Here is a 72089-nt window from a genome sequence, read left to right on the forward strand (position 1 = left end):
TTAAAATAATTTGAAAAACGTAATTTTTATGAGGGATCAACTGTTCATAAAATTGGTAACTGATAATTACCATAATTATTAATACAATTTTTACAAGGTATATACAAGGTTATTTGTTCCAAAAAATGTTTCCACATTATCTAAAATAAGTTATAAAGTGTTGTGTATTTAATTACCATATTTATGAACACACATTTTAAATTAATTACTCAAAAATTTGTTCCAACAATTTTGTTTCACATTATTTAAAGTAATTTAAAGTGTTAATAACAATGACTTTATGCAGAGGTTCAACCAACTGAATTACCAACATGACAAGTTTAAGAAAATGAATTTATTAATTTTTTAAATAAAAAACAAATTGAGTTTACCAATTATTTTGAAATTTTACAATGCAATGTCAGAAAAAAAACATCAGAAAATCCTACTTCCCACGTCTGAGTATTTTTTAAGACTTTTGGAAAATTAATTCAAGTTTACTTCAGAACAATTAAGGCCTTATTTTTAGATGAATGAATTCAGTGATTTTTAAGACCTTTTAAGGAGCTATAGGAACCCTGAATAATGGACACCTGTAACTATTTGGTAGCCAGTTTCAGAAAACAAATGCCGACTTCCTCTGCAGCCCAGCGTTACTTTCCCACTGTTTTTCCTCTATGAATACTTTGCCTCTAGTTTTTTGCAGACATCGCTGTCCCCTTCCAGCCTGACTGACAAAGAGGAGTTTCAAATATTTCGTGAGAAGCCACCGAGGAACAGCTTATGCATATTTTATGTGTGTATTTATTTAGACGAATGCTGAACTTTCTCACCTGTTGCAAGTCCTCTGATGGCTGCAGGGAGACAGTGCAATACTCCTCTTTACTATCCGTTTTTTATCACATTTTTAAAATTCTAATTCAACTTTTTTTTCACTTTTATTATTTGTACATTTACTCTGAAACTGTTTTATTGTTTATATTTGCACTGTTTTTTTTAGTTGTTTTTTTAAATTAGCTTGTCTGTCACCTAAAAACTGCATTAACCTGCAGAAAAGGAGCCAGAAATAAAGTTTGATCTTATGCATTGACTGTTGTCCCCAGTTCTTGATATTAGACATCAGAGTTTAACTGAACTACTTCCAAATAAAGAGGCCAAAACACAGCAGAGCTGATATATTAGTTAGAAAAGGTGGGATTTCAATAGATGTTGATTTTGTCTTTAAAGAGCAGAGACACATTTTCATTCATTGTGTTGAGTTTAATTCATTCTACAATTTTCTGCAAAAGCCTCTGTTGCTCAGTAGATGGCGCTGTATCCTAAAAGTAAAATGCCCTGACCTACATACGCCTGTGAACTTGGACGCTCCTGATTTTTGTTGGCTGTGTGATATTGTCGTCATGAATGCAGCAATTATAAACTGATATATCTGATACATGTCAGCTTCACAGACAAAATATGTTAATTATCAGTTAATATTTTACATTTGGAGCCAATTTGCACTTAATAAGCAAGTGGAGGTAACTTAAAGAAAGTTTTACAATGAGGATATCCTACATATGAATATTTGAAGAAGAGTATCTCCAGAATCTCCAACCTTTTAAACTCTGCAATAGAAATGTTGCTGGGGCCGACATCGGTATTTTTGCTTATTGTGATTTCATATTTTGGGGTATCTTCAAAGGTGTCCTATCCCTAAAATATTTTAAACCAAAGCAAAAAGGTTATATAAATAAATAAAACCATAATAGTTGATAAAACTATTGAAACTGTGTCATAAAAGTATTTATTTGTTTGTTTGTTTTTTTATTTCTCTCCTTTTCTTATTCAGCGATTTTTTTGTATATAACATGGAAACATAAAGCACAAAACAATCGATATGTAAAATTCTCGTCAATTTAAAAAATATTTTTTAAAAAAACAGATTTTTTTCTTAAAATTTTACAAAATAAACACACAACCCGCATCAACCGAAAATATGTCTAAATAAAGACACACGACCAAACAATTTCTAAACATTAAATAAGGTATTTGAACAACTTATATTATTTAGTCCTCGATATTATTTTTATGAGTAGAGTGCAAATGTGTCCTGATAGTTTCATCATTCAATAACCCGGCACCGTCACGCAGTTCTGCACCGTACGAAGAAGCTTGTTTGTATCTTGACATTTTTCAGCTGTAAGTGTAACGTTTAAATATATGTAGTCAAACACAGTGGTTCATCTGATCTGAGGTTTCTGCTGTGCTTTTAAAATAAATACTATTAATACTATTCTAATTATATTACTATCATAATACTATTACCTTTGATAAACCAAACCTAATGGCATGGAAGCTCAGAAATTTACTGTCAGAGACGGGGCAGCAGCACCCAAAAACATCAATATTAATGGAAGTGTATGGTAGATTTGAATATTTTACTAATCAGCGACTGCGGTTTAAAATTTATGTTTTTGCAAATGGATATATATATTTTTTTTGATTTTTCCCTATTTTATTTTATAGTTTATTTATTTATTTATTTATTAATACATTTTAATCTGTTCCACAGTTTTAATATTTCATATATACTATATTTACTTTTTTTACTTTGCGCTGTTATCTTGTCATTTGCCTCTTATCTACAGCTTTAGTATTTTAGTTATTTATCTTTTGTTATTACTATTATCATGAAGCACTTTGTGTTACAATCTGCTTGTATGAAAAGTGCTATACAAATGAAGTCTGATTAACTGATTGATTGATTGATTGATTGATTGATTGATTGATTGATTGATTGATTGATTGATTGATTGATTGATTGATTGATTAATTGATTGATGGAGCCTGGTGGTTTTGATTTAGCGGCTTAAATTCTCCGTCAGAAAAGGCTGTCTGATGGCAAAGTAAAGTAATGAAAATATTCTAAATATAGCATACACTTTTTTTGCTTCTTCTTTGCTGCTAAAAACTGACCAATAAAGGCAGTTTTCGCTCAGCGCTGTTAAAATGTAAAGGACGTTACATAAGAGTTTCCTGCCTGCATGTTATTGTAAATTAACAGTGTGATTCAGTCTATGTGAGGACACCAAAGACAGAAACCTCAGCTTTCTGCTGCAACAGAATCAATGTTCTTTCTATTATTCTTGTCATTTTGATCAGTCTAATGCAGTCGTCTGCAGGACGTCAGTCTGAGGTTTGCTTGTTGGACACATTATTTCAAGAAGAGATTTTAAAGGCGTGAGCTTGGTCTGATGTTAAGATAGATTATTGATCGCTAGTATTAAAGGTCAGGTTGTTGCTTGTGATTAAGGGTGATTGAGACAAAGGGCCCCATGCAGCAACATTCTCTTAAATTTCTCTTATTTTATCTTAATTTTCTGATAAGAGAAAAATATAAGAGGAGTCAACTCCAGATGCACCAAACGTTCCTGACCATCTCTTCTCATGACTCCCACAGCTAATGAATCCTTATTACTGAGGAGGCTGCTCTGCCGGCGCGCTGAGCCGCGAGGACAATCTGCCTCCAGAAATACACTCACACGCCTGCTGCTGCACAAGCACTCAACTGTCAGCCTGTAATCCTCCACGCATACTGACGGACTGACGGACTGACGGACTGACGGACTACCTGCTCAGGCACTGAGTCAACCTGTCCTCACTCACTTCTTCTGTGCTGGATTTTAAAATATGTTTTTTCTGCATGTTTCTATCAGCTTCATTAATTATGTCCTTGCCAGGTTCATGACCTCCGATTCAACAGTTGTGGGCGCAATAGTTTAAATTAATTAACACAAAGTAACTGAGTAGACTATAGAAAGTTATAAAAACGAGAAAATAGAAGGTGAGTCTCATTCACATTAATTGATACAGCAGGAAGCAAAGAAGAGGCTGTGTGTGTTCTTAAAGGCGTCTTGTGGCTTTGACGGGAGCTTAGACGGGAACCCGAGGCCGCTGATGGCGTCCCTGTTGAAACAGGCGGTCTGATGGAAAGGTAAAGCACTGAAAATACTCTCAATACAGCGTACAATTAAACTGATATTGATTTTTTTAGGTGGTCCTTTTTAAAAAATAAAATATGTTTTGTTTCTGACCCCTGTCCACGGCAGGATATTGTTTCGCTTCCAGCCTGCTTCTCCAAACTGGGGGTTTGCCATCCGAAATCTACTGTATGTAAAACACTGGTTAAGTTATGGTTAACATATTAAACAAAGAAAGGCATGAATAATAATATGGTTTCTCCCCACAGGCTCAGTTCATTTGATTTTGACATTTTTTTTTATCTTTATTTACTTAATTTATTCTTGTTTTTATTTTGTCTCTTATTGTTTAATTGAATCGTCATTATTTTTCTTTGTAATCCAGCTCTTTTTATTCAAAGTAACTTTACTCCTGATGTCCCAAAATACTTTGTATTGTATTTTGATTTTCTTGATTTTGCTGTTTAATGACAAAATTAAATAAAAAAATAAAAAAAAATAAAAAAACACACTGGTTATGTATAAACACCAAATACAACCCCACTTCAAAAGATTCGAACCATCCACTTTTCCATCCATATTTCAATATGCAAACCAATGAGCGAAACCTTCTTTTAATGAAAGGCAAATATTTTGCCCGAAAATTAATTTAAAAAATAACTGTAATCCACATAATGGTATAAATATTGACAAAAAAAAATCTGATTTTGTATTTCATGTATCTTATAAATGTATAAAAGCAGTGAAGCAAAATTCTGAATTTATTGTTATATTTAAAAAAAACAGATTCTCACAATCATTTATTCAATAGATTCATGTCAAATTTGGTATTAATACTAATAATCATTATTTTTATTTATTTTATTACTATATTTGTATTTAATTAAATAATTTTACTATTTAATTTCTAATTATGTAATTTTTATTGAGAATATTTTTAATATTTGCAATGTGATTACATTTTCTTAAAATAATTAGTCAGTTACTTTAATAGTAAGAGAGACTGTCTTCTTTTTAGTTACATGTAGGCTAAGCTATTCATGGCACCACCTCTTCACACTCACATACACAAAAACATAAAGTCAGTATAAATCATAAAATAGTAAATGTTATGAATGAATATGAATGATGGGTCTCACCGTGTGTTTCGATGTCAGAGGTCCAGAGTTTTCACTGTGACCTGCTAGTGAGAGTGAAGGCGGAGTTGCAGCAGGAGCGCGGCAACAATGCATGATAATTAGCCTTCTGTCGTGATCTGGTTTCTGTCTCGGGCTCTCTGGACCGTGACCTCTGACCTCGTCCCCACAGCCAGACAACAATCCCTCTCCGCTGGAGGCCAAACAGCCCCGTCAATCAGCTTCCTATTAATACGGCCCGCCCCCTGCTGTGATCAGCAGTCGATGAACGCTTCACATCAGATGGCGGGGGACGGAGAGGTGGAGGGGAGGACGGAGCTGGTGGTCAGAGAGACGGAACAAATACGGGAATGATTAACAAGAATTTAAAAATGAGAGGACGAACAGAAATAACATGTATAAGTACAGAGAAATGTGGTGCTGCAGTCAGTCATCAGTCAAACAGCTGATACACGAACTACGTTTAGCCACTTGTGGATGTAACTAAATACATTAACAGTAACTTAGTACATTTACACTTTAGTTTGCTGTACTTTACTTGAATATTTCTATTTTATGGCACTTTTTTCTTCTTTTCCACCACATTTTGGAGGCCAATGTCGCAGTTTTTACTCCACTTATTTGACAGCTTTAGTTAAAAGTTAGTAAAATGTCACTTAACCTATAACTTATCAAACATTATTATAGGCTGAGCTACCCGGCTGTATATTAACTAATCATAACTGACCCCCCTTTGAAAGCTGCAACATTAAAGTGGTATCCACATTATAACATTAAATAATTATGATCCATGTATAAATGTTTTTCTGAAATGGGATATTCCACATAATTAGACTTTAGGTATATTTTAATACTAATACTTTTTTACTCTTACTTGAGTTTGAATTTATGACTTTTACTTTTAAGTGAGTGTTTTCACTCTGTACTATTGCCACTTTAGTAAAAGATCTGAGTACTTCTCCCTACTGAAATTAGCGCAAAAATCTAACACAGAAAAATATGTACAATACTGCTTTCTGAAATGTCAAATAGCACAGAGGTTGTGAGCTGCAAAGAAAAAAATACTAGTGTACAGTTCAAGTACTTTTAAATTTGTGGTACTTGAGTAAATGTACTAACATTCCATCACTGCTTTAGTTTGTGATGATTTCTTAAAACTTTATCAATGAGCTTTAGAGGTGCTAATAGGTATTTATTTTTTAACCCTTTGAAACCTAGATTGACATCAGTTTTGTTGTGCTGCATTGAATAATGGCTTTTAAAAAAGAGAATTATAAAATTCTCAAATAACTAGGGAAATACACAGAAAAATCTCTATTTATGACTATATATTTTAAACCAGGCTACAGAAAAAAGTATATATTCATTATTTTTTTTTATATATATAAATATAATTTTAGAACTTTTTTCAGGCAATTTACTGCTTTTTAAAATAATAATAATAATAATTTCAGGTCACTTTCTTGCTAATTCTGGGAGCCTTCTTAAAAATCAAGTCAATTCGTTCAGTTTTCAAAGGGTTAATATTAAATAATTGGCCGTTTATCGGTTTACAAGCTATGCTAACAGCATGCTAGCTGTAAACTAGCTTCAAATTTAGCTCAAATTAAATTCAGTGTTGGATGGTGGACCTCTGCCGAGCAGTATCATATAGTGTTTGTGAAAAATAATACAGAAGTGTTGATTTTCTGTCTCCTATGTGCTTTATTGTCAGTTTGACTTAAAGTTGCTGAGGTATTTTTGACAGTTAAGCAGCTAGTTTAAGTTCGCCCGGTGAAATATTTTCGGCCACATTACCTCCATGATGAAGACTTGTCCCTCAGAGAGTCTCCAGATGAGACACGCCAGTCTAGACAGAAATGTGTGTTTACATTTGTATGTAAACAAACTTCAGTCAAACGCTCTAATTTTCGAGCCATTATGGTTTCACGTGCCATCCAAACATTCGCTGACAAGTCTCGCGAGATTTTACAGAGCAGATGCGGGAATAGGCGATGAAGATGTAAGACTGAGGAGGGACAGCAGGGGGCGGCAGAGACTCAGAGAGACACCACAGGAGACACGCTGCAGCTGCAGGACACTGTGAGGGGTTTATAAGTGATAAATATGCAGAAATTGTGCTGGAGAAAAGTCCTTCAGTTAGATAAAGTAAAAAAATCTGTATCAGCAGCGGTGGAAAGTGACTAAATATATTTACTCAAGTAAGCTACTGTATAAGACATAAGAAAAAGGAGTTGAGTGACATAATAATTAATGAACCATAAAATCAGCATGAAATGAATAAAAGTTTCAAGAAAATTTCCTGAAATTTTTTTATTTATTTATTTATTTTTTTTATTTATTTATGACACAATTTAACCTTTTACTTGTTTTATGCAATAACATGAATTACATTGAATAACATGTTTCCATGTTATCGCCCCCAAAAAAAATCACTAAAAAAAAGGCGAGGTGGCATTTGACTTAAATAGATAGATAAATAAATAAATGAACTGAGAAAAGCAAAAATACATCATTGAATTAAAATAATAATAATTAGAATAATTAGATTTCTGGACATTGCTTTTTTTTTTCTTTCCCCAGCTTTTTTAAAAATAAATTTCCAAATCTGCTAATTTCTTTTAATTTATGGAACTTTTTATTCTTTTATTATCAAGTTGTTTATTGCTTTTTTTCCCCTGGTGTTTTTGAAAAAAATCACACCCATTTGCTAGAATTTAAAAGTTTAAAGGGATCTGAAAACAGCACAAGAAAAGTGATATCGCCCCAGGTTTCAAAGGGTTAGAGCACATTGTTGTCCTCAATATAATCAACTAATCATGTGGTCTATAAACATCGGAAAGTAGTTCAAAAGTCAAAACAACATTTCCCAGAAGGCAAGATGATCTCTTAAATGAATTGTTTTATCCAACAGACAGTAAAACCCCCCAGAAGACATCCAGTTTACAATCACAGTCTTCACATTTGAACGGCTGGAACAAGCAAACTCTTGATTTAAAATGACTTAACAGCAACCCTTATAAAGTTAGACACACCAAATAAAATACATCATCACAATTATCTGCAGAAGCGCTCGCCTTATAAAACAGGCTGTAGAGAACAAATTCAGGCCCTCGGGTCAAACACACACCAGGACCGCAGAGCGATCAGCACCCAGAGGGGCGGCACAACCATGAGTGTGATTCAGATCATGAGCTGAAGCAGAAGATAAACCCACATGGTGTTTGGAAGAGATTTGCCAGTCTGGTGAGTAATTAAAACTTCCATTTCGGCAGAAGTGAAAACACGAGGTGGGTGGACCGCTGAGGTGTCATCTGGGACACAATTAGCATCATAATAATTTGAGTTCTCAGGATGTTGTGGAGGTAATCCTGACTAATGCAGACGGTCTAACAACTGAAGCGCGTTTACTTTGCTGCTGTATTCATGAACATTAGATTTCAGTATGGTATAAAATGTTAAAAACAATGAAAATCTGAGTAATTTAACATGTTATATACTAACCCAAAGCCTTCTCCTGTCTGAATACACACAACAGAAGAGCAGAACTGCCAGGCTTAAATGAAAAATATAGATTTTTTTTTTAACAGGGATTGACAAAAGTGTTTTTTGTTATAATGAGGTATTTTAAAATATGAAAAGTGTCCCATAAAAACAAGATATTTTTCACATTTTTACAAGACATTCGCATGTTATGAGAATTATTTCAAAATATTTTCAGGCTGTAAGAAATATATATATATTTTTATACAAGATATTATAAGACTATAACGAGATATTTTTCATGGTGTCATGTTACAAAAATAAATCTTTTTATAACACATTTTTCATACTTTTATGAGATATTTACATAATAAATAAGATTTATTTTATTTTTATTGAGAATAAATTCAGGCTATAAAGTTATTTTTCATGTTATAACAAGATGTTTTCTCTTTTTTTCCTGTTATAAAATATTTTTCACATTTTTAAATGGTATTTTCACTTTTTTAAAAAAAGTTTACAAGATATTTTGAGGCTTTAATGTGATATTTTTCATGATAGGACATTTTTATGTTATAACAAAACTTTTCTTGCTATAAAAAGAAAATTTCTTGATATATCAACTTTTTAAAAAAATTGTGAAAAAAAACCCCCAAAAAAACAAAAACGTTATAACATGTGAACCCTGAACTAATGACTACAGAGACATCTGGACCCCATGACGGGACCATTCGGAAACTGCTGCACTAAAAAAATGCTTCTGACATCTGAGTGAAAACTTGACAATAAAAACTCGTTCAAATACTTTGCTGCACCTGAACTGAAAGCACCAAGGTCTGCTCACAAACATCTGTCCTTCCTCCTGAATCATCCGCATTGTCCTTAAACCAAATCCCGCCCATCAAGGTCTTTGTGTTGCAGCTGTCTCCCAGACGGGGACAAAAAATTAAAAAAAAAAAATCTATCACAGGCCTATTGTGAGCACAAGTGAGAACGCTTTTCCCCAGATGGCTTTTCTTTCATAAAATGTGCCGAGACTTTGACGAGTACAAAGTACTTGACTCGCTGTTGACATGACTTGAGTCATGAAGCGTTCAGAGAGACGGAGAGGCGGGCTGGCACGACCAAGATGCAGGTTATAGAGTACAAAACCAGCAGCATAAAGGAAGATGTGACTCAGAAATACAAGATGGCCAATGGGTGTGTGTGTGTGTGTGTGTGTGTGTGTGTGTGTGTGTGTGTGTGTGTGTGTGTGTGTGTGTGTGTTTGCACAGATCAACTGACAACAAAGCCCAAATTCTCCTCTGGGTGACTAATTAGGCCTCAGACTAACAATTAATGTCATTATTTAGTGATAATAGTAGCTGTTTTTTTAGAAAAAGCCGGAGGTGTCATTTTGAAATCGCTTGTTAGTCTGACTAACAGACCAAAACCCCCAAATACTCGCTTTATTATCACTAAAAACGAACAAAAGCAACACATCTTTACAACTAAGAGGCCACAAGAAGTCAGTATTTGGTATTTTTGCTTAGAAAATAACAAATTTCAACAATAAATTGATTTTCTTTCCTAATTTTTGAAGCTAAGGTTTGCTCAGAGACAAACTGAGGAGGATTTTAGAAGTGTGTGAGTCAACATTTCATCCTGCATCTCCTTGACTAGTGCAGTTAATTTTCAACATTCAGTATAATTTTTATTTTTTATTTATTTAAAATCAACTGGATGAATAATAGCATTATTTGTTACATTTATCTTAACCTATGATAATATATTACACTTTACACGTTCATGTACATTTTGCATTGAAAATCTAAAGTGGAGTAGAAGAATAAAGCAGTAAGAAATACTTCAAATGTCTCAAAACTGCACTTCAGTACTTGAGTAAATATACAGTAAAGTTACATTGCACCGCTGGAAGAAAGAGAATAAAGAGACAGAAACTTGGTCCGTTTTTACCTTTTTTAATGAACCCTGATTATTGTTTAATTACAAATGAAGATGAACAGATAGAAGAGAAACTGAAGTACAGGCGGTTCCTCCATGATAAAAACAAAAAGTCTCCGTCTCTCCTCCGGAGTGACAGCTCACCGTCGAGGCGGACGAGAGAGGAGAGACGGAGACGACCTGGGAGGACAGGGGGGACGCATTTCAAATAATACAATGGTTAAACAGTACAAAGCTCTTTTTTTCTTACAGAATCCTCCAAAATGGAAAAAATATATATACAACATCAAAAAAAGAAAGAAGGAAACAATAGTTTCTTCCCCAGCTGTATATCATGTGGGGATAACGTGACCCTCCTCGTGTCCATGGTAACGCGGTTATAAAATCAGCGTGAGTAAAAAATAAAAAAGAGACTGCACTGAAGCTAACGAGCTGAAGTTTTAACTGGAACAAAAACTCATGGAGAGACCGGGCCACGGGCAAGAGGGTACAAAATAATCAAAAATAGTTAATAATATAATAATTACAAGAGTAACAGTAATATGTCTGAAAAAATACAGAAGAAAATGATAAGAAACAGCATCGATGAAGGGGTCAAAGTATCGACCCGGCGGGGAAACAGTTATTCTCTTGTGTTTCGTGTTTGAAGTCACGACAGGTGAAGGCAGCGCAGGTGTTCAGGTACGGCTCCGTGTTTTTATTCCTCTTCATCAGACACTTTTAAACTGACACGTCTGTCCTTAAACATGTTTTTTTGACACATCTGATGACCATAAATGACAAAAGGTGTGTTTGACCCTTTTTAAAGCTATTTTAACCCTTTGAAACCAGAGCAAATGGACTTGTTTTTTTAAAAAAAACAGGCAATGAGCTATGACAGAAGAAATTCCAAAGAAATTAGCAAGAAATTTGTAAAAAGTAAAAGAAAATTACCTGAAAACAAACAGGCTAATGACTTTCAAAAAGGTGCTTGAATATAAAAAACTTTGTAACATAGGAGTAGTTTTTCCCTATTATTCTTTTTCCCTTTCCTTTTTATTTTAATAATACTTTTCTAAATCTACATTTCTTACCAAGTTCCAGAAAATAACTTGAAATTTAGTCAAAATTAAAGAAAGTTAAAAAAAAATATGGAAATGACATGAAAAAAATATTACACAACTGTAGATATGTAATTATTCGTTTTCCCTAACTTATTCTCCGTAGACATTTTTCTTTAGCTTTTCAAAAGTTATTTTATTAATCTACATTTCGCTCTTGGTTCAAAGGTTTAAATTCCTGTGAAAGGCCTCTGAGGACAGCGCAAGAAAAATGATGTTGCTCCAGGTGTCAATGGGTTAAACATTTTAAACAAAGAACGACAGACGTGAGTTTTTTTTGTGTCGGGCGAAGAAAAGTTTTTAAAATGAAACGACTGGAGCTGGTTGGACAATCTGGACAAGAAAACTGGGACTAAATAACCCGAGCAGAGACGTCACATCGCCGGTCTTTTCTAAGCTGTGTGTGATAGTTTGTGTGTGTGTGTGTGTGTGTGTTTGTACAGCATAACCATAGAAACCACACATCCACATCCACACACACACACACACGTGCACGTACACCCCGAGCAGAATGAGCGAGTCAGGTTATGGGAAGTCCCTCTCTCTCCGCTCTGCTCTGAGGTTTTGTGATGCCATTTCCTCTGAGTGTGTGTGTGTGTGTGTGTGTGTGTGTGTGTGTGTGTCTGTGTGTGTGTGTGTGTGTGTGTGTGTGTGTGTAGTTCCTATGGTTTGCCGTCTACTCCAGAGAGACTGTGGGGGCGTCTGATGTCACATGTGATGTCATGTTTCCCTTTATTTTCGCCACAGTAAAGCCTCACTGTAACCAGGACGAGGTGTGTGTGTGTGTGTGAGTGTGTGTGTGTGTGTGTGTGTGTGTGTGTGTGTGTGTTTGGGCTGGGTCAGACCAGCCCAAACACACACACACAAACTTGTTTCACACAAAGCGCCCTGAGTCTACAGTCCACGCTCAAACCAAAGTCCAGTGGTATCAGCAGCTGCGGTCCTGCGCGGTGACGCAGAGCTGAGAACCTGCTGCAGGTTTCTGTCGTCCAATCAGAATCTGAACACGCGAGTCCGTCTCTAGCTCCCCGTTACGACGCGCGCCACCGCAGTTTTTAAACAGAGCGGGGTCAAACTGTGGCTGTAGGATGTTTTAGAGCTGAAATGTTAATAAAAAGTGAATTTTGTCTGCTGTCTGCTCCTCCAGGGCAAATGTTGATTAATCTTTGGACTTTTTTCTCAATTAATTGATAAGTTATTTCAGCAGTTTTACTTAATTTTGCCCTACATGTTTTAACCAGTAAATAACCTGTTAATGTTTAAGAAAAACACAAAACACCAGGCCTTTTTTTTAAGTGCGGCACTTCACTGACTCGGCGAGCTCTGCACTAACAGGCCGGGCGGGAGCTAACCTGCAGAGATTAGCGCTGGTGGAGTTGTACTGGTGTTGCTGCAGAAACATGGAAACCACCCTCCAGTTTCGCCTAAAGTCGCCACAGTGAGTTAGCGACTTTGTCTACGTCTGTCACATGATGCCCACAGACCCAGAAAGACTTTTTCCTGTGACTTACATCAGGAAAGAGACGTCTGTAAATCAGCGGATTATTTTTTGAGAGCATCAAAACCTCCTCGAAACGACTCATTTCACAAAGATCTAATCCATCCAGCATTTAACCAATTAATGGCTAACTGTTGACATCTCTTGGTGTTTGCTCAAAATCTCAGAAAGTGGTACAAAAAGTTTCCAAAAAAGCCCACTATGACGTCCTCAAATGTCTTGTTTTGTCCAAAGATGTTCAGTTTACTGCCAAAAAAGGAGTAAAAAAACCATCATCAACTTTTTTTAAACAATTATCAAATTAGTTGATTAATTTAATAGTTAACAACTAATGAATTCATTGTTGCAGCTCTGCTCGCCTGCCAACAAAATACGATTTGACCCAGGTCTGGTTAGAAGTTTCCGCTCGCTCGTTAATCCTCGTCCCGTCACATCCTGCGTCCCCTGAATACACAATAACTGTTTTTTTATTTTCTAACAATATAAATATAAAACTCTGACATCGTCTGGCCTTTTGTCACTGCAGCGCAACGGTCAAGAGAAGGCAAGGGTGAGAAGGCAAAGGCTGAATTATACTGGTAATAATATGCCCATTAGAATATATACATATCTTTACCATTAAAAATAGTAGGATTTTCCTGATTTGTATCAAATGACCATATTGAAATATAATATTTGAATTCAATATATATTTGAATAAAATATATATGTGTAGATTTACTTATTCTGTATCTCTCTTTTACAAAAAAACAGAAGGCATGTTGGTACTGTGTGTGTGTGATAAAACATTTTGCTGGGGGAAACTCTAAAAACTCTCATTGGCTTTAAAAAAGGCACAATCTTATTTGGAATCGTTTGTTCGTTAAAATGGGTGCAACGTTCTTTTTTTGTCCTTTTTTTTTTTTAAACTATATGAATAAAACGTCATAAAAATAAGTTTGTTTCTCGATATCTCAGTTGCAGGTTTGCCTGAGTTTACCTTGATGCTCGACATTCATTACTTGGTTTCCCCCTGTTACCCCCCCGTAGACGAATCAAGTTGTAAAACGTGAAAAGATTCGGCTTTTCTCAGATCACCGCAAAATGCCCTAAAATACTGTCCATGTCTTTATGCCTTGACCGAAAGAATACAGTCTTTTTTAAAAAAAACGGGGAATGCTGAAGAGAGCGGTTGTTTGTTAGAACTACGAATGCCCTCAAACCTCCTCAAAGATTGTGCAAAGTCACACGGGGACACAAAAAGCCGAGACGCCCTTTGTGTCCTCGAGGGCACGGTGATGTTTACGCCAGCTCCGGGTCCACGCACAAGGAAACAAGTGTCTGTAATTACAGCCTTTCAAGTCGCTGCTTCCACGTTTTCCTCAAGAAGCGAAGAGAGAGAAAGATCTTTCCTCTCATGGTTTTTTTTCTGTACAGCAAAAAACGCGTCCATGTGCCGGTTAACAAACGTCCTGTGTCAGAGGTCGAGAGGTCACAATCTTCCTCATCCACTCGGTTTGTCCTCAACATGTCTAAGTCCGCTCCTCGTTTCATGTCTTTATACACTGTAGTGATGGAGCTGAGGATGAGGAGAGCACTCAGTCCGGCCCTGACGCAGTCTCAGTGTCCGAGTTCCAGGAGAAAAAGATGATTGAAGAGGGTTTTCTAATCGCCCTCTTCAGTCTGTCGAGCAATTTTTTTTCTCCTCCATCTTGTAAACAACTGCTTGATGACGGGTGCAGACAAGAGAGGCACTTCTGTAATCTCTATCAGGGCTGTTAAAAGTGTTTTTTTTTAGTAACGTTAGGATCTGTCCATCTTCTGTTGAATGAAGAGAGAGGGGGATGTTGAAGAAAGGAAGGCTCGCCGCCGTCAAGAGAGGCAGCAAATCTACCGCTGTACAACTCAGGCTGCCTTTGTACTCTTTAGGGTGACTGTGATTCATTTCACCGCACCAGATAAACAAACACACCCATTAAAAGACAGAATCGGGGCACAGGCGTGACGTGAGGCGATCCCTGGTGGATCAAACTGGCGCTGTGAGGGCGAGGAGGCATTGAGTGTGCAATTCCTAAGCGATATTTAGAGAAGGCGTTCTCTTTTAGGTTAAAAATGGGTCAGAAGTCAATATACAGACTAACTTAATGTTGTCAGTCACCGCAGAAATACTGACTGCTGTGTTCTTGTCTGACGGGGTACCAGGGGCACATTAGAGGCTACACAGGCACATCTACGCTTTATGGTTTTGCATAATGTCTCATGGCTGCGTCCTGACCACAGGAGGGTACAAAAGGTGTTGACAAAACCCGAGAGGTAATCATGGTAGCACACTCATGTTCTTTACTACCATCTGCAGACGTAACATATGCAGGAAAATATTTTATTTTCCGTGAAGTACTTTAAGGAGCTTGCGAGGCTGCGAGATCAGTAAAAAGTGCCCAATAACTCCTTATGCACAAAAAAACACGATTTCCTACAAATGATGCAAGAGTGTTTTTATAATCACCTTTCAGTTGCTGTCACCTTAAAGGGACAGTTCACCCCAAAATTAAAAATTCATATTTCTCCTCTTTCCTGAAGTGTTAATTATCAATCTAGATTATTTTGGTGAGTTGCTGAGTGTTGGAGGTACAAGCTTTTTATCCAATATAGTAGAACTAGATGGCACTCGGCTTGTGGTGCTCAAAGCGCCAAAAATGTATCTTGAAATAATGACCTGGTTACTCAAGATTATCCACACACCTTGCTGTGAGCAGTTTCATGTAGGAACTATTTTCTCTCTACAGAATTACACCCGCCAACAGAATCACAGTGCAGCAGAGAGTGTGCATCTACTCATGGTCGAGGCAGCGCAAGATGTAAACATTAATGGCGTCCTCCTCGGCTGGGCTGCAACATTAGCTAGCAGTAGATGGACGCTTTCTTCTGCACAGTGATTTGGTTGGTGGGTGTAGTTTGGAAGAAAGAAAATAGTTCCTACATGAAATTGCACAAAAAAAGGTCTGAGAGTGACCAGGTCATGGAAGGAGACATTGCTGTTGAGTTTTTTCTAAGGTACTTTTTGGCACTTTGAACACCGAAAGGAGAGTGTCATCGACTTTTATCTTCTGCACATATCTCCAACACTCGGAAACTCACACCAAAATAATCTAGACGGATATTAACACTGTAAGTAAGAGCATATATTATCATTATATTTTTGATTTGGTGCTTACTGTCCCTTTAAGCACACAAACCCTGCAATGTTCACTCCTGCTGTCAAGAAACCACAAAGCATTATGGTCTGCATAAAACTATTAGGTCTGTTGTCATGACTCAGAGAGGTGTGTGTGTAAGTCCCCTGTGTGTGTGTGTGTGTGTTTGTTTGTGCGTGAAGCTCAGCAGCCAGTGTTTTCCAGAGACAGCTGCGCCGTAGCCCTCTGCAGCTCCGAGCTCGCCCTGCGCTGGGTGGGAGGCGGGGGCAGCATCAACCCCAAAACAACTCCACCTGCTACTCCTCTTCCTCCCCCGTTCTCCACCTCCCCCCCTCTCCTGCCAGCCTCCTCTCTCTTCCCCTCCGACTCCTCCTCTCCCTCTGCCCTCACTTTCTTATCCTCCGCCTCGTCCCTCTCTCCGTCCGCCTCCATCTTCTGGTCTTCGCTCCAGCGGCGTTTGAAGCGGAGTTTGAGCGGGATGCAGCGCGTGCCTCCGGGGCTGATGGGAGCCGCCTGACCCGGCTCGCTCTTCAGGTTGATGAGAGGGAAAGCCAGACCGCCGCTGCCGATAGGAGGAGTGGCAGGAGTTTTGAACACCTCCTCGTCATCATCGGGGTCGTCGTCGGGGTTAATGTGCGGCGGGGCGGAGAGGCTGCTCCCGTTGCCGTTAGCTTGGTGATGGTTGTTGTGCTGATGAAGATGGTGACGAGCTGTCGGGGTGAAGATGTCACCTTCATCATCCTCGTCAATGTGATTCAGCTCATCTTCCTCACTGATGTCAGTCACCTCCACCTCTTCCTCTGACTCGATGTCTGATATCGGCTCCACCTGCAGATACACAACATGACATTTAATTTGGATTCACTGTGTTCCAACGTATTTTCATGGACAAAGTTTCAAAATATATATATATTTTTCTTTGCCCAACATGTCCAGCGTTTTTAAAACATATGAGATTAAAACACAACTTCAGCATCCCCAAGAATGTGTTCAAGGTTTGCCAGAAATTATCTATAAAAACAAAACAAAACAAAAAACTCTGATTTCAAGATAAAAATGCCTTCCAAACCCACGGTTTTCTTAAAAATATATTTTTAAAGAGGCTGAAGGAAAAAAGAACACAGAAAAAAATTTGCCAGGAAAAAAGAAAGAAAAAAAAAGACAATAGATAAATAAATAAAGCATGCCTTCCAAACCCGCGAGCCTTCTGGTTTGAAAGGCATGTTTTCTCTAAAAATTGGCAGTAAAATAAATAAATAAATAAATAAATAAAGCCATATAAAGTTGTATGCCCCTCTCCCAGCCAAAACTGTTTAAAAAAATTTTTTGACATGCCTAATAGGCGTAATTGAAGGGACTTATGCTACAGTGGGAAAAAGGAAGACAATTTGTGATGAATAAATAAACAAAAACATAACCAAAATGTTGCTTAGTTTTTTAGTTTCATTACTTTTCCAGGTTTTTCATGAATGTTGGAGCCCTGTGACCAGATGCTTTTAGTTTTATTTTTTTTCTTTAAATTACAAGCCATCTCTGGAAAAACAGCATCCTGTGTGTGTGTCTGTGTTAGCAGACTCACCTTGATTTTGGGAGGCCCTGCAGCCAATGCAGAGTTGATTATCTGACTAGACCCTGTGAAAGAGGAGGACTGACTGGAGGAAGAGGAGGAGGAAGCAGCAGCCAATGAACTCCCAGAATCTCTCTGTTTGCGCCCGAGTGGTGGCGGCTGCAGCTTGAACTTGAACGGTGACGGGTGCTGCTGCCCCTCCTCTCCGCCTCCCGGCTGCTGGCTGAGCGAATGAGAGAGCGGCAGGGGCGGGCCGTGGAGGTGGTGGGCTGCGGGCTTCTCCGGGGTGGGGCGGTGCGGCTGAGGGATGATGATGTTGGGGTAGTGGAGGAAGGCTCGGGGGCTGAGGTGGTAGTTGTAGACGGACTGGGTATGGGCCTGCAGGTAGTGCTTCATGTCCTCCGGGTTGAAGGAGAAGTGGGAGCCCAACATCGGAGAGGACAGGGAGGGGGACGGGGTGTAGGACAGGTGGGGGGTCGGGGTCATGGACAGGGCTGGGGACAGAGTCGGCGCCAAGAGACCTCCGGGGCCGGGCAGCGGGGACACAGGGAATGGAGACAGAGGATCTGGGTGGACCCTGGGGCCGTGCCTGGCGAGCCCAGCTGGGTTTGGGGCTCCGCCGTAGACCCTGAAGAGAGAATCGTGAGGCAGACGGGGAGGAAGCAGGCCCCTGTAAGCCCTCTCAGGACCGACGCCTCGCTCATCGGTCCCCACAGCCTCCTCCAGCTCAGAGTTGGTGGAGGTGCCATCGCTGCAGTCGCTCACAGAGCCGCGGGCCATGCGGCGAGCCACACTGCTGAACATGCCCGGGCTGCGCAGCTCCTCGCTGGAGGAGAGGACTTCTGACGGCGTGGAGGGAGGGAAACGAAAGTGGCTGCCTCCCGATGGGACCGGAGGGGCACTCTGAGGGACTCGACCTGTGAGGAGGAGAAAAACAAAAAAAGAAGAATGAGGACCAAAATCACCAGTTATTACAAAAAAATCCATCTGGTTGCTGCTGGTGTAATCATACATCATCATGCACCAGAGTCTCGTGTTCTGTCGGCTCTGAACGAGGTCTGCTCATCGAGCGCAACAACCTGATCTGGGATGCTCGGGCATATTAATCATTTAATAATTAATTTTTGGGTTGAATTAAATAATGCTTTGTGTATGTTTTGTTAATTGATGTTAATATAGTTTAAGATGTAAAGGATAATGTGCTTGCGATCAAAGGCTCTGCTCCTGATTGGGGTCGGATGGGAAACTCAATACTGTGGCTCCACTTCCTGATCCCTACTGTGCAGCATCTGGCTCTAAAAGACAACCAGTGCAAGATGGCAGCATCCGTTTCCAGTAAATACCGGCTTAATTTTTGTATAGTGTGGGGGGACGCATTAAACTGTTTCTAAAAATCTTCACACTAGATAGATTTTTACAAAAGATTTGCTTTTAATGACCTAAAACATGAAAAAAGGCTACTTTTTCAAATATACCCTTGTAACTTTCTTTTTGGATGAACTATCCTTTTAAAGTGAAGAGAAAGGGAAAAGTAACTAATGAGAGTAGGTCACATGTCTCCCATAACTCCAACTATTTTACCCAGAGGGTCACAGGCACACAAAGAAAACACTGCGTTACACAAAGCCACAAGTTCCCTTCTCTTTCAACCCCTCCTCTCCTCTCTCTCTCTCCTGCCAGGGCGACTGTGGCACTGCAATAAATTCTTGGCATCAGTGCACGTGCCAGAATTAAATATTGGAAAAGTCGCTCTTTCTGCCATCACAAACATGGGTTGGGTTCCTCTGTTTTTTCCAGTACCGCTGAGTGTGTGTGTGTGTGTGTGTCTCTCTCTCTCTCTCTTTAAAAAGCACACATCTCGCAGCCTTGTGTGTCAGAGCCGATGGGGGAAAAAAAAAAAAACTGTTTATCTTGTGTGCATGTTTGTGAGCGCCTGTGCTCGCCTATCAATCCAGATTGACGTGGGCATGTGTGTAACCGTCGTATGAAACCATCATATCACAACATGTCAGTGTGTGGGCCACATCACACGGAGGCTATAATTAAAGTTTCGTGCTGCACTTATGTCACCCAGTATCCAACGCTCCCATATGGGCTGTGTTTACACTGGGTGGCCGGGACCAGAAAGAGAGACGACTTCAGAGGAGGGAGGAGAGGGACGTGGCACACTGATGTCTTCGAAGACACACACACACACACACACACAAGAAACCAGGCAGATACATGCAAACACACTACACCCAATATCTACTGCGTACTGATGCACTTCTGCTAGGATTGTATTTGATTCTGAGTGTGTTTTTGTTGCAAGAATAGGGGTAAACATACTTTGTATTAATATGATTCCATTGTATTAAACTTAGTGTTTAGATTGTGACCCGAGCTGGCTTCAAAACTGCTCCATGTCTGTACCTGTAAGCTTTATTTTTGGAAAGTAAATTGGTAAGTCGCCCACCACACTGACTGGAAAATTCCCCAGACAATAACAATTGAAAGTCTCAGATTTACACAGTCTCTGGGTCTTTGCTCAAAAGCGGTCTTTGCAGACGACTGCACGCTCTGAAGGACTGAAACTAAATCGGAGCAAAATATCAGATTATGATCAGCTCCTCGTGATGCTTCATAAGTTAAGCGTAGTAGCATTTCAAATCCTGTTTCTGGCCAACATGTAAACAGCATCAGTGTTAACATTGCTAGCCTGCACCAAAAATACTCATCAGTTTAACATATTACGATACTCAAAGGAAAACAGGAGGAGTTTAGATCAGCAATTGAGACAAACCAGGAGCTCTGATCATCGACGTCTCTCTCTTTCTCTCTCTTTCACAAACAAGCACAAACACACACGTTGGGTTGGGTATCATTTGTTTTTTTTTTCTGATACCGGTGCTAAAACGACACTTTTAAAACAATAACAGTCCCTAAACTGTACTTAAAAAATGAATAAATTAAGCACAAAACGGTTAATGACACTAAAGAACTGCTTATTTTATGTTATTTCTTTTTTTTAAAGGTTGTTTTTTGGGCTTTTTGACTTCATTAGATAGGACAGCTTGAGCAGCAAGTGTGGAACGGGGAGAGAGAGAGGGGGGAAGACATGCAGGTAAAGGGCCAAGGTTGAAATCGACCCTGCGGACGCTGTGAGGATGAAACCTTGATAAGTTGGGACATTAAATACGCGACAAACTATTAACGAGATGTTGTCATGTTTTGCAGAAAAATGTTTAGTGCTCATGGCGTAAAGTGCTGCACATTTCAGCAGCATTTAAAATACCATTTGTTTATTGACAGATGTATCGACTATTTCAAATATCTCTAAAATGCATTTTTATTTAGTAAATGCTGAACCTCACAGACTAAACTGTGCTGAATTTTGACCGTTTTCTGAGAGTTTTCTTACTTTTACACTTACCGACGACTTTAATTTTTCATGTCATGGAAATCGGTCCTTAGGAACATCCCAAATTTGTGGCTGATTCACTTCACAGGTATTTTTGTCACAGCTTGGCAACTGAATAGCAGAGTCATGTTCAGAAATTTAAACCCTGCACACCAGGACCACAAATTCAGACATCTGAAGGCCATAAACTTTTTCCTGTCTTTGAGCTTAAACTCCTTGAACATGTCCCTGCCGTCAAGTGCAATTTCATTCTTTTTTATCAAAAATATCAAATGAATTTCAGTTGCTAAGGGATGTCATCAGGGGCACAAAAAGGAAGAAAAGGGTTGGACAGAAGGTTAAAACTTCCCTGCCTGATATTTTCTGCTTTCAATAATTTCAAAAACCAAAGACCCTGGTTAAGTGCTTTTTAATTACAACAAGTACATCTTAGGACACTTTCCCAGTGAGACGTCTGTCTGTTGTATAATGCGAGTGTGTGCGTACCTGAGCCCATATCGATGAAGGGGTAGTTGACCAGCACGAGTTTGTTGAAGTTGAACTTGTAGGTGAACCTCTTCCCTTTGGTCTTGTGGAGGATTCTCTTGTTATAGTAATATCTAAAGAAAAAAAGGGTGAACAGTGTGAGTTACCATTTTTATATACTGTTACCACCATCAGCAACATGTGGTCAACCTCTGATGTGACCACATTTTGTTTTAGTCAAACATGTAAGTGTGACACTGTGGATAACACAGTTATTGCTCAATTTTTTCCGGCTGAAACTATGGACTGAAGAGTTTTCCTGCATGCCACAAAATGACTCAAACGTGCAAAAGCCAGCGATTCTTCACAGTGAAACCGAAATGGTCAACAATTCACCACAGTCCATTATTTTCCCATAGATCTGCATAAACTGTGACAGTTGGCTTACAAGTGGATATTTAGTAATCCTGTTGGCTGGGCTACATTTTTGAGGGTCACTATTCATCAAAAGCCAATCAAATCTGCACTTTCTTGTTTTCTTCCAGCGTGAAGTGATAATTGTATGTGAGCAGTTCTGCATCGCAATGTAAAATGGATGAAAAGTTGTTGAAATTGAACTTTTATTTCATTAACTAAATGAATGTTTGTCTCAAACACATGGAAAACAGCGACACCCAGCCTTGGGGTGATCTTATGATGATAGTGAACTTTGAAATCTAAATTATTTAACAAAAAATAGATATTACCAATTACTTTGAGACTTTGCAATGCAGGGTCAGAAAAAAGTGATACATAAAATCTTATTTCCCATGTCTGAGCATTTTTAAGACTTTTGAAAGATTCATTTAGACAATTCAATACCAATTAAGGCCTCATTTCATGATTAATGAATTCAATGCCTTTTAAGACTTTTTAAGGATCTGCAGGGACCCTGTGTTCATTGACACCTGTTAGTTTATCTGACAATTTCTTTTATTTGCAGCTCAGAGGGCAAAAGAAAGTAATCCATGTACACAGTGAACTGAAATAAGAGCCAAATTATGGTGCCTCCCTCTTTTTTATTGAATCAAAATTGACTCTGAATCAAATTATCATACAAAGAATCGTGAGACTGCTAAAGGTTCCCACTCCTACTGAACTCACTGAGATTTTATGTTTAATGTTGCTGAACTGGTGTTTGGTAGTTGGCTTCAGTATATTAAAGACAGTAAACATCTTGATATTACAGAAACCACAATGTTGGCGTACAAAGCACCACCTGCAGGGTAAATCTGCATCATTCAGTGTACAGCACATCATTAAACAAGCTGCTCACAATGTGAACACACGGTTAGATTCAAAAATCTCACTGTGATTACTTAAGGAAGTGAGACAGCCGTTCTGATTTAGTCGTACCCAGGCGGCTCCATTAGTAAGAGCGCATTAGTCATCGTCAATACACAGAGCGATGGAGAGGAGTGAATAGCGAGCCGCTGACAGCTCATCTGAAAAGATAAAATGGCTCCCTGTGACTCACCGATAGCCTCAGGACCAAACCACATTCATATTTCTTTACATGAAAACTTATAAATCAGAGTCTCTCATTCAGCCGACACTGGCCACTTCATTCTGGGAAATGTAATACATTATTCATTGTTTCCAGTTGCACTGAGCAGAGAGGAGCCCAGTGGCAACATATCTGCTTGTTTAAGAGCATATTCTCTTATTGTCAATTTGTTATACTTGAGCTTTTCAGCAGCAGCAGTATACCATTTATCCATCTATCGATCCATTTTTCTTTACACATCCATCCGCCTAACACGATCAATAGTTTAATTTTGGCTACATATAGAACAGACATGATATAACACACAAGGTACATCATTACTAATGCATGTGTAAAACCACAGCAATAAAACGGTAAATAGATTTCTATCTATTCCTGTGAGGTGATAAGTGCATTAAAACCCACCTTTGTTTCTTCAAGTGGGGTAAAACTGATTCCAGTAGATGTTTGCCAAATACTGTCAGAAAAATGTCAAAACCGTTCAAGCTCAAACTAACTTTTTTGTCTTAGTACAATTTTTTACTTTTTCCTACATCTACAGATCTTCTCTTAGATAATTATACATATTCATGCAGAAGTTTTGTCTTGTATATATGCTCTTTGTGTTGAAAACTTCATAAATAAATCATACATAAAAAAACTTTCAAGCCATGCCTTTCTTTGCCTTTCCACAGAGATATAAACTGATGGTAATTCTGATTTTTGTGCACCAATACAGTCGCAGAAAATTGTCAGGATGTAAACAAGATAAGATTCTCAGATTCTCACAGTTCAGTAAAATATTAGTTTCCTAAAATCAGTCGCAGTCGTAGTGACAGATAAAAAACACAATAATAACTGCTATAATATTTGTCACACTGATGAAGCCGTACCCAGCTGTATCACTGCTTCATTGTGAACAGAGTATTAGTCACTGGAGTTTGGCACAACACACAACAAAGTAGAGCAGGAATATGTGTGTGTGTGTGTGTGTGTGTGTGTGTGTGTGTGTGTGTGTGTGTGTGTGTGTGTGTGTGTGTGAGAGAGAGAGAGAACCAGGAGCTCATCCAGCCCCTCAATGACTCAATGAGTGAAGGGCCTCTTCTGATAGAGACGACTACTACACACACCCACACTAGCGCATGTAATACAGACACACACACACAAATACAAACACACAAAGCAGCATGCAGATATACAGCTGGTACGCAGGCTCAAACACAACATGCACACAACAAAAATTTAAAAGGAGAAGGTCCTGCATTTAGAATGCTCTAGTTACTACATACACTATTTGGTTAATCTTATTCTTTTTTTTTTAAAGTAAAATATTTTCTAAATAGCAAGGATTAATTAAGCAAAAAGAACCAATAAGATTTTTGATAAAGTAAGAAGTAAGGAACCGAAAACAGTTGTAGTATCGATAAAATCTAAACAACACCCATTCCTACCCAAAGTTATGAGGCATCAGTCATTGCCATGGTAACTGATGTCCAAATCAGTATTCAAATACTCAGTTTTCTATATGATTACAGCAATAATCCAAAATAGCCCATAACATAAGAAATAGTTATTCAACATAAGTCATTATGCATCAACATTAATTATTACTTCTTCTAAGACAAGGACTTGTAAACTTAGTGATAGACCTAATTTTGTGACGACAACAGTTTGACTATCCGTGGCAGGCTGACAGATTTGCTAAAAACATGCAGAAAAAGTCAAGTATCTGAAATTGCTTCAAAATTTACAAAGATGACTCCAGAAAAGTCGTCTGCCAGATATGCCAAAGGAAACTGGCATATTACAAATCTACAAAAACTCAGAAAATCACCTGAAAAATGTAACAGCTTAGCCGTCTTGAAAAATTTTTTTTGAATGTTGGAGCGACCTGCATGCTAACAAAGTGGCTAATTGTCACATAATTTTATATGTACTGGAAAAGTCCTCTCGACCCTCAATACTGACCAACATTAATTCCTTCTGAAATGTAGTACGAATGTGAAGTATGAGGTCTAACAAAAGGGTAAAAACCCACGAGAAATGATGGGCCTTTGTATCTGTGCTGAGGTTCAGAGCTTGAAAACTTTGCAGAGGTGGAAATTAACATGTGCATATCAAGCAGGCATAAACGCAAAATACTGCATGCAAAGGACGACAGAAAAAAACAACAAACACTCCACACACTTTAGGAGGTAAACAGCGAGTGAGCGAGTGGGTGTTAACGATATCAGGCCTGTATGTGCAGTAAAAGCTGGAAGGACATAATGTTCACAGACGTGTGGATACGGTAGATGGATGGCACTTTGAACGAGTCGGCGCGGATAAGGCCAAGCACATACATGTGAAACACACACACTCCAACAGTGCTGAGTCAATGTGGGGCAGCCTGCCTCACACACAGGCCTCCTGCTCTTTGAAGACCACTTGAACTTCCTTCAAATAAACTAGAAAGCACTGACTGTAAAGACTTAGCCTTTACATGTTGAACACACACATAGATGTGTCACAACCACACACACACACACCACACATGTACTGTGTATGCATGAATAAAAACACACACACGTGCACTTCAAAGATACAGAGGAGCATAAATCAAAGACTTCACATCTAACAGAGCGAGAACTTTATTCCAGAGAAGTCCGGATTAATTAACAGCCGCTCATTCATATGAGGTTTACAAACCACAGAAAAGACGTTCACGACAAAGTTCGGCTCCAGCTGCTCCTTGATGTGAAACACTCACCGAGACCAGAGAGAAAGTAACTGCTCCTGTATCAAATTGACTGTTTATTTACTGTAAAACCTCTGTGGGCTAAATGCTTCTTAAGGATCCAAGCCATTTGGTGTCAATTTGTCATGTTGAGGTTTTGGTCTTTTTCTGTGTTTTAGTGACAAGTTTAATGTGTTTAAAATAACTCTGGAGCGCACCAAGACTTAAACCTACAGGAAAATGTTGCAAAAAAAAGGAAATTAATATTAAAATTATGGCTGTTAGCGTAAACGTGTTAATCATGATGCGATTAAAGGCCATACATAACGCATTAATTCATTTTTTTAAATCGTGTTAATTGCCGGCCGACATTCCCGTCTTTAAGAGGCTGCACCGGGAGGAGTGATGATAAAGGTATCATGAAACTACAAGACCTCAGGAATACAGTGGTACCAACCATGCCATGCTGCTCAGTAAGGAGGTGGACTACCACAACAAAGCTAGTTTTTATTAAAAATGGCTCCATTGAGTGATAAAAATTGTATGTTGTATGATATATGTCAACTTTATTATGACACTAATGTAAAGTAGGTTAACAGAAAATTGAATCAATCATTTCATCCCCAATAAGCTTCAGCTCAACGTCCTATTTACATTACATCTGTTGCACTATTTCTCTCCACGTATCAATGTTTTTATGTTTATGTAAATAAATAAAACTGCAAAATCAATGTGTTACATCAGCACTATACATAACTCTTTGATATGTGTTAAAATAAATCCCCATGCAAGTTCAGAAAAGGTTGGGTGTCTTTATATATGCAGGGTAAGTGAAAGACAAAAAAAGGTTTAAGCAACAAACAAGACACAGATGGGCCGGAGGAGGGCTGACATATAACAAGGCGTTAAGTGTATGTGTGTGTTTGTGGGTGTGTGTGTGAGTGTGTGTGTGGTGATGAGGCAGTGTAACTAGTCATCACCATGGCAAACTATAACCCACACCAACCTACAAAACAGGAGGCGACACTGATGACTCGCAGTGTGTGTGTGTGTTTGTGTGCATGAACAGACTGGCAGCTAAATAAAACTCTGCAGCATCCCACATGTGCTCCGCGGAGGGTGAAGGTGTGTGTTTCTAAATCTGCTGTCACCCTGGAGTTGAAGCACGACGCGCAGATGCTCATTCACGACAAAACACAGTCTTGTTTTCTTACACATTAGATTTGGCTGTTATTAAACTCAAATTATCTCTAAGAAATAAGAGATTTAATATAAGGGAAAATAAATGAGCTGTTATGGATAAGGGATATTTTTGTGTGTTTGTGTGGGCACGCTGTTATCCATAACATGTTCTGTACTGTTATCTTTCCCTAAAAAACTGGATTTATTTTAAAAATCAATCATTTCTGCTTCACTGAGTTTATTGCAGTTCATCTGGAGTTCAAAACAACATGATTCTATGTCCTGTAACTTAAGACCAACCTGTCTGGGCTCTTTGCCATTATCTGATACCTTTAAAGGAACATATGACCTAAATATGAGGCTAAATATTAGTATCAGTCCAGACTTGCCTTACGGAGGATGGGTAATACCTTTCAGACTGAAGCATGGACCAAAGAAAAGCAAGTGTTTGTCATCGGTGTTTATATATCAACAAGTGTCATCAGACCTGGCCCTGCTGTTCTGCTCCTGATGTGAGTAAGTCTGTGTCTGGGCTTGTCTTGGCCAATAGATTTTACTCATCTACCAGTTCCCATGGCGAGTCAAAAAGTTGATTCTGGAAGTGCAACGATCAGGGGTCTCATTGATAAAAGAGTGCAAAGGATCGATACTAAAAGTGTTTACTCGGACAAAAGCCGAAAATGGCAAGTGCCAAAAAATATTAAGATTTATGAAACCATGCGTAAGCCTGTCAGTGCACAATTTCCTTGACTGATTGTTTCATATCGAAATGATTGCAACGATCACTGGTATCCCCAACCCTGGAGTATCATACCAAGATGTAAGCTTGATAGGTGAACACAATATTTGTTTATTGTAACATAAAATATGGCTTTTTTTGGTCCAGAGAAAAAGTGCAGATTATCTACATTAAAAGTTGGTCAAAATTGTTTTTTAGTGAAACACATGGAGGACAATGAACATATTTCATCATAAAGCATCTATTGGGTTTACCAACAGAGGTGGGAAATATCTGGCATTGCTGGATGGTTTTCTGGATGATTTTGTGTTTCTCAATCTGCATCTGAGATTCCACCACTTAGATTTCCTAAATGAAAAGTTTTAGACAAGGAATTTATTAAATAATTTTTCAAAGAAAATATATGTTACCAATTATTTCTGAAATTTTACAATGCAACGTCAGAAAAAAAACCCTCAGAAAATCCTATTTCCCATGTCCCATGAGTGTTTTTAAGACTTTGGAAAACTTAATTTAAGTCACTTTAATATAAATCAAGGCCTTTTTTTAAAAAAAAAAGATGAATGAATTCAATAACTTAAAATTTTGTAAGGATCCGCAGGAACCCTGGTGATTAGTTTCTTGCGTCATATGCAGGGTTTATGTCTTAAAGTGTGACAGTGTGCTTTTAGATGTAAATGTCTGTGTTTACTGACATTTTTCTTATTTGCTTAAACAAACTGACCAAAAGGTGCAAAGAAAGTTTAAAATGCGCTGAAGGGGTAGATGTAGTCAAAAAACATACATAGATGAAATTCTGTTTGCATTGCCTTTGGTGTCTGCATGCACAGATGTGTTCCTTTGTTTGTTTGCACGTACAGTCCACACGGACCCTCGAAGAAAGAGGCAGATGATGAAATTTATTTCTCTTGGTCCCTTGTGTAAAGCACAATTTAGGCTAAAGCGTGGAAAAGTCATCCTTTTTTTCTTTCCCCCTTTTTCACTCGCTTTGGTCTCACCTTAGTGCTCGGCTGAGCTTGTCGTAGTTCATCTGTGGTTTACACTTCCTCGCCCCCCACAAGCGGGCCACCTCGTCTGGGTCCTTGATGACAAACTCTCCATAGTCTCCCTGCCAGGCGATGACATCGTGGTACTCCTCTTTCCTCAGCAGCTCAAGGATGAAGTGCCACAGCTGGATCTGTCTGGAGCCCGGGCTCGACTCCGGCTTGTAGGCCCAATCCGGGAAGGCAAACCCTGGGGGGCAGAGGAGAGGGGCGTTACAGCTGGATGAACAGAAAGGATGGAAAAAATCTGGGTTTCCTCCAGCTCTTTAACCCTGTCTCGCCTTTTGTTTGCCTCAAGATGTTGGCGCTCTGCATGTGATAAACCATTATCCTTTTGATGTTGTTTATTGTCTACTCGACTGCAGCTGTTCTGGTAACAGGGTCAACAACACAACAGGTGAAAAAAAAAGCTTGTGTTTCCAGCTAATAATACTTTTTTTACTTGGAAATTTCTTAAAAGACAGAATGCATTGTGCAAGAAAAAAGTCAACGTAGCGTACATTTCTTTGTGCTTGAAGGTTGATTTTTGTCTCTTTCAAAATGTGTTCTCAAAGAGAGAAAAGAGAGAAGCCACAATATGGTAGAAAAGTGAGAGGAGAACCAAGTATTTGTGAAAAGATACAAGATACAAGACTTGAGACTGTTCGGAATCACAGGTTCGAGGATGAAACATGTGCGTCCAAGTCCTTAACACATTTCTGTGCAAAGTGGATCTAGTGCCTCCAGGAAAGCTGGCGATGGCCAAATCTGTTCCCAGAGACCGCAGTCATATCAAAACTTCAGTGCTATCGCCATCAAAGCTTGAAAATCAGCACTGTTATAACAGATTAACAGGCCTTGAGATAGTGTGCAGACAAAATATAAGCTATGGTTTTTATAACTACTATCAGCACACACACAGACTATTATCCAACAGTTAAAAGTATAGGCTTTGAGCTGTAAAGCAGTGGGTGGCAGTAAAAGACTCAACACCACTTCAACACAAGGCCAGGCTGAAAGGCTGCATAGCAAAGGCATAGTGTGACACACACAGGAACACACAGCACACACACAATCCTCATTAGGACCAGATGTGTCTTGGCAATCAGGCTGAGAAAGCTGAGGGTGGGAAACATATGGGCACAATATAACAATGCTGATTTTTTTGTGTGTGTGTGTGTTTATGCAACTGTAAAGAAACACACTATCCTAAATACCAAGGTTACAGTGAGTTTCCCACACTCTACAAAGTCCATCATATCTATACAGCAGTGACAGTGAACTTGTAACAATGATACGCTCAAGGTCGATGGACTATAACACCAGTGCGATGTGGCCTATTGACCCAAGCTGCAGTGAAGGCACATGACACAATTGTGCTGATATAATATGAAAGTTGCTGCATCATACTGTATAGCCCTTTTTACACACACATTGCACTACAGGGCAGCTACGAAATCCTTCTTTATGCCACCATTGCTTTTTTTAACAGAACCAAACAACAGGGACACAATCATGCGCAAGTGGGTGATTTAAGACAGCATGCCAGCATCCGAAACCAAAAGAGTTGTGACAGCCAGTTAACACAAAAACTTCGACTTCTAGTGTGACATATAACATACACATCAGCAGCGCTTTCTAAATAATCATAATGGCAATAACAATCATTTACCGTGTCTTTTATATTGTGGCTAATCTCATCTACTGCTCAGGGCGCAAGGGGCTCCCAAATCTCTTTTTTTCCCCAATATCCCAAACATATGTGTTATTGTTCTGTTTCAAGTATCTCTACCACATTTCTATTGTCATTTCAAAAAAAAATCTTTATTTAAGTTCTTGAGTGTTGAAGTACTTTTACTTTTTATTATCATTATTATTTTTTTATTTATTTATTCCTCTTACTATGTTTAATATATGTTTAATGTTAGCACCAAAAACCAAAGCAATTTCCTTGCAAGTGAAAACCTGCTTGACAATAAATCCTTTTCTGATTCTGATTTGTGGACATTTATGGCTGCTGTTCTTCTTTTTTGAGTTAGTCAGTACCTGCTCCTTTTGCTGCTTTTTAACTCTCCTACAGTGGGTCACACACATAACACCATGTAACACATCACATTCATCCTGCTGGCTGTCGTATTTATATAGACACTGTTTCAGCAAGACAAGTGTCACCCTTTTCTAAGATTGTACCTTTTATAACAAAGCAGCGAGGCAGCATAACGGTACAATATTTCCACCTTGAATGGGGAGCGTAAAAGAAGTTTATGTGAGCAGGGGTCTCATAACACCATCTAATGTCTCTGTGTATAGGCTGCACTCATCTGACATATTAAGTTGGGAATTGTTTAATTTCTTTCAGTGCTTTATTGCCTTGTCAACGTTTTGATAGGAAACTGCTTTGGGGCAAGCTCCATAAAAGTAGACACATAAAAACAATCATTCAAAAGAACAAGAGAAGAACAGATGAAAACCAGATAAGATGACAGAAAAAAAGGACTTCTAAAAGTTGTAAAAGAGATGAAAAAAAGGAGACACACCTGGCAACTTAATCCCAGGATAAACTGTATCTGGATGGATACGGTGCCCAGATGGTAATTAAATCAATTATGACTTTTCCATTTACAAAATATGTGTTCTGGGTGCTTGCACTGTGCTTCTTTATGAAAAGGTTGGGAAACAAGTAAACAGAGAAAAATAGCAGGTGTCACTTTATTAAATATGACCTTTTTTTTACTTTTTTATGCAGCTTTTTTTTCCAAAACAACTGCATTTTTAGGCAATAGTCTGTAGCTTCGAATGGACTCCTCCACAGTGGATCAGTGAAAGCAGCTACAACTGGTGGAAACTATCAGTCTTTTTTCTGTGTGAAGCTGAGACGACAATCTCCAGAGTGAGTCATGACATTCCTACCTACATGGGTGGTGCTTTCTCAAACAAAAAAATAGTAACACAGTCTAAATTCTAGTGAAGTGCATTTACAAATAGCAGACTGCAGATTTCAATTGCAATGCACTGATATATTCAGTCAAAATCTGATCGCAATGATCTGTGCATTTATAGCCGGTCTTAACATGTGTTTTCCCTTATCCTGATACAGATGACATTTTAATAGCAGGTGTAAACGGAGTCCAAGTGAGTCATGGAAAAACCAACCAAGTCGGACGCGGTGAAACCAAAGTCCACTATCAGGTGTGCAAAGTGCAGCTATGTTTCTGCAAACTTTAATCCACAGTCATTGCAGGAGGCATAGTAGTAGTAGTAGAGGAAGTAGTGGCAGAAGTAGCAGTAATAGTCGAAGTAGTAGAAATGCAGATCTGACTAAAAGTGGGAAAGTCTTACCACAACCAATGACAGTTTGTACACTAAGACCTACGAAAACGCCACTCACACAGAGAGGAAGCCACAAAACTGCACTTGCAAATGTAATACGTAGTGTTTACAATACAGTGCTACCGCACTGCAAGAAAAGGTCAAGTACAACTCAAGTGACTAAGCTCTAGAGGGAGAATTTCTGTTTTTTTACTGCATGAAAAACTGCCCAAATTGTCACAGGAATTCAAACTTAGCAAGCAATCTCACTCCTAGTATTGCATGGTTGACATTGCACGGAGCTCCCTTGTGATCAACGTCTGGCTAAATAATGGAGAAACACACAAGTTGAGTAACTGCAATCTGCTTCCCCCTTTAGGATAGATTTAAGACACTCAAGCTGTGATGTTTCAGTGTCCAACAGACACTACATTTTGTAAGATTTCCAGGGGGGCAGAGCTGCATCCTTTCTTTTCTCCACATTTTTTTTTTCCAAATTCCCAAATGAAAAATACTGCTCCCTTTTTTCCCTGATTGCTTGCAAGTCATGGGAATATTTTAGTGACATACAAATATTTAAAAAAGGCACAGTGGATTACCCTGAAGTATATCCGTTTCATTGGCATTTCGCAGTGGAATTGGAGACATTTCCTGATTTAAATCTATTTCAACCAACTGTTGACACAAGGTCATAAAGTGGCTGAAATTGAGATTTATATTCATAAGATTCTGAAGCATATTATTTGTGATTCAGAAATAGTGTATCTCTGCTGGGAAATGTGATAAGCTATGATGGATATATTAAGCTTGTCTCTGCACCAAGATGTCTGTGTGTATGAAATCAAAGCAGTAAAAGTTTGCAGTAAGGAGTGTTGTGCATCTCTTTGTAATTAATGTAGTTGCTGTTTTTCTAGAATATGACAAGGGAAAATTATCTGATTAAGACCTTGTCCACAGGTATAAGGGTATACTGAAAACGTAGCTTTTTCTATGTGTTTTGGCCATTGTCCACATGCAATGTGTATTTGTGAAACTCCGTCCAGGGTGGAGATTTTCAGAAATTCAGATTTTAATGCTGATGTGCGGACAAGGAAAACTGATTTTTGGCTTGTTACTTCCGAGTTTGTTATCTCATCCTTTTATGCCATGTTCACACTGGACGCAAAAGCGCCCCAATGTTAACTGTCCACCATGAACGCAAGTCTCTGCGGCAAGTGATTCAGCTCATTTACTCCCCCAAAGCACAGGTAGAGCATTGTCTCTGCTTGCTCGTGTGTCCGCTCATCTCCCTTACTCTCTGTTTAGGCATAAGTGACATATATGTGAAAGCACGGGATGTATATTTTATCATTTGACATTCACAGGATGTTTAGTGGGACAGTAGCATTCATGTAGCTTGTGGTAAACAAGCTCACAGCGCTAACAACGCATGGCAAATGCACAATAACATTATTTGCAGACACTAGAAGTCAAACAAAAACCAGGTACTGTATCGTTTTAACTTGCTGTGAGCTGTAAATTCACCATTTCTTCACCTTATAGTGTGGTCTCTGTCCCCCTGTACCATTGCCTGCATGTCTGCAGCTGCAAAGAGCAATAGCAATAGCACTCACTTCACAGCAAAATCTGGTGAACAAAACTTCCCCGAAGTACACTGCAAAGAAAAAAACAACTGCTTAACTTACAGCAATCTCAGTCGACTGAGGGTCTCTGGTTGATGATTTGACTTTCAAGAGGCAACCGTAATGTGGATTGTGCATTGTCACTGAACATTTAAAACATAAGCAAGCAAGAAAGCAATGTGCAACTCTAAAAATCTGCAAATTTGGTGGTCTTTAGTTTCACAATCTAGTGCTTCTTTTGTTTCTCTGAATGCCTTAGCAACCCACTCAAAAAAAATCGTACTAAAAGTCATATTTAGGAGGAGAGAAAAATACTCTGGAAAACAGACCCGCTCCTGGTGACTAATAAACCACATGCTGTTATCTGATCTCCTATGGTGCTCGGACAGGGAGCCAAAAGACAGACAATCTGGCTGTGATAGTTGATAATAGCCATTTGAACGCAGATTACTAATGGGGTACGAGCATATGATTCATACACCACACAATAAGGCTCTTGTCAGTGGGGACAGGTTAGGCGTTGTGACACAGACACAACACACTGCTGTATGATGGGGTACACAGTGGTGATCGCCAGAGAAAAATACACATGTGCACACTTCCATAAACGCACACGCACACAGGCTGACGCATCCAACACGCAGCAGGAGTGGATTAAATCAAAGTGGGCGAGCTAATATCTCCCTCACACACACAAAGTACACAGACGCACAGCACAGGTTAGTGGGGAGAGGTAAGTGGGTTCATGCGTGGGTGCACAGAGCACACAGACAAAGAACACAGGAATAGCAACCATGCCCACCGCATGTGTGTGCGTGTGTTGCAGATGTCCCTGCTGACTCATAGCTTGTTCGCTCGTCGTTCGTCTTTCACAGATTCCGCCTTGCTCCCCCTCAACACCACTGCCATCTCTTTCTTTCTTTCTTTCTCATCTCTTTCATTCTGTCCCTCCCTCGCTCAGCCTCTCCTAAGACACACCGTCTCCTAGCAACAAAAGCTTTTAGCGCTAAAAATAAATGGCCGAGTCACGACGGACAAGACAAAATATGATTCAATTACAGAAACTTGCCAAAAGAGTTTGAGAGTTTGGGCGCAGATCCAGAGAGCTGCAGTGTGAGGGTGTGATCTGTCTCAGGCTGCCTGATCAGTGGACCTCCAGCTGCAGCGCTGTCACACTCTGTTTACATCAGAGAGGACATTTTAGCCTGTCCTGTACACACTGGATGAGCAAGTTTTCACAAACATTCAGAGCAGTTGGAGCCTGAAGAACAGTCCATCAGTGATACTCAACTTTGGCCTGTGGGCCATATATATATTGGACCCACTAAAACCTGCTGGATGGCACCCCAACCATTTTCTAATTCACAATGAAAATAAAGTCATTCACACTATTTAAATTGTTTTTGTACTTTGTGTATACGTAAGGTGACGGAGTAAATCAAACAGTGGCAGTGGAGGATCCTGTGCACCTCCTGACAGTGGTCCTTGCTAAGCCCCTGATGTCCTTAAAATACTAGAACCATCCTGAAACCCTTGAAACATCTTTAAATCCTAGAAACCTCATATGAATCCTTGAAAAATCCTAAAATCCAAGAAAGTCCTAAAAAAAAACCTTAAAATCCTAGAAATGTCCTAAAATCCTATAAACATCTTAAAATCCCAGAAATGTCCCATAATCTAAGAACTGCCCAAAAATCCCAGAAACATACCAAAATCCTAAAAATATGCTAAAATCCTAGAAACTTCTTAAAATCCTAAAAAACTAGAAACATCTTTCAGTTCTAGAAACATCAAAAAATCCTTGAAACATCTTAAAATCCTAGAAACAAAATCTGAGAAATGTCCTTAAAGTTCAGCATCCCTGCTCTACGTTAACATTTTGCTTCTGGAGCCCATCCATTCACATTCAGGGTCTGTGAAATGATTCAGAGGCACAGCGGATGGCGAGGCAATCTGACAGATGCACAACTGAAGGTCCAGTTTGAGGCGCATCTGCTACGGCTGGTTGTTAATGTGGGTAAAAACAGATTTAAAGATACAAAGAGGTGTAAGACAGAAAGTGAGAGAGTTGGGAGAGGGACAAGGACAGAAAAAGAAGAGCGAGACTAAAAAACAACCAAACTATTGACTTGTACAAACTATCATGACTCAAGGAAACCTGCAATGTTTGGCCCTCAGGCGAGGAGGAAGGGACACTTGCTCGTCGTGAATTTTATGGTATGTTTACATTGCAAGCTGTCCACTGCCTATTACTGACACACAAGGCTGCCTAAATACCTTTCAGGAAGAAGTCCTCCCGCAATGAAGATGAGCCAGTTTTTGTTAACATAAAATCTCTAATTTCCTCCGGATCTGTAGCTACTAACTTCTATACATAAGCTTGTTTTAAGGATGATTTTCAGCTAACTTGAACATGGCAGACGTGTTACCAAAACAACCACAAAGCTTGCATATTTGGCATGTGTGGCATGGCAAAACAGGAATGTGTATGTAATACATGAAGGCAGGAGACTGCTGACTCGACTCGTCCTTCTTCTACTTCTTTATTTTTGGTTTGGACCAATTTCCAATGCTATACATGCAACTGTTAAATCTGCAGCTTCAAAGGGAAATCTGAGATAAAGGCACCTTTACTCATTTATCTAGTGTCTTGCAGGATTGGGTGGAATTAAATTTTATTTACTGAAATTTCACTGGGGTATTCAGTATATGATGGTGTGCAGCAGTCAGCTGCCTGTTCCACCAGTACAGACTGGAGACTGCAGTTCTGGTGGTGCATGCTGTGCACTACATACAATGAGATTAATAGAGAGGGGAGCGCATGTGTGACGGTATTGGAAAAACATACAGAATATACAGAATACCAGGGTACTAAGAAACCCTGAAGGCAATACTGTGATACTGCCCAAGCCCAATGTTTTCTATGAGGTTTGCATGTAAAAGACAACAATACTAATCTCTGTAAGAGTTTGTAAAGACAGGGGCAAGTCAACTTCAAGGACTTTTTAAGTACTTTTTAAGCACTCATTTTCAAGGATGAAATAGTTTTCTCCATAATCTTCGGTTGCAAGAGCACTATGCAAATTTTCTCCAGGATTCACAGACACACACGGCTTCTTATTTACTGCAAAATAAAAGCTAGGAACTTGGACTAATCTCTGGTGCTGCACCATTGTGGGTTGTTTTGCAGACTAACCAAATATCCTGGTGCCAATTATTAACACATTTTTACCAACCTAAAGCTGCTCTGAGCTCATACCACTCATCCAGCCTTAGAAAAAAATTATTGCAAGCACCGCCTTTCTCGGATTTCTAGTTTGAACATTTATCAAATCATTCATAAAATAATGTATCTTTCTGTCCTGTATGGACAAATACATACATTTCTAAGCTTCAAATTCAAGTACTTCAAGCACATAAAACAACTTTACAACATACAATATACAAACATACAAATCCTGTCTTTTGTGATTTCCTGGTGGTGAAGCAGTTTTTATTTACACTTGAAGTGTGCAGAAAGTGTTTAAGAAACTTCTAGAGCATCTTAAATGATTTAGGGTCCTTTACAAACATAATGCTAAAAGGTAAAACTGGCTGAGCTTTACAGATTACAGTGCATAACCTTTTTCACATGTGTACTGCAAACCTGAAATTATCTAGACATTACCCCGAGGAACACAAATGTCCAAATCATTTGTTACGGACATTAAACAGACTTTTTCTGCCAGCTTCTTAGTGCTCAGTCTGTGTGTGGCTGATTGAGCCCATGTGTGAATAGAGCAGGTAATTGTCCACAGAATTCACAGTGAGCGAGTTCGGGTGTTGATGACGTTTCTATAACAGGGCTCATGCGAAACTGGAAGATGACAAACATCTGAGGGTAAAGAATAGGAGTAATTTACACAAAGACGCCAACAAAAATTTCTAACAAGAGAAATGGCGCGTTTCGTGAGCTTACCCCAAGAAGCCAAAATTGTCAGACAAATTCTGCAAGAGAATCTTGTTTATGACAAAAACTGGCTACAGTACTGCAGTGTAATTCAGGTGCAAGATGCAAGACACACCTAAATCCTTCCATTGATAGAAAGGTTCCCCCTAAAACAGACAGTATTTCCAGTAGGTGTCAACTCCTCTGACACAATCTCCTGTTGTTGTGTGCTAAATGTGTGAGAGGAAATCTCCGGGACCAGATTGTCCGGAAATTGTTCGGACTTCATTTGAGAAACAGCTCATGTCACTTGAATTGATCCTTATCAGCAGCCAGTTAGTGCTGATCAATGTGAACCACATCACACTGCTGGTTTTACAGCCACTTTGAATTAGTCGGTGGTAGAGGTCGACAGCACAGGAGATCTGGATACTGAGATATAAGTCAGGGAAAACTGAAGTGGACAAACCCAAAGCCCTTTGTGCTATCTGGCAAGCTCAACTCCAGACAGGAAGAATTTCTGATTGTCAGGCGGAGGTGAAACACACCATTTCAGGCCTCATTGGATTCTATATTTAGCCAAGTACAGGGTAGGAAAACTCATTTACTATTAGCCTGCAGTCCCAAGCCACCTGCGTTCTCCTTTCCAAGAGAAACACAGGATCTGTGCAGCCACAGCCGTTGGGTGAGGGGGGTTTAACACGCAGGTCTGCTTTTCTTAGGGATGCTGACGTCACCGCAGTTGTAATAGTGCTCTTAATAACCGATAGCCATCGTTGGAGTATTGTCCAGAAGGCCAGGAGACTAAACAGAAATGGCCTCCTTCTCTACGTGCTCTCCCCTGCAACTTTCTTTGGCGTGCTGTTCCATTTATCCGTCTATCCCCCCGTTTATTTTTCCCTCCCTTCCTTCTATTCTTTGGTGGGTCTATATTTAGCCATTGCAAAGGTCGGTGTGTGTGCAGGGTAATGATTCAGGGGGATGGACAGCGACGCAGAGAGGTAACAAGCCAGGCTAAACGGCCGGGGGCTGGCTGACTACTGAAATCTGGATGGGTTTTATCAGGAATAAGATCAGGACAACACAGAAAGGCAGGAAATAAATGGGCACAGAGCAGGAAAAGGGGAATCTCCAATGGGCGTTAACAGCACTGGCATGTGCAGAAAGTCAGATTCTGGAGTTAAAACACACAAATAAAAAACAAATGGAAAAAATTCCCAAAAGATTTCAAACTCACTAAAATGTTAATAACTTCAAAACCTGAGCAAATTGGTTTGATTTCTTTCAAAAATATAGGATGAAGGCAATGAGCCACTTAACAAGAAATGACCCGCAAACTGGCAAAAAGTAAAAGAATTATCTGAAAATATGGGGGAAAAGTAATAAATAAAAACAAACAAAAAAATCACCTTTAAAAAAGTGCTAAAAACTTTTTTTTTTCTGAAATAAAAGTTTGAAACAAGTGATGTTGATCAAAGTGTTAAAATGGTTAAATGCAAAACTTGTTTAAGAGTTTAAAATGTTGACATGTTATTTTGTCATGAATGCTTATATTTTTATGCACTTCTATGTGTATAAAATGGACGGACAGATAAACTATTGATCATGCAGACCCGGCTGTCTGGGTTAAACAACCCGTCTACAACAGACAATCTAACACAGCTTCATTTAGGACTCCTGAGCCTCAAACTACCATTTAAAAACCCTCCACTCCTCATTGAGCTGATCTCATAATTGCCGTTAAAGGATGGAGTTGAGATCCTAGGAGCCAGTGGCTTAAAGCCAGGGAGGAGTCAAAGCAACAGACGGGACGAGGAGGAAGTCAGCTGGAAAAGTAGAAGAGAGGAGGAGGAAGAAAAGTGGAAGAGAAGGGCAGACGGAGAAACAGAAACACAATCCAGCAGAGATCAAAAGGAAAAGGAGGACGGCCGTCTGCAGGTGCACGGCGCGAACCCTCACCTCACTTCTCACATGATCCCTCCATTACATAAAGCTTATAGACAGAAGGATGAACAGACAACAGAGACAGAGTGGGAGAGGAAGGAGGGCAGACAGGGTCAATGTTAGGGAGGAGAGATAAAGACAGAAATAAGCGTCTTGCTAAAAAGAATCCTGGAACTAGAGATATGAAAGATATGAAGGTTGAGACGTGTGCGTACCAAGAAGCACTGACTGAGTACTATGAGGCCGAAAGAAAAAGAGAAAGCTTTGCACAAAGAGACGGAAAATAAGGAAACAAGATAAAAGCATGTGTGAATGAGTGTTTTCAAAGGAGGAACTGAGACGTGTATGTGGAGAGAGACAGGCAGAAAAGCTGCTGATAAAGTCCACAAAGCTCAAGATTAAATATGATTTTTACTGAGGGTGCAATACATACACATTTGCTCTATGGCAGTGTGTTAAGTTTTAATGTGAAGTTTGAGTACGAGATAGTCTATTATTTTGAGCTGAGCTGCCAAGAGACGTTTTGTTATTAGTGCCTTAAATTTCTGCAGATAGTAATGAGTAGCGCTCGGGTTGTTGTTGGATTTAATAACTCCCCTGGAGCTTCAAGTAGCCAATAAAAGGGCGTTGTATTACTTAAGGGGATACTTCACCCATTTTCAACCAGCGTTGTATCAAAATATTGAGGGTAGTATGTGTAGATGAACTGTGGTAAACTTTCTTCCATCTTACCAGTGCCTCGAGATCTCCACCAAATGACGTAATTTACGTCATGGCCGTGTTTTCCTGGCTCTTGGCGTTGTTGCTCGAACTACAGGCTGTACTTCCACAATTCCCTACTGCCTAACAACTGCTGCCAATCCTGCCAAACCACCACAGACTCAAAGAGTAGAGAAGCAGATCAAGAGACACACTTGCCCCTCTCTCTGTCTCTCAAACTCAGACTGAAATCCGACCAAACGGCAAAACTAGGCAGCGCTGATTGAACATTTATCAATATTATGTTACCGCACTGCCTATTTCTAGCCTCAAATGTTTTCAGATTTGCATTTTAATGCCCCATTTCTCCATTATGGTGAGAATTTGTGATCAGGAAGTGGGCGCCACTGCCTCCTGCGCATTGAAAACGGCGGCCGAAAGAAACTAAACAAAAACCGGCAGCGCTGATCAAATATTAACCAAAATTCTGGTACTGAGTTGCATATTTCTCATTCAAATGTTCTCAAAAACATGTTTTAGCTACAGTTTGACTTTAATACAAGATCCAACCACCTGCCCGCCATTGTTTCACATGGCCCAGTCCACATTACGTTAGGTGCACAGCATCCTCTTGAGCAAAAACGTCCTTTTTCTCTTTTTTGTCTGGTCACGTAGCACTGATTTCAAGTATTTGCATCTTTGTACTGCATAGATGGCCTAGTTTTATGTGAGGGCAGTGAAATACTTCTTTAAATCAGCCAACTGGTTCTCTTGGGCTTGATGTGGTTCCTTTCCATTTCTGTAATCTCTCTTCCAAATAGCTTCTGCTCTGAATGATGCTTCCCGTAGACCATGAGCGATCCAAACTAAACAAAGCCTCACCATTTGGGATGAGCAGTTTTAGAACGCAGAGCAGCTGCAACACTGTGATCGTAAGTCTGCAGAAAAAGAGTTAAGACACGGAAGAAAGTGCAGAGTTTGACTGTTTGCCATAGCAGTAAAGCCTTGGGCTGCAAAGTGAAGCCTTTAAGTGTATAAACCATCTCGGCTACGACGGAGACAGCTAAGCCACTCTAATCTGTGACATGGCGGCCGCCTCAACCTCGCCAGACAGAAACCTGTCGCATCCTGGAGAACTTTGCAGCACCTCGGAGGCAGCCAAGGCTGTGATTAAGTCAGCCCTCGCTTGGTGTGTGTGTGTGTGTGTGTGTGTGTGTGTGTGTGTGTGTGTGTGTGTGTGTGTGCATTCAAGAGTCAGTTATTACTCAGATATGATAGGAAGCTCCTGTTGCATTCAGTAGAGCTCTCGTGGTTATACAGCTGATTTTTGGATGTTAAAGTCATATTTCTGTCAGTCCAAAAGTCAGCCCAAGGGCCAATCATGGCCCTCTGACAGATTTTGACCAACTGAAATCAGAGCAATTTGGTTTGATTTCTGGCGAAAACATGGAAAGAAGGCAATGAGAAACATGGCTCAAAATTAGCAAGACACTGGTTAAAAAAAAAAAGAAGTTACAAGAAAATTAGTATTAAAAAAACAGGAAATAAGGAAAGAAAAGGAATATATTTTTCTGTAACCTAATTTAAAATATGCAATTACTATAATTATAAATAATTTATTCTGGATATTTTTCCCTATATATTTGATCATTTTGTAATGATACTCTCTCTTTTAAAAGCTAATTATCATTTTTATTTTCTTTTCCCCTTTTACATTTTTTGTGAATCTATGGAAAATTTCTTGCCAATTGCTTACAGCCATTTAAAAATAGTTTCAACTTTCAATTATGGTAGTTTCCAACCCTTCAAGGGTCATTATAACAGAATACTATTACTATTATACTACTAATAATTATGTTGTACCGTATATTTTCATACCGTGAAACTGATATTTTCTAAGATGGTAATCATACCATGAAACTCTCATACCATTGCAGCCCTCGAGCCAACTGACATATACTGTATGTAATACGCTATAGATGTGTACCGCATACAACCCTCACTTCAAAAGATCCAAATTATTCCTTTGGTGTATGATTTCAATACTGGCAGCCCCAGAAGGAAGACAAAAAGGCGGGAAAACAGGTCATCTTCACAGAAAAGACTTATCACTATTGTGTTAGTGACAAACAAAATAAATAATCACAGCTATAACAATATATCGTCGAATCTGCAGCACATGAGCCAACTTTGGAGACTCATCTGCTTCAGGCCAGTATTCTCAAAGAGGAAGAAGGACACATACATGCATGTACACGTGCTCTGAAACTGGTCTGAGCATGCTTCCCTTCCAGAAAATGACAACCCTGTAAAACATTCAGCTGTAATGAGCTCCTGGCTACCTGACAACCTCGCTGCAGATTTCATGCTTCCTATAGACAGGGAAGAATTTGGTTGGAAGGCACTGTGTGTGTGTGTGTGTGTGTGTGTGTGTGTGTGTGTGTGTGTGTGTGTGAGAGAGAGAGAGAGAGAGAGAATGGTAGTGAGTAGGAAATAGAGACAGGCTGACAGAAATAAAGACAGGAGAGAGTGAGATATGACTCTATTGTCTCCATGCAGAGGTGCATGGAGCCAGCATTGATTTGGTTTATCTGTTGCACAGAAACAAACACTCTACACATGTGCACACACACAAAAACACACCTAACTTGTACGTGTTTGTGACACCATGTCTGTCTGCAGGAAATGAGGCCGGCTGACACCCTGCAGAGTGAATACAAACAACAGCAAGAGCAACAAACTGGCCAGCTACAGGGCCAGGCAGTTGTTTTGCGGATTAATAAACATCAACAAGAAGACCAGCAGTTAAAAGTCGCTGTAAGATGAAGTGCTGTGCCTCCTGAGGAGCCATCAAACAAGATAATGAAGACCTGGTTACAAGTGGAAGGAAAAAATACCTGAAAAGAGGAACTGTGAGGTGAAGTGAAACTCTTCTCACTGAGAGAAAGAGATTAAATCATTCTCAAAGACTTTTCTCACATAAATATTTACATGACAACTAGATGACATAATCAGATAAGGTTGGGGCCCTATGATTTCTGCCATGTGCAAAACATGGATGAAATCACAGACTTTTAAAGTAAAAATGGTGCTGGAAAAATAATGAATTTGCAAAAAAGTGGCAGTAACTTATAAAAGTCAGTTTTCCCTTCTATTTATTTGATTAGTTATTTGCCAAATTAGTTTTTATTTATTATATTGTTATTATACACTGATAACCAGGACCTGAGTACTTCATTTCATTCTTCTCGTCTATTGCATGGCCGAAAATGACAATTCAAAAAATCCTTGAGTAAAGCAATTTTCAGAGCGCTTAAACCAAATAAAGAGAAAAAAATATGGGGCTCCTTGGGTGTCATTACATCGCTTCTGTTTTAAACTGTGAGTTTCGCTGAGGTTTGGCATATGAACTCTTCTCTTGATATCCAGTAATGTTTTAAATGTTTTCTTACTGAATTGTTGAAATTGTATTCATCCACTACATGATTGGACAGTTTTCCCGATAACAAAATGTGTTTAAATTATAAAAAAACACAGAATTAATAAAAATTAGGTGGAAAACACTGAATTTGGGGAAAAAACAATTCTAGATTTTTTTTAAAATGGATTTCATAGGGCCCCATTAGGTGTACTTGCAGTGCCAGTTATGAGAAAAAAACACTGTGACGGACATGCACTAAACTCAGCAACCCACAGACAAACCTCACTTTAACTACACAGATAATCAACAGAAAATAATCCATATAAGTGAGAAGCGACTGATGCAGGCTACTATGGAGATGGAGTGATCTGCAGAGCGGTGGTGCTATAGACTTCAGAGGGAGAAGATAAATATCTGCATTTAAATCTGGCTTCTGTGTTGTGGTTTGGTCGCCAGACGACTTTCATTTTCCTCCAACACGCACACACACACACACACAGTAGTGTGTAGGCCAGCAACGAAAATTTGGTGACTTCAGCTATTGGATTGAGCCATGTGAACACCAGTGTGCGCACGTACATGCACACAACCACATACAAACACACACACACACATACACACACACACACATACACACGTGTCACCGCAGCCCAGAATAGGCCCGTCGCTCCAAATCCAGGGAGCTGGTCGAGTGACTCATTCTCGTGTTTCCTGCCAATCAAATTTCATCTCCTCCTCTTGCCTCCCCCTCCTTATTTCCCAGAATGCTGCTTTCCTTTCAGCATCTTTCCACACAGACAAAGAGGCTCCACTGTTGATTACAACTAATAGGACAACCAGTGTGACAATGCTGGAGTTCCGGGAAGTGACAAAACAGAGAAAGAATACAAATTGATCCTGTCTGTATTTATGTTTAAAATAACTTGTCAGTGTATCTAAATACTCCTGAAGTCATAAAACTGAAGTTGCAGAAGAGTAACTGGAGTCTGTCAAGAGCATTTGTCAGACAGGAATGTGCATATTTGCACACTGAAACAATCTATGAGAAATCATGTCAATTTTGTTTATATTGTATGTTTTTTGCCTTAGAGGGCTTTAAAATCTGTACAACACGTGATTATAGACAGAACTAGTACAAACATCCGTTTTTTTCTCTGTTTAAACTGATTTTAAATCTGTCTGCCTCATATTCGTTATTTGAATGTGAGTTAACAGGGGTTAAAGCATCGCTGTGGTGCTGTGACCAAATTAATGCAATTCGTCATGTTGGAATAACTGAATTTTATAATGAAAGCTACAATGTAATTGTACTACGAAGTAACTTGATACATGTTGTAGTGACAGCACACCCCCCGAATCAAATATATATATTTTTATCTTTTAGCACCACAAGCTGAGTGCCATTAACTGCCATTATATTGGAGAGAGGGCAGACAGAGAAGACAGACATCTCTATGACTGACATCTTCAACACTCTGCCTCTCACACCAAAACAATCTAGACTGATATTAAGCATTACACGCAAGAGGAAAATATATATTACTCAAATTTGTAAGTGAACTGTCTTTCAGTACAGATCAATGCTCAAGGGAAAACTGGTGAACGTGAGGATTCCTGTTTATTAGATCAACGTGGAGACTTAAAACTTTAAAGAACCCAAATCCAATTTACATTAAACTGGTCGAGAACATCAGCCATCAAGGCCACCTTACACAATCCTAAATGCCAATACTGAAGGTTGTCACTGAATAAAACTTTGTCTCCATTTTCCTCTGAACTGAAACATGAATGTTAGTTACCACTGCCAGAGCACCAGGGCTCTGAGCTGCCTCCTCCTGTTTTTGCTGTACCACTTAAAGCTTATCGTAGAATCACAGCAACAGTAATTCACTCTGGAGGACTCTGTCCATGAAATTCTTAGGATGTAAGACAGCCAGCAAGGGACTTTCTACATGTGTGATGTCTGGGTGCGTTAGTCAGCCTTTCCTCATTGGCAGAGCCACCGCAGTCTTAATTCCTCAGTCTACTGCATTAAAGCTGGATGTTTCAGCCTCTAGACTGAGTGGCTCGCTCCCTGTGTTAAAACATTAAAGACAGAGGCACGACGGCGTCACCGCAGGGAGATGGCAGCCCAAATGAGCAAGCCACGCTCGCTAGCTGTAGTGAGAAAATTAAAAGAGTGTGTCTCTGTGTGTGTGTGTTAATGCAAGACAGACATCACCCGTTTTTGTGGCATGTGGGGGGTCCGGGCCCCCTAATAAAGTGAGCATGCTGTGAGTGGGCGAGATGAGTGAGTGAGTGTCTGAAGGACTAACTGACTTTCACGTTTCAATAAAACTGAGACCCAGCTCATTCATCACTGCCACTCGCCCGGGGGGCTTCAAACGACCAGCAGGGACAGCAAATGGGTCACAAATCTAATTCTTATGGAGTTAACAAATGAAGGAGAGAAGCTCGGCTTAATAAATTCAACATGAAAAGTGATGCTCTTATTCAGTGGTTGATGATTCAGCATTACTCATTCAGATCATTTGATTCAATTAGCACATTTCTCATATCATTAAAATATATGTATGGTGCATTTAGAAAACAGCTTTATGTTGATGTTATAATAAAGAACATCAGCTGAATTCTTGTGCTGTTCGTAATAGAAACAAAACGGGAGAAACAGCAACTTGACAGCCAACTGATAATCAAATGGTGCCGCTCTTATCACTGATTTAATTTATGGCCTGCCTTCATAGCAGCTAAGAAGACAAGCCAAAGACCTGCATTTTCTGGAATGGTTTTGGCAGCCACTTTAATTACAATATAAGTGCATAAAGCTTGTGTAAATTGATTGGAAAAGATGACAAATTTTAAGACCCACAAAAAGATGTGCGTCACCAGGACACCGTTATGTCTGGCTTTAATGGTAATACATTTTTTTTTATGGGCGCCTTTCAGGACACTCAAGGTCACCTTACAGACCATGATAAAACAACACAATAATAGGACATAAGTAAAAAAAAAAAATACAGTTAAAAGCTAAAAAATGAGTAATGTAGGAGAGAGTTCCCGAGACAAGGGGCTGCACAGGTGGTGGGAGATAAGGAGATAAACTCTGTAATTAAAGGCTACCAACTGAATTAGGTTTTCTAATACCGAGTACCTATTCACATTAAATCGATGTGTGGCAAATTTTAGTACCTACGACCACACCTGGGTGAAAACGCTGCATTCACACAGGAGGCTGAAGCACTCAAAGCCGGCCACGGTTGCCTTGAGTCGGTGAAGACAACTGAGCTCCATGAAGCGACTGATTTTGGAAAGGAGGCCGAAGCACTGCAAAGTGCGAAGTCAGGAAGCGGGCCACAGAGCTCTGTCTGCTAGTGCTGAAGCGCCTATTATTTCAGTCTGTCTGGTCTGAATTATCTTCAATTTTATTTTGGAAGTAGCCTATTATCGCTGATGTTTGCGATTGAGTATTCAAATTACATGTATTTCACAGATTTGTCAGTTGTGTCTATGCAGAGAGCAAGAGATGGGTAGACACAAACACAAACCAGCAAGCAGGCGGACAGACAGACAGAGACGCTCTGTACAATTATAAAAGAGCAGCGGAGCAGAATCTATCATTGACTGCTGCTTTGTGAAAAATTACATTTTTGTTTTTACAGAAAAAGTTAAGTACTGAAAAAAAATCAAGGTACTGCCAACAGTATATGTTCAAATGTGAAAGGAACCTGACGCTATGAGACACACAACTGGGACTAGATAAGTCAAATTTGGGATGTCTGGACTAAAAATGGTTGATTCTAGACCAAAATGAAGAGACATTTTTGGGTGTTTTGTCTCTCATCTTGTCTTTATCGACCTGTTCCTGCTTCAGTCTGCCCAGAGGTGTGATATGTGTTGCAGTCTGTCAGCTGCGGACTCTGTGTGTGTGTGTGTGTGTGTGTGTGTGTGTGTGTGTGTGTGTGTGTATTTGTTGGGGAGAAAAGGGTCCACTGAACTTTTGAGAAGATGAAGGCGTGTGTGAGAAAGCAAGAGGGTGCCTGTATACATTTCTATGGCGTGTGAAAAAAGGTTTTCAGGCAATTAGCCTTTAACTATCTTCATATATTTTAGGTATGAAACCCTCACACGCAGAGTCACATCTAACATTAACAAACCACAGACAGATAGCCACTGAGTCCCAGGACAAGTTGTGACAGCCATGAAAGACAGAAAAAAACCACAGGGTTCCCAACAGACGGACCGACGACTGGAGCAAACACAACAGCAAAGCAAGACCGAGCATGGCTGAATCCAACTCTTTCTCTCACTCATCTTTTCTCTCCACAGACACCAACAGGTTTTCTCCACTCTGAAGGTCTCAGACAAGACATTACATAATTTTTCTTAATACTGTTTTCATTTGGGGCATTACAACTGCAAGAAACTTAGGCCGGATATATACTTGCACTTTCAACCTTGCACATACGTCCGGCCGCATCATGAGCGATGGTGTACTTGTCTATACGCAATGCGTTTCTGGACAATACCTCTAGGAGGCACAAAAAAGAGCTCCGGCCGTATACAACAACCAACAACAACAAACATGGCAACAATACTGAAAAAAGTTACTTTTGGGTACAAATGTGCAGGAACTGGAAGCAGTACTGGTACTTTAGTTTAAATGTGAAGAGTACATAACCCTAATGATGACACTGCATGGACAAGAATTCAGCAATATCCCTCTGAATAAATTAAGCTTAGCTTTTTTAAATAAAGTCTTTAGCATGTTGTGACAAGGCAGAGTCTTTCATCAACATCACTGCTGCTTTAACAACAATAAATTAGACTACATCACCCCTGCAAGGAAAATTTGTCAAAGGTAAATTAGCATGATTAGGTCATATGTTTATGTGACCAAGGTTGGGAAGTCCAAAAATGACTAAAAAGCTGAGACATTAAAAAATGAGCCCTGACTAACTACTGGGCACCTTTTTTTTTATAATTTAATAATACCTTAAAACCAAGAGGGGGAATTTATGATGACTTCATTTCACCAACACATGGGATTTGATTATAAGTCATTACATGAATACAAACTTGTAGGCAACATGCAGCTGCCTCTTATCATGGGCATAAAGGTGAATTCAGGGTAAATCCTGGTGCTGTTTAAAAAAAACAAAACATCCATCTTGTTCTGTGGACCTATGAAAATCAATTAAAAAAACAGCTGGAGCAAACGGTCTGTTTCATACGTAAGAAATATGCCTTTTGCACAGTTAAGAGTTGGCCCAGATGTGTCTGAGTGTCTTGGCTTAAGATTTAATTACTTTGGATACAAGGGCATTTTAACAAGTCATGATCTTTCCTTCCAGCCCGCAGACTGCTGCCACACTGACACTCGAGTCTTTCTGTCACATGCATTTCTTGTAAACAGTCCTTTAGAAAGTCATTTTAGCACATGCATGTCCAATAAACCAAGTTAAAAAAAATCACCTGCCACCTGAATCAGTGTTGGCCCCATCAAATAAAACTCAACCTTTTACTGGCTCAAGGCCTTGGGCAGACTTAGTATTGAACCCAACAAAGCACCACACACAACTAAGACACACTGAGACACTTGTAATGAACATCTGGCAAGGTTTAACAGCTGTATATTCCAACAGTTTGGTTTCAATGATGCTCTCAGCTTGGCTTACCCCTGCCTTTCCATGAGGGCTTGGGTGGCAACCAAGCGGCAACCTCCAAGGCTAAAAAATTGGGCCAATGCGGAAGTGCCAAGAACGGCCTTTTGTGAATTGATTAAAATATAAATGCTACAAACTGAGATAGAAACAGCTTCAGAAAATACATGATGACAAATTGTCATTGAACAGGCCACTGCAATCTCTTTTCCACACTGGATGACTTTTAACACGCTTATATGCACACAAGGCTTTTACCCAAAGTTTTACAACAGCACATAAGTGTAATACCTCTATTAGTTGTTTAAAACTCTATTTTCATTTCCCGGCGTGCTCCTTATTATTATACATCCATTGTTTTCCTTCATTTGAGGTTTGACTGGCATGCTTTTAATTGCCTCATCTCAATGCCACCTCGTCTCACAATGTTAACAATGTAACAGCAGTGGATGGAAATGCACACAAATTTGGAAAACCAGCTACAGCTGCCCCCAGTACCAAGGTTGATATTTGTGAGAATATGAAATGTGCTTGGTATTCCTGAATATTGGACATCTCACATTTTCAATCAAGCAGTGTGGGCTAAAAATGCAGGTGCAACGCCAACAAGTGTACGGGCAGGAAAATCTGGGTTGGATCACTTCAATACAAACAACCACAAAATCCCCGAACTGAGACGCTTTTTCACTCTGCAACCTGTTGGCAGCATTTTTCCCTCAGTGGCTCTTGAGGTGGTCCCTTTTGAGAAAATGTATCCAATTTACTTTGCATCATTTTATAACTGGTTTCTGAATCAACTCAGTTTGTTTCCTACTGAAGAATTTCCACTGCTATTGCAATGAATGCCACAGTAGGTATTTAGGACATGTCAATGCTCCCATTTCATTGTAAAACACTTCATAACCAAGATGTTGCCACCTCCTGTGGGTCTCTCTAATCGCTGGAACATAACCTGGCAGACTACATCTAACCCAGGGTTGCCACAGCTTAAGGCAAGTTAGATTTAAGACTTTTTAAAGACTTTTTAATGCACCCGAAGTAAAATGACCAACATTGGAGAGAAAAAACAACAATTACTTATTTGGAACAATTTTGCCCAAATATTTGCTTCAACATAAAACCATACTTTTTGTCATGTTAAAAATTTAGATGAACTTATTTAAATGCTGAAAAAAACTTTTTAGTGTGAAACGTGGCAAACAATGAACATATTAAGTTATTAAAAAATCCATTTGGTTTGTGTCAAAAAAAGCTTTTCATTTTTCATTCCATTTTGGAGATTTTTGCCTTTATTTGATAGGACAGCTTAAGTGAGAAGGGATGACATGCAGCAAAGGGCCGAGGTTGGAATCAAATTCATGGCTGCTGCGGTGAGGATGTAGCCTCTCTACATGGGGTGCTTGCTCTATCAACTGAGGTCCTGGACTTATTAAGGATCCGCAGGAACCCTGCAACTGCTCCTCTAAGCTCAAACAGACTCCTTAAAATCACATGGCATTTGGTGAATAGTCGGCTCGGACTGTAACTTGGTTGTAAACCTACTTCAGCACTGGCAGAGAACGAGGTAATGTGGGCAGTATTATACAGGACCACACCTAGTCTCTTTCTGCAGTGTGTAGAAGGCAGACTCAGGCCTACCTCAATCCTTCTGGCCATAAACGACGCCAAACCAGCCAGAGCACACCCCCCTTATTCTCCACGAACCACAGATGATAGCCATAACACACAGCACACCTCTCTGAGTTCAAATGACTCCAGCCAAAACAGCCTCAGACCAAACCTACCTCTACATCGACTGTAACTCTCAGCCTTGGATTGGTTTGAAAAACTTCATAACAGCTGCAAGGGCACATTTTTTGACGAACAAAAGCTCTACAAACTTCACTCAGAAGGTTCACTCCATAAATCGTTTAGTCTGATGGGTAAATGGTTGAGGACAGAGCTTTAGTCATCATTTTAACAATAAAAATGTACAAAATATACCTAGATTTTTGTATAACCTCCAGCTGTAAGTACTGATTGAATGGCATAAGAGGGCAGGATCATGCAAAAGGGATTTGTTAGAGCGTTACCTAACATTACTGAAGCCGGAAACCCAGAATCCTGTCAGGTGTTTCAGATATATCTGTCCTGCTGCAGAAGACGTCCTTATCTGCTCAGTGAAGCGAGCCTTTGGTTCCACTTGACCTGCTCAGCCCTTCATCTGCTCTGCTGGGGGCTGACTGCCACGGACCCACCACAGATTCACTCAATCATAAATACTTACAGATACAAGAGCAAGCAGGGCGACTGACAGACATTTAAGGACTAAAGGACTAAAGGACTAAAGAAGTGTTGTTGCAAATACACTGGATTCTTTTAATTTCTAATAGTTGAACAGAGGAAGAAGGTACAATTTCAGATGAGAAATGCAGTAGAACTTTTCTGCCTCAAATATTGTCGAAAATGCTGGATTGGGTATCAGAGCATGCAAGTCTATGCTCAGATCTGATACCACACAATGTATTTATAAACTTCTAAATAGATTTATACCAGCATAAAATAGCTTTTATCCCAGGAAATCATTTCTTCACCACTCTTAATCAGAAACCAACAATGTAAGTTGCAATATGTAACAACATCTACAGAGTTTTTTGAGCGGTGAAGAATTTATATCTGGTAAATAATTTAACGTTAGCAGTATTTTACACAGGATAAAAAGAAAGTTCAAGTGCATTCATTCTCTGTATGCATTTGTTCATATTTTACAAAAAGTTTGACTTGAGCTAAGCCATATAATAAAGTTAACAATCATTTCACATCCATGTAGTTTAAAGATGTTATTTTTTATTTTATTTTATTTTAATACAATGATATCAGCTCAGTAATTGACATTGGCCAGTACATCAGATTTGGTATTGGGATGGAAAATGATACTGGAACATCTCTAAAATATAGCCTTAAACACTAAAAACTGCCAGGAAAAGCTGTTGATGGTTTGTGCTTCTTTTTTATTGTGCATTTTTTACCATTCCTGCAAATAACTGGCCAAATGTAAAAAGTGTGGCGCCTCAGTAAAATATCAGCTAGGCCAAGGGCTGGTTATTTAAAAAATTACAATTCCAGTACCAAAACCAGTACCCTTGTATTGATACCGATATCAACGGAGTGTTTTATTTGACACGTCTGTTCTTCATTCAATACTAATCATGTGAATGCATGCATAAAAATTTTTCATTATGCCACCATACTTTTGAATGTTTTTGCGACAAATTGTCATGCTGGACTGCCAGTTTTGTCAAAGAGAAGAGTTAAGGGGGTGCAACAATCATTTATTCTCCAACAGGAAAAGGGCTCTGTTGTAATTTCTTTTTCACCTGCAGCCCCACAGCTAAATTTTCAAAACAGTCTATGGGTGTAGTTAAAAATCATCAAGGGAGACGTAAATCACCAACTGCAATAGGAGTAGATGAGGCATATAGATGTTAAGTGTGTACAAAAAACAAAATTACCACAACTAATCAAAAATAACTACTCAGTGCAACATAACAAATTGATGGTTCCTGGTGGTTTCATAGTACAAGAAGATGGATTATGCTTTTAATATCTGAACAGCTACGACCAACATAATGCCCTATGGCAAGGCACTTTCAAGCCTAAAAGCTTCAAGTGGGTCTGCTGAGGTATGTTAAATAATACAGGCCTCACATTTGTGTTTAACCCTTGGGGACTATTTGGCGCATTTTGCGTGCCCTTCATTCTTTATTTTTGATAATTTTGGCTGTGATCATGCATATAGCATAAATTTTGGCAAGATTGTATATTTTTGTTTAATCTGGGAATTTCCGGCTCAGCTCCTAGAGTAAGTCTAAAATACAGTGTGAGCAAAATTGTTACATTCATACTATTAAGTGCAAAAAGTGCACCACTGAAACTCATTTAAACTGTAGTTTTTGATCCCACAGCCATGCATGCATGCAGCTCATTTTATTGTCTGTGTTGCTACATAAAGCACTTTACATTTACTTTTATACATTTAAAGATTTTATTAGATGTTTATCACCCAACATCAGGAACACACTGAATCACAAAATGTTAAAGAACACCAAACTGAATCCACTTTTTAGAGGGACAGCTAGAAATGTTACTTAATATTTGATATAATAAATCCACTCTCACGAAATAAATCCTTTATCGTGATACAAACTACAACTGCAGGCATGTATGTCTGTCAACTCTAACCTCGCAGAGTGACTACCAGGCTTTCCTGTGCGTGAGGCCCCATTGTTTGTTTGGCCAGCATGTCCCAGCTCGTGCAACCTGTTGTCTATTCTCTCTGCTTTGTATGGGTCACCAAAGCCACTGTACACACACACTTCCAGGAAAAGAGGCCTGTTGTAACATTGAGAGACGATCGTGGCAACGCTGACCTGGGCCGCCACTTGACAGCACACCAGAGAAATGCTGACGTCACTCAGCTGTACTTTTTCCAGGGGTCTGCTTGCTCGGACTCGGCTCAGCAGTAATCAGGAATGTGATCGGGTCAACCTTTGCTTGGACCTGATCACTCACAGTGACCACATAATGGGAGGAAAACCAGGGAAAGGGTACATCCTGCTAGGAACTCTGGCATTTAGGGGCTTTTTGGTTGTGACATTTTCCTCTAAGTGGTTTCTGACTTGATTTAGTGTTGGAGAAACCTGAACCTGAACCTCTCTAACCTCAAATTAATGACCTGACTACTTATTCCCAATTCAAAGATAAAATTATACACTTGCTTTTGTAAAACAAAGGTTTTTCCGCCATACAACAAAATGAGACCGTCTTTAGAACTCCATATTGTCTCTGTGATTTAGGGCCAAGACAAACCAAGCTGACATCAAAAAACTTTTAGTGATGAAGGTTGAATGTTGCTTTTAATCACATCGCTATGACTGCAGCCAATGGCCAACGAGCAGGTACACTCTGCGCATGCGTGAGAGAAAATAACTCTCCATACAGTGGGCGGTGGTGGCCGGTATTCGGCATTCAAAAAGGGAAACCAGAAGAGCAACAAGAACAATTTAAGATGCTATTTAGCCACTTAGCACATTAAAACACAAACCAAGAAAAAATGATATTTGCTGAGCACAAGCGAACAATAACAGATACTTACCAACCATTTCTACTGAAGAGCTCAATAGCTTAAAATAATTTTAACTAATATATAACAAGTTCCTTTCCATCTCACACTCTCTTGTCTTTTGTTGTTTGTTTACTTTCCTTCCATTTATCTTCTCGTACGCTAAGCTGAACCGCCAATCAGAAGCCTCTTGTTCAAGGTGGTAATATCTACCATTATGTTGCCTCGCCATGCTGCATATAAGGTACAATTGCAGAATGGAGGGACAGAGTGGTTTCATTTTAGGCCGCCAAAGGAGGTACTAACAGGGCTGTAACAAGGTCTGTATAAAAATGGCAGTCAGTAGGACGGGATGATGGCTAGGACTGGAGTGGCATTTTAATTACATGTAATGTGTGTGACCCTGTGCAGGAGATTTAATAAGGAGATGGCAGCAGTTTGCGATTTTTTTTAAGAGCAGCAGCCATAAATGTCCTCAGATTGGGAAAACAATGCAATTCTGGAGCTCCGTATCCTCCGAGCAGAGTGAGAACAGCGGCCATATAACAGAGAAGATAGATGATTGGGATTGACACAATATGCCATTGTTATTGTGTAAATAATATGTCACATTTGAGGCTGACGCTGTTGTGTTTCATGTCACACGCATCACACTTCTGCTCCTGTGTTCCCGACATGCTATCTAAAATCAATCACCGAAGCGGCACGATGCCACCATTGTTTGGCTCTGTGTAAATGTGCAAAGGTGGCATAAAGCGCAGCTCCCAGAACCCCCCCCCACACACACACCAAAGTGGACTTAAAACCTGTGCAATTTTATCATAACAATGTGTGTATATACCTGCTTTGATGTGTCTTTGCTGATGTAACAATTCAAAGTTTTTTTTATCTTATCTTATCTTAAAGAGGGGACTTTGTAGTGACCATACAGTGCAATGTCTGTGTAAAAAGGGCTCAAAAAAAAGTGATTACTCTAACCGACAGGCTGCACCACTGATTCAAAATGCTGAATCGCCTCATAAACAGCCGTCAAGGACTGACTAATGCCAACAGTGCGGGACACACCGCAAAACTGCACTCCAACAGCCTGACACTGACTGACAGCCAACCATCAGCTTGGTGTCAGGGCCCTTTCACATCACAAAGCACAGTGACACATCAGCAGAAAGTAACTTATAATCACTAACAATCCAGTGTCAATTGACATAAAGACTTCACAAATTGCAGCTGACTAGCAGCATAAAACACTTCAGCACCTCTACTAAATCACAAAGAGACAGGGTGTCCTAACTGCACAACCACATCACTGTACACTTCAGTCGCCAGCACCTCTTCTCAAACTTTCCCCGAGACAAACAACTCGGCCTCAACTTGAAATGTAATTGTGCCGTCTCTGCTGCCGGGGCCAACAGCATAATTCAGTATAATGGTGAGACAGTAACACAACAGAGTCCTTCCCAAAGGAAACCAACAGCGTCATCCTTTTAACAAAATGAGCCTGCGGTTCATTAGCTTTGGTCTGACCAGCGTTATTAGAGCTATTTGAATCTGCATAAAGACGTCTAGTTGTTCTTCCTGTAATTACGATAGGCTGACTCACAACTGCCCACAACCAAATGGTCTTCCTCAGGGGCAATTTGGTCTCGCTGGTAAAAGTCAAACACTCACTTTGTTGCGGCCACATCAATGTCAGGTAGAGCCGCACGTTGACAGACGTATGGGCGTGCACGTGCACACATTTACACTCACAAACACATAAATACACTCACAGTCATAAACAGAGCAGCAGCCCAGCCCTCAGCAGACTTAACACCAGCTAATTGCTCATGTATGGCTCCTTTCACTCCACACACACACAGTGCAACAAAGCATGGGGCCAAAACGTGCTGGCTCGCTGGCCGTCTACAGCTGTGACGTCTCACATGTGGCGCTGTGTTGATATAAGGAGTAACACAAGTGGAAAATTGGAGCTGGTGGGGCTAGACTGCTGACTTCCTGATAGGAAGAGTAGAGTGGAGGTTGACCCATATATACATAAAGTAGTCAACAGGCTCCATCACCAAGGGAAATACAGACAAAGGGACTGTGTGGCTCCATGCATAGTGTAATGCGGGCACAATTCAGGGTTACCCATTGGGAATCTTTGACATTAGCATGGGCCTACTTCCAAAAAAACTACTCAAATGTAAAATTGTTAACATCATACTAACGTCACTGCAGATGATACACAGGTTCACTTAGAGTGGTGACTATTTAAATCCCCAGAAATTAAGGGGAAGTTGATCTGACTCACAAAATATAGGAAGTATTGAAAACTCACCAAGCTTGCTTTCATTTAACAAAATGTTTTAACACTCTAAAGATGATTTTATGGGTTGGTTAGTCTTAAAAAGGAAGCAATCGTGGCTCAAACACGTGGCTAAAACAAAGCAGACTACAGCCCCTTTTATACTGCCTGTTCCAGGTGGAAATATTGTGCCATTATGCTGCTTTGGTAAGGCATAAGGTATGACTGCAGAAAGGGGCAACAGAATTGTCTTGCCCATACCCGCCATGAGAGGTGGTAACAGCACCCAAACCGTGTCTGTATAAACAGGACAGCCAGCAGGACGAGACCATGGGCAGGATGGTTGTGACTTTTTTTAAACGTGTAATGTGTGTGACCAACTACAAGAGGTTAAAAAAAGTAAAGATTACGGTTTGATTTTATCAGAAGTTTAAAGAGGGTCATTATACCCACATCATGTAGGTGCAAGGCAATCAGTAAACAGCGTACACGAAGAAAAAAGTAATGCCTGCACACTTACTCTATGCCACACAAGTTTATTGAGGACAATGTTTCGTTCATACTTGGTTACTTTGCTCCTCATCAGACTACATAAAAAAACTAAACCAACAGTTTCCAAAAAATGAAAACTTTAATGACAACCCAGTTCTGGTGTTAAGTATTGGGTGCACACCAGGGGAGTATTTTCTACATGATGTGCTATGGTCAAGATCAAAATGGGTTGTTTCATGGGTCATAACAATCAGCTCAACACTGGTGCATTTGGGGCTTCGAGACCTTCAAGGTAAAATCAGAAACATAATTTAGCAATTTAAGCTTGTTTCAGCACTTTATTCACCCCCTGTAGATATTTACACATCCATGTGGCCACAGAACCTCTGACAAAAGTTCCCCCCTTTGAAAAAAGCTGCTTGAGTTTTCTCACAATTGTTTTGTGATATAAAAAGTTATCTGAAGCAACGCAGAGATCTGAACGTTTCTAATTATAATGTTGTGGTGTGGCATTCCCCTCTTAAAACATCCATTATGGGTGTTGGATCTCCGCCTGCCCAAGATTACTGTACAAGACTCCTGACTAAACTGAGTTTAAGAGCACAATGGAGGAGAAATCATGAGCTATGGGTGGAAAATCATAATCATCTGAATGACAGCAAAAATGGTTCAAAAAATGCGCGGAATTTGAAATAGTAGCTCTGAGCTCAAAAGTGTTTCAATTTCAAGTAAAGCCGTTAACTACCAATCGACTTGGACTCAATTCTTGCATGTGACAAGGGTCAAACAGGCTTAATTTGCAACTAAGTCCCTGAAAGGAAGAAAAGATTGCAATGAAATTTGTATACAAGGGGACAAACTAGGTTTGCTGATTTAATTTTGGAAACTCACACTGATGATCCAGGCAGCAGATGATCCAGAATCTCAGATAACATCTGCTATAACCTCAGACTTATCAGCAGTTAAGTTCCCAATCACATCATGTGGTCACTTTCTACCTTTCATTGTAGGCTGGGATGTAGTGATAAGTGGAAGAGTGATCTCCAAGTTGTAATCATGAAAATGCAAAACAAAAATAAAGAAGAAGAAAAGAACAAGAAAGCCCTCCAATGTAAACAAAAAATTAAAAAAAAATCATTTAACAAACAGTTTTACATTTAACTGAAAATATGTCTCCTATCCAATCAACTATTAACTCTTTCAGGTGACCATTACTTTACCAACTTCCCTGTAATATTTTTTTTTTTAAATCCCTTATTACATTAGTTTCTTCTTTTTTAATCCCCTTTCTCTTGAGATTTAAGACAAAATATTGTGGGTGAAATACTGACTTGCACTCTGATGCCTGAAGTCTCTTACTAGTTGTCAGTGGTGGAATGTAACAAAGTACATTTACTCAACTACTGTACTTGAGTACAAATTCAAGGTACTTTGCTTGAGTATGTTAATCTCATGTGACGTTCAACTTATACTCCACTACAATTCAGGGGGAAGTATTGTACCTTTTACTCCAAAACAATTAAGTTACCATACAAATGAATATTTAAGCATAGAAATTAAACAAAAATATACAAATGCAGCTGTAACATTAGCCAATAGACTAGAAAAATAACTGACAAATACTTTCTTTTGTCATTTTTCATGCAAAAACATTTTATACTTCCAGCTTTCCAAACATGAGGGTTTGCTCCTTTACAGATTTTGATTAGTTTTGATGTATCATACTGATTTAAATGTTTTTGCATTAAGTGCTTTTACTTTAAAATGTTTAATACATTTTCCCTATTCACCGTCCACACCTTGATCAAATCAAACAAAATTAAACAGTCAAGACCAAATAAGAAGATATTAATCTGAATAAACACACACACACAAACAGAGAAAACACATCAAAAGAAGAGCAAAGTAAAACTATCAAAAGCAATATACTTTTCTCGTACTCTAGAGTTTCTGAGTACTTTTCTGAGTATCCCTGGAGATTTATAGTATTATCTGATATGGTAAAGTTTGCATCGCTGTGCGTTAAGTAATAAAATGCCAATAATGTAATAAAATGTACAATAAAAATGTCAATATCAGTCGGAACCTTTTAACAAATTATTGGCCATATTATTCCATTATTTGTCATATTACAATCAAGTTAAGTGCAAATATCTGGAAATTTTCAGAAGTTATTGCATTTTAAGAAAATTATTACATGATTAGGTGCTACAGTGCAGCTTGGCCCTGACCCCGACTCCTCACCGCTGATCCGGTGAAATTATGCTAACTTTGTTGCCCTCACTGTAAATCACTCAACGCAGCAGCTTCAAGTTAAACATCGTGGAAATAAAATAAAAACGTGTGTGGCTGCATTGATTCACTGTGTCTGAAACACAACGTGGTCTTGACGAGGGGGGGCTCACTTTTTTTTTGGCTGAAACAATAACAAGAGGCTCGGATGGATCCACCCCAGCGCCATAATTTTGTCACACTTTCCCCTGGAGCGGAGAGTTTGTTAGCGTGCTAACCAGCAGCTAGCCGCCGAAGCTAATGTTGTTTTCATTTGAAGAACAACAGCAGCGCGTGGACACAAAACAAAAGTTTTACTGTTTAAAAAATGTGGTTGTGAACTTACCCGTGTCTGCCGGGGTTTTCATCTTTGCTGCCGTCTTCGGTGCGCCGCTTCAGTCACTTTCCCCCGTCGACTCGTAACTTTAGACGTTAGTTAGCTTAGCCAAGTTAGCTAGCGAAGTTAGCAGTGACACCCCACTCCTTCCTCCGGTGTTGTTCTCACAAGTGGCTCGTTAGAAAACAGTCAAATATGTGATTTTTAAGTTGTAAAAAATAGTCCGATAACTTCACAAAAGCTTCTGCGTTTTATTTGGACACATCGGCGTGTGTGGAAAAAAAGTTTTCTCGCCGGGGTTATTTGTTTAAAAGTGAGCGGCGTCTGATGTGAAAAGTTGCCCCGAGCCTCCGGGGGGAAATCCAGTCGCCCGGGTCTGAATGGCGCAGGTCGAAGTTTGGAGGAGCCCTGCTGCCGTCGGTCGGTGCTGGAGGAGCAGCGGAATGCGACGAGACTAAAAATTCATCCCGTTTGTTGCAACGATGTCGCATGGTCGATTCCTCCTCCACATCATCATCATCCACACCGACAGTCAAAACAGCGGCGCTTCTGAAAGAGAACAAAAACTCTTCTTTCTTTCTTTTCTTTCTCTGCCCCTTTCTTTCTCCGGCACAGACTTTTTCTTTTTCCACTCACTCACTTCGTGCTCTCTCGGCCCCCCCTTCCTCCGGCGGGGTGTCGTGTTTCGCTCTCCTCCTGCCACACGGGGCCGCCCACGCTGACCCACGGAGGGAGGGAGGGGGTGAGGAATTGAACGCCCACTTGTTGCCAAAGATCGTCTATGTTTATGGAAGATTACTTTTACTTTCAGTCCAACAGCGAGTTGAAGGGAGAAAAACAAATCAGGCAGTGTGCAATTAACTCTTTGAAACCTGGATCAACGACAGGTTTCTTGTGCTGCATTCTGACGTCTTTCACAAGCATTTAAACCTCTGAAATGTGAGCATTGGTTTGATTTCTTTAAAGAAAACATGGGGAAAAAGGATATCAGTAGGCCTATAAGGCAAGTAATGGCCCTCAAAATGTAAGAAATTTGTAAAAAAAAAAATAAATATATATATATTAAAGAGGGAGAGAAATATTCATTTAAATATTTAATATTATATAAAAAAATATATAGAATATATAAAATTATTATTATTACTACTATTTAGTTTTTCACGTTTTTTCCCACGTCATTTAGGCTATTTATTTTATCTTTTCATTTCTTGTGCTGCATTCTAACACCTTTCACAAAAGCATTTAATTCTCTGAAATGTGAGCACAAAAATAAATTAATTAATAGCTAATTCCGTGTCAAACTGCTAATTCTGTAATTAACGAATCATTTAGGCTATTTATTTTTTCTGTGTGTTTTTATTTCTTTTCTATCTGTTTTCATCAATTTTACGTTTTTTAATTTATGTTTTATCTCTTACTTCCTTTAATGTGTGATATTATTGTTTTTATTACTTTTGTTGTTTTTGATCTTGGTCTATTCTTTGTATTATTTTATTATTCTGTCCTACTTCTTGCATCATTTGTCCTCTGCTTTTAATTTTTATTTCAACTCTATCCTAGTTTCTTCTCACTTCTGTTCATTAGGACTGTTTGACTTTCCGTCATTGTATCGCTGTCTATGTATCGCTGTCTATGTATCCCATCTCTGCTTTGCTTTGTTTGTCAAAACACTTTGTCAACTGTTTTTAAAGGTGCTATATAAATAAAGTTATTATTATTATCTAAACATTTGTGAATACAAACATTGGAGCTGGCAATAACAATTCAGTAAGTTCAATTACTATTAATTTAATGAATAAGTAACAAATAGGTCTACAACAGACTGTATATTAAAAAGTAGAAAATTTACAAGTGCAGCTGAAACGATAAGTCAATATACTAGAAAAATAATTGAAAACTACTTGTATAATCTTTTTTGTCATTTTTCATGCAAAAACATTTTATATTTTCAGCTTTTCCCAACATGAATGTTTTCTTCCATTAATTATTTTTGATTAGTTTTGCTGTATCATATTATTTAAATGTTTTTGCATAATGTGCTTTTTAATAGAGATCTTAATTTTGAACATGCAAAATAAAATGGGGGGAAAAATAAAAATAAATGAATAAAAATACAAGTAAGGAAACACACAAAAAAAAACATCATACGCAGTATTTCATGCACGAAAAGTAGTAGGAGGAAGTGAATACTTATCAAATCCTATCCCTGCTGCAGCTGGTTTATGGGTCAGTTTAAATTAAAATTTATTTAATAATATAATTTTAATTCAAAATAGATTTTATTTTATTTTTCGAGTGACTCATCACTTCAATAGACGATCTTCGCAGAGGACCAGTCGCTGGCTGCAGCCCGGAGCCGCCGCCGCCGCCGCCTCCAGTTTGTCGCCCCGCTCGTTCCCGTTTGGCGCGTCACGGCGTTGCTGTGGAGACCCGTCACTGCCGCGGGTGATGAGAGGCGCCGTGTTTACCTGTAAACTGCGACAGCGAGGCAGCCAGGGAGCCGCCATCCCGTCATTCATACTCGGGGAAGGAAGGAAAGGCCAATCAACAGGTGTTTAGTCCCGCAGGAGCGGATGGTGAACGGGTGAGACTGAAATTTACATACACTGTAATTATAAGAGGACATCGCTTGTGGCCTATCAGGCGCTTATTAGCATCATGGGCTCACCATTCACACACACACACACACACACATTTTCTCCCACACTCCTTTCTTCCTCTCTAATGAAGGGCCCTTCAGCACTTACATCAGCTCTGAGGAGGCAGCAGAGAGAGAGGGAGTTGAAAGAAAGTAGCAGTAATTACTCAAGTGCGTGAACTGGAGAGCGAAGAGGAAGAGGATGGAAAGGTAATGAAGTGGAGATGAATAAAAGAGTGTGGATTGTATTCTTTTTTCGTCTCCTTCTTTCTTCCTCAATCAGTCATCCCACTGTTTTCTCCCCTCCATCCATCCATCCATCCTCTCTCCTCTCCTCATTTACTTTGAGTGGCAGTGTGTGGGAGGTGAAGGCCAGCCGGTGGGTGAAGTATTTTATGCGATTGTCAGATTGTCACAATCACACACACACACACACACACACACACACACAGGAGAGAGGCACAATAACAATACAACAGAAAACAAATCTTCTTTCTGCTGTCACATCCTCCTCCTCTCTCCTCGTCCTCTCCTCCTTGCCCCCATACACTACACTCCCACTCCTCTCCTACTCCTCTGCGTGGATCCTCCATCCTCCTCAGTTTTGTAACTCCAACTCCTTTCTTTTTTTCGCCTACATCTCTCCTCCTCTCCTACAAGTGCTCTCTAACCTCCTCTCACGTTCTGCCTACCTCGCTGCCTCCTCTCTTTACCTGCTCACCTCCATGTGACGCTTTAACACCTACACTCTCTACAAGCATGTTTTTTATACTATATTTCATATTTTTATGTTTAATTGTTTATTTTTTTGCAGTTTTGTTCTCTCTGTCCACATGTAATAAAATACACCCGCAAGCACACTAATCACCTATTTTTTATGTACTGCTCGTATGTATATGTACAAAAGTACTGCGCCAGAATTTGAGTATTACTCATGTTATCGGGAAGGCTGCGATCTCGTGGGCAGTGTGTTAATGGTAGTAAAGAAGGAAGAAGTACAGAGTGAAAGTGTGCTTAAAGGAGGCACGTTAAGGTGGTGGATGGGTCAAACAAACAAAGGACTTTCCCCCAGGAGACCGCTGTGTGTGTCCCTCATGAAATCAAGGGAACTATTTTTAACTAATTATTTTAAGGTACATTTCACAATATTTCTTTTCCTAAACCTAACCACTTTACTTTTCTGAACTTAACCTGTGTAACTTTACATTGAAAACATTACATTAAGTACGTAACTTTATGTTAAGTAGGCCTTTGTAACCTTACTTTCCTAAATCTAACCTATCTAACTTTACTTTGTTAAACCTAACCTATGAAACTTTGATTAAATAACTTTATTGTAAGTAAATGTACGGAGCGTGAAAACACCCAACCATTTAATTTATTCTTTACCTAACCTTCATGACTTTATGTTAAGTACAGTGCATTAAGTACTTATAACGTGACTACACCTGACACTGTCTTTTCCTAAACCTTATCTACATAACTTTACTTTCCTAAACCTAACCTAGATAACTTTACGTCAGGTATGTTATCTTAAATATCTAACCTTAATTTTGTATAGGCTGAGGTAATGTTATTAATTTAATTATTTTCATAAACCCAACCTACGAAACTTAACTTGCCTAAACCTAACTTACATAAAATTACATTAAAACGTAACTTTATGATAAGTAGTCCTACGTAACAATAACCAACCATGATTCTTTTCCAAAACCAAAACAGTGTAACTTTACTTTAAACCTATCCTATGTATCTTGATGTTAAGTACCTTAAATTAATTAACTTTAGGTGAATTAGCGAATGTAATTTTCGTGGATGTAACCAACAGAACTTTACGTAAGTTTCGTAACTTAATGTTAATTAGGCGTCTGTAACAAGACAACATCTAACCATGTTTCTTTCCCCAAACCTAATGTAACTAACTAACAGCTGCTGGCTTCAGCTTCATACCACATGGACATATATGAGAGCGGTATCGATCTCCATGTCTAACTCTCGGCAAGAAAGTGAAGAAGTATGTTTCCTAAAATGTAAAACTATTTTTTCAGTATATTATCTTATAATCAAGCAAATATTCAAATTTGAGAAGCTGAATTTTAGCTTTAAAAATTAAGCCTTTTTTCCCATGCAAAAGTAGGAAAGGTACATGTAAATTATGAATTAATTAATGGCTTGACTCCATTTATCTTTTAAAAAAAAGATTTTACCTTAGTTAATGTTAATTGTAACATGTTTTTCCTACTATTACAACACTAAATGTCCTCTTTGAAAAAGTCCTTCTGACTTAATGTTTCAGCTCTGCATTTGTTGGGTTTTCACTTTTGTCCTCTTTCAGCTCGGCTGCTGACCTTTTGCTCCACCTGAGGACACGTCAGGACAAACACCTCGAGAGAGTGAAGCCTGAACGATCCTGTTTGCTCAGCGTGACGACATCAGAAAGGATATCGTGTTTGTTTCAACTTTACTTTTAGAGTTTGGACCAAGAATCTTGAATCCACCAGGTTTTCTGAAACATACTCTGCTGAAAGATTTCTGGTGAATAACAACATAATGCAAATTTCTCATTTTGTTTTTGAGATGTTGGTCTCCAGTAACCGCAGATACATGTAGCTGTGTAGGTGGGGAGATGCCACAGAAAGGCAAGAATTATATAAAACAAAATGCATCTTCCCACCAAACTGCATTTAACAGATTTTTAAGCAAATTCATGTGTCAGTTCCAGTGCTGGTGATGACTGTTAATGTATCAGAATCAGCTACGTGTTAATTTATTTAAGGCTCATTTATGCTCCCTTTATGTACGAAAATATATGCATCTGTTTCAACCTGCCCTTATATTTTCATACTTTGTTGGCACAGATACAGCCAATGAATGGCACTAGAGCTCGGAGTCAAAATTTCACAAAACAACAAACAGGGTGGCGGTGGAAGACGTCGTAATAATGTACATTTCAACAGAGGCAGCATTGTAGACAGCAGTGATCTACATGGTCATTATATACAACCCGACGTGTGAACAGATAATTCTTTTGTCAGTTTTCGCTCTAATAATATATATTACAGATTTTTCAGCCATTATTTAAAGGTCTTTGTCGTGTCCTGTGGTGAATCTCTCTTGAACTACATTACACTGCCTCTGCTGGTGGTCCTGCTCTGTTTTGTCCGTAAAAAAGCATTTTGATTGTATACTTTCTGACTCTATCTTAGATATGTAAATTTAAAAAGAGACAGTGAAAAGGTTGCCGAGAGTACTTCTGACAATTCATTTCCAAATTTCAACAATAAAAACACAGATTTGGGAAAAAATGCAACCCTCAATACCCCCTGCCTTGTGTTTCACAGCGAGACTCCAAAGTGTGACGAGTGTGGGTGAAAACATTGTGCTAACTTCTATTTAATTCCTTATTTTTGAGCCGATTTCTTCACTCACAACTTTAACCCGAGCTTGAAGCTGGAAGTGATAGTGTGTTGAAGAAACAGGAGGGACGCAGAGCAGAGAGTCTGCAGGCTGGGGGGTGAAGACTCTCGGCCGCATGTGAAAGCAACTGCAACAAAAGCTCAGTGGGAGATCTGACGGCTACATACGTGTGAACTGGTGGGGTGATTGGGACTAATTGATCACCAGAGTCACCTTTAGTTCATTACAGAGGTGGTAATGACCCTCATCAGTAAACAGGAGCAATCAATCACTGCTGATTGGTAAATGATGAAGAAATGCAAGAAGTGCATTATTAATGAATGAGGATACTTTAAAATGTGTCTTCAGTGGGGATTTGGTGATAATGTTCTAATTTAGTTTCACTGCTGTTGCACATTAGACAGACAGAGATAATTTGGCACTGACACAAGTGCTCTGACCAAGTTTGAGTGTTGTTTTTTTCATCTCGCTGTTGGGTTATTTGCCCAAAACACAATTTTTAGATGCCATAGCTCAAGTTTTACCTCAAAAGTGTGAAAAGAAATCAATTTTGGTTACTCCTCTTTTCTTTTTTTTATTTCTAAAGGTTTAATATGAAGAATTTAGTGCAAATAGTGAGGTTGCAGGTTGCAACCATCTAAAATTTCTCCTGTGTGCTAACTGTGTCGAAGAGCTGTGGTAACAAAAACAAGATTCTTAGTTTCAGGTGATCACACACTAAAGGAAACTTACCTATGAATATTGTATACAATTTCTGATTAAAAAGATGCCCCTATCCTACACACTGGACCTTTAAGTGGACAAAGTGTATGAACTGAATGAACCCCACCACATTTAAGCCAATACTCTAAATAAATACATATATAGATACAAATAAAAAGACTATAAAATAAATACATATGGCTATGAAAAGATTTCAGGTAAGGTACATATAAGGTATGTAATGTATTTCTTAAAAAATCACATTGGTCTAGCTGTTTTTTGATATTTCAATGCGGAAAATTTGCATATGTTATCTTAAAGTCTAATTGCGTTGGTGCTTTGGTGACACCAATTCTGGTAAATTTTGACCCACTGATTTTTTAAAATTTACCTTTATATCACGAATAGAGCATTTAATTAAAATCCTGCTGTATCATTTTAACCTAAATGCTTACAACATAAAGTTAAGATATTGTTTTAAGGTTCGGCCACATTAGCAAAGTGGCAAATAAAGGCATGCTCATGTCCTTGTTTTTTGTAAAGGTAAGAGTGTTTTTTATCTGAGGAAATCTGGCGTGTTTTTTAAAATGGAAAATAGGCCTGAGGGGGCAAATGGTAACTGAGCCACACCCAGAGCACTGAGCACGGCACTCAGCCTCAACAACAAAACTGTAATGGGAGAGGCCTTTTCACACCAGCCCATCTGCATGCATAAGAAAACACACGCACACACACACACACTGGTGGCAGCTCGAGTGTTCGTGACAGCAGAAAACGCTGGAGTGGCCGGAGGGGAAAGTTTCTGCCTGTTGGTGTTTTGTGCTAAAGATGGAGTGATGAAGACATTTTCCATGTTGTGTTCCTCTGCTCGGCACCATGACCGTATGTTAGTGGAATAAGGAGGCCCTTGTCTGTGTTTCTGTCTGTCTGTCTGTGTGTGTGTCTGTGTGTCTGCCCGCTGGCTGGTCAGATGATGTCTGTCTGTCTCTCTCTTGTCTTTCAGTCAGAGCAGACAGACAGTTCTTGGATGTGAAGATAAGATGGAAAAATGGAGGGAAGAGACACGTGGAGAGCTTTTAAAAAGAGGAAAAATAGAGGTCAGGAGAGGAGAGCTGAGGAGAAACCAGCGAGGATCGTTGGAGGGGGGAGGGGGAGAGAGGGGGAGAAAGAAAGAAAGAGTGAGGCAGAGAGTGAATGGGCCCTTTGTGATCAAAAGACTTGTTTATTTTCTTGGCGCTTGAACTCTTCAGGAGCCACATTGGGCCTGTCTGCACTGTCTAGCTAGAGTCCTCATCTCCTCCCCGGCATCCCAGCGACCGGGTCTGACTCACAAAGAGGAGTGGAGTCGTGTCAGAACCAAAAAAGGCACCAATACCAGAGATTTACATTTTAAAACCGTTTGAAAAATGACATCCCAGGCATCAGAACAGTGTCAGAGAAACAGAAAACTCAGTCCAAAAATTTTGTCAAGTGTATTTTATCTCATTAAATTCTGGTGGAGAAAACTATGACTCAAGTATTGTACTACATTTTTAAGATACTTTACTTGAGTATTTAAATTTTATATCAGTTTACACTCCACTAGATTTCAAAGGAATCTGAGATCTATTGATCTTACAACTATAGCTATTTTTCACAGTAAACATATGATGGGCAGAAGCACTCATTGTCAAGTTTCCAGACCTCTGTCCCAACTGCTCTCTACTGCTTACCAGTTCTCTGACCTGTCCATGATGCTGGTCACACCAACACAATAGGAAATATACATAAATTATGTCACTTTGTCAACAGTCATCAGTTTACTCTGTGATTGAAAAGAGATTCCCTTAAGGAGAAAGTTTGGTAATCACTGCTTTACAAAACAACATTTTCGAAACTCATTATATGTTTTCTGTTAAAAAATGCAACGTTATTAGAAAATAAAGCTGTCAAATAAATGTAGTGGAGTAAAAAGAACAATATTTCTCTGTGAAATGCAGCTGTAATGCTTAAGTAAAGTACATCAAAAAAGTGCAGTACTTGTAAATATATGTATTACTTTTTGGCACTGCAGATATTTTACACCAAAAATGTACTATCTGTGAGTAAATGACACCTACTGAAATAAAGGGAAACAAGTTTTTAATAGGATTTATGTGTTGAAGTTCCTCCTCTGCATTACTAGAGCTTGAAACAGAAAAACTCCCACATAACACTTCATTATAATGCATTACATTATATTACCGTCACAACATGGCATTAGGGGATTTTGCTTCGAGCAGACACAGTGGTAGAGTATGCAGTCAGTCCCACTCGGACACAAACACTCTCTGTTCCCTTCTCACCCTCTGCCTCCCCCTCTCCTCTCCTCTCCTCTCCTCTCCTCTCCTCTCCTCTCTCTCTCCGTCTCTCTGTTTTCTGTCCGTCTCTCTCCCGCTCTCCTCCAGCTGGTATTCACACATGTGTAATGGGATTAACACGCTCCTGCACCAGCCAGGAGAGAGAGAGAGAGACAGAAATGAGAGGAAAGAGGGGAGGATGAGGACATGGAAGAAATGGGGGAGGAGGAGAGAAGTGAGAGAGAGGGGGCTGCAGAGGGGAAGGTTTAGGGGGAGGAGAGAGCGGGGTTTCTGAAAAGGAAAACAAATGTATAGAGGAAAGAAAGAGGGGTGGCACAGCTCTTTCCACCAGCTTGTTATTAGGCTACAGGAGGTCATGGGGGACATCTCAGGCTCATTTGAATTTCGGGGAGGACGGACAGCCCCTGAGAAGCGCTATCTGCATACAGTCAGAGAAAGAAGTGCCTGAATACTGAGCTGCAGTCATCAATAAATAACCACCTCAATGCTGAACTCAGCAGTCTGCCTGAGTTGTTACTTTCTGGCAGTTTAATAAAGTCGCAACTGAGCAAACAAAAGCTAAATTAGAGCTAGAATCAATCTTTTAATTAAATTTTAAAGCAGTTTTAAGTGCAGAGGGAAGATTTGCAAGTAGAAAAAAAAATTTTAAGAATATGCAAGAGTGTTAGGAATGATTTGAGTTCACAAAAAATGTTAAGTCACAATATTTGAATTAAGGACAGAGCTGACATAACTCGTTAACTTGACCACAGTGCAATTTTTGCGGTGTTGTCTTTGCCAGGTTTTAAGGGCAAGTCAAAATAATTTTCACCTCTAATGGTGTCTTTCAATGCAGATAGTGACATATGTCAAGGTTTTGAAATATCGATCTTAAGATTTAAGTTGTCACCTCGATATAATGGAGGTGATGACTATCTCAAAACCCCGGCAAATAAACCAAAACTATCTGCAAACTGATTTGTTTGTGATTTGGGTAATTTAATACATATCTTATGATCTTTAATGCACAGTGGTCATGCACTCAACAATGTAAAAACAGGTTTCCTACAACTTAAGGAAAGTCAAATTTAAGACTATATATACCCCTTTCCCACTTAAATTAGTGTGTGCGAACGTTTTTTTCAAACATGGGTAAACCTGCTCAATATAGGCGATAAACCGCATTCCCACTGCCAGCAGCAGACCTGCGAGCACACCGCTGCAGCAGCCGAGTCTGCCTTCCTGTCAGTGTGTGTGTGTGTGTTGTTTTGTTGGCATGTCTGCTCAAAGTCACAGACAGGTTAACAGCAGACAGCAGGAGGAACAGAGGTCTGTGGAAACTTTTCAGTGGTTACTTCTCTTTATATTTCTCTTACTTATTCAGTCTCTCTGTTAAACTCGCTGCAGACTAATTTAACATGATGTTTGAGTGGTGCCTGGGTGAAGACGGATGATATTTTTGTGTGGCAATTGGGAAATGAATGTGGGTGTGTACATCATTGTTCCAGAAGTTTCTGTTTCTCCCAATCCAGACAAAAGGCAACCCCAAAGTTTTCAAACTAAAATAGCTTCAGCAGCATTTTCAAAGGTCTCTGGTTGGAGGATAGACACAGTAATGGTTAATTGTAATGGTAATGGTTCAATTAAAAAAACGTATTACTGAAGATGCGGCTGTGAGGTGGACGAGGAAAACAGATCATATGGAAAAGGATGATGTAAACCTGGTCAGGGACTGTGCGCCAGCTTTCTGTCTAACCCTGTCTGTGATCACTCACTATAGCCAATAACACTGTCAGGTGTTTTCATTAAACTATATTTATCAGATTAGTCTGTCCCAATCCTGATCAGGTATTGGCTGTACTACACAATGTTTTTACTGACATAAAAATGCCATTTTTCTGTTTTGTTTCAGAGTTTCAGAAGTCAAAGATTTTTTACCAAAACAGCCCCAAAATGTTGTCACGTGTAACTGCTGTTTCAAAATCATCCGATTAAATACGGACAAAGACGAAGATTCAAAATCAAGAATTAATGCTTAAAACTTTGTGCTCGTGAATCTGTCTAACACACTCAGAGCGATTACCACTTGAATATGTTTTGTGTCTCACTCACACAATAGTTCTGCTGCTAATGAACCACCGCAGATTATTGCTCTGCATAATGAATCGCTCAAAAACACTCACCATGTGGCCGAGTGGTGGGAACGTGAAAAAAGTGAGCATTTAATGAGGTGCAAGTCAACTCTTCTGCAGAGAGACGATGGAGTCACATCCAATAAAGCTTTAATGGGGAGACAGACAGAAAGAAACAGAGGCCACAGTCAGTCCTCAGAGAGGACGAGGGACAGCAGAGAGGAATGCGAGAGTTATATTTGACCTATCTGCGGCCCCGTGCCAACTCTGTAATGGAGAGAGAAGAAGAACATGAGTAAGGGAAACTCGAGAGGCCGAGTACAGACGAGAGGAATCATGAGTGAAGGAGAGAAGTGTGAGTTGGCAAGACGGAGGGAGAGGGGGGAGAAGGGGACGGGTGAGGGGGGATTATAGAGAGCGGAGCAGCCAGCGGTCGGTCAGTCAGAGCGAGGTATGTGTGGAACGGTGTCAGTCTATATAGAGCTCAGTGTGTATGTGTTAACAGCCTCCTCTGTCTATCTCTGGAGGAACTCCCTCTTCCTATTCCTATTGGCACCGTGCACCGCTTCCTCCCATAATACACTCCCCAAATACCCAGACTGCTCCGTCAACTGTCAGTATAGAAGCACACCGGCTGAATGTCAAAGCAAAGCTGCAACCTCGTGTGTTAAGACTTCATATCATCAGCTCCTTCAGCTTAATAAGTGATCTCCTACATTTCCCAGAATGATTTTCATGTCCCCGGGGGACATGCTTGAACTTGTTGAGTTTCCCAACTCCTCAAATATCACTGCTTGGTCAGTGGCCTGTGGGTGTTAGACACCAGCACAGAAAAGCGATTGCTTACACTCCAGGCAAATACTGTACCATAAATAGCACGAAAATCTCCATTAAGGGTGAATGGGCCAAACAAACTCCAG

At 39.5% G+C, this 72089-nt stretch overlaps 1 protein-coding gene across 1 annotated transcript; it reads right to left on the minus strand.

Moving 5' to 3' along the window:
• Positions 1 to 11840: 11840 nt before the first annotated feature.
• On the minus strand, positions 11841 to 60631 carry erf (Ets2 repressor factor). The gene is made up of 6 exons (XM_042506104.1): positions 59972 to 60631; positions 28868 to 29102; positions 21729 to 21841; positions 17855 to 18759; positions 16423 to 17103; positions 11841 to 12244 (listed from the first exon to the last, which is right to left on the minus strand). The coding sequence occupies exons 1-5, from the start codon at positions 59991 to 59993 to the stop codon at positions 16459 to 16461; spliced, it is 1920 nt and encodes a 639-aa protein (XP_042362038.1). The 5' UTR covers positions 59994 to 60631; the 3' UTR covers positions 11841 to 12244; positions 16423 to 16458.
• Between the last annotated feature and the right edge of the window lie 11458 nt (positions 60632 to 72089).

This window comes from Plectropomus leopardus, chromosome 18 (genome assembly GCF_008729295.1).
Source record: "Plectropomus leopardus isolate mb chromosome 18, YSFRI_Pleo_2.0, whole genome shotgun sequence".
NCBI classification, from domain to species: Eukaryota; Metazoa; Chordata; class Actinopteri; order Perciformes; family Serranidae; genus Plectropomus; species Plectropomus leopardus.

What these genes read in the sequence shown, in the direction of transcription:
- erf (XM_042506104.1), bottom strand. Translation starts at nt 59,993, where the DNA reads ATGAAAACCCCGGCAGACACGG. An exon ending in AAGCTCAGCCGAGCACTAAG is followed by an intron (nt 21,842 to 28,867) that starts GTGAGACCAAAG and finishes TTTTTTCTTTAG; the next exon opens with ATATTACTATAACAAGAGAA. An exon ending in CAGGGCCTCCCAAAATCAAG is followed by an intron (nt 17,104 to 17,854) that starts GTGAGTCTGCTA and finishes GTGTATCTGCAG; the next exon opens with GTGGAGCCGATATCAGACAT.